Source organism: Oryza sativa, chromosome 11 (assembly GCF_034140825.1).
Source record: "Oryza sativa Japonica Group chromosome 11, ASM3414082v1".
NCBI lineage: Eukaryota > Viridiplantae > Streptophyta > Magnoliopsida > Poales > Poaceae > Oryza > Oryza sativa.
Window position 1 is genome coordinate 15,267,313 of NC_089045.1, and position 72,089 is coordinate 15,339,401.

At 42.8% G+C, this 72,089-nt stretch overlaps 1 protein-coding gene, 2 long non-coding RNA genes and 1 pseudogene across 4 annotated transcripts; 1 reads left to right on the forward strand and 3 right to left on the reverse strand.

Moving 5' to 3' along the window:
* Window positions 1-28,871: 28,871 nt before the first annotated feature.
* Window positions 28,872-29,405, reverse strand: LOC136353849 (uncharacterized). Its single transcript, XR_010737318.1, has 2 exons — window positions 29,278-29,405; window positions 28,872-29,185 (listed from the first exon to the last, which is right to left on the reverse strand). It is a non-coding gene; the product is annotated as an uncharacterized lncRNA (long non-coding RNA).
* Window positions 29,225-32,965, forward strand: LOC4350377 (cysteine endopeptidase RepA-like; annotated as a pseudogene).
* On the reverse strand, window positions 30,712-32,009 carry LOC112936824 (uncharacterized). Its single transcript, XR_003239219.2, has 2 exons — window positions 31,675-32,009; window positions 30,712-31,582 (listed from the first exon to the last, which is right to left on the reverse strand). It is a non-coding gene; the product is annotated as an uncharacterized lncRNA (long non-coding RNA).
* A 13,949-nt stretch (window positions 32,966-46,914) lies between the features above and the next one.
* LOC4350378 (protein PEP-RELATED DEVELOPMENT ARRESTED 1 homolog, chloroplastic-like) lies at window positions 46,915-53,196 on the reverse strand. 2 transcript variants are annotated; one of them, NM_001404460.1, is made up of 9 exons: window positions 52,710-53,196; window positions 50,211-50,366; window positions 49,577-49,645; window positions 49,287-49,457; window positions 48,435-48,578; window positions 47,959-48,120; window positions 47,793-47,858; window positions 47,640-47,692; window positions 46,915-47,549 (listed from the first exon to the last, which is right to left on the reverse strand). In NM_001404460.1, exons 1-8 carry the CDS (start codon window positions 52,983-52,985, stop codon window positions 47,645-47,647), a joined length of 1,092 nt encoding a protein of 363 aa, NP_001391389.1. In that variant the 5' UTR covers window positions 52,986-53,196; the 3' UTR covers window positions 46,915-47,549; window positions 47,640-47,644. The 2 variants fall into 2 exon arrangements, with proteins under 2 accessions (NP_001391389.1, NP_001391390.1); NM_001404461.1 differs by having other exon boundaries at window positions 47,640-47,699.
* Window positions 53,197-72,089: the final 18,893 nt, after the last annotated feature.

Sequence of the window (72,089 nt, forward strand, 5' to 3'; positions counted from 1 at the left end):
CCCACTATAGAAATAACTATGAAACTGCTTCTCTAAATCGGCCCAACTGTTAATCGACCCATGTGGCAGAGAAGAAAACCAAGTAAAAGCCGACCCAGCTAATGACAACCGGAATAACCTAACCCTTAAAGCATCTACAGCCGATGCCTCACCACACTGAGCTAAGAATCGGCTGATGTGCTCATAAGTCGATGTAGTATCCTGTCCTGACAACTTTGAGAAGTCTGGTACTTTAAACCGGTTAGGTAAAGGAACTCTTTCAAACCATTCAGGATAAGGTTGTCGGTACAAATTCCCAGTCTCTTTTGGTTTAAGCCCAAATTGCTCCCTCATTACATCAGCTATTACGTCGGCCCATGGTCGCTGCTAAGGTGTTCCTTGAGGTTGTTGTGGTGTAGGTTCAAGCTGGTTGTAGAACTGAGGCTAAACTGATCCTGCCTGTTGGTACTGAACTTGGGATGATGGAGGCTGATATTGATAACTTAAATTGCCCCCCTGGCAATTGTGAAGGTTCGGTTGAATACCACGTGCCAAATGCTCAGGAATAACTTGAGGCACCACTGAACCATCCGGTTGCACATGATAAACCAAGTGTTCCGGGACCACCTGATTTGCAGTGTACTGCACAGGCTGACCACCAGGCATTGCAAACCCAGCCAACGCGTTCATTGAGGCTTGCTGCTAAATCGGCTGAACGACCTGCTGTCTCAACGTTATCTGCTGAATCGGCTGTAAAGCCGGTCGCCTTGGTGGCGTCTGCTGAACTGGTTGCAGGGCCTGCTGAATTGGGGATCCTTGTTGAATAGGCTGCACAACCTGTTGCCTGGACGGTGTTTGCTGAATCGGCTGCTGCTGAGCCGAATTAATAGCATTCTGAGGAGGTAGAAACATAGATGCAACCTGGTCTTGTGTTAACTGAGTCACATTCGGTCCAGGATGCTGTGATTGCTCTCTTACCAATAATTGAGGATTGATTAATTGATCTAAAGCCGACGACGGCGCTGCAGGTGCTGGAGCCGAGGTCGATGCCGTCGACTGAGCTAATAATGCAACAGGAGTTCCCTGAGTAAGTGGATGAACATCGGTAATCAAAGTCCGATAATTTGGAAAAGTACCCCCTTGCAAATAAACTGGGCCTGCAGCCTAATGTTCAGCTATTGAACCATCGGCTACCGATTTCATCATATTTGACAAGGTATTAGCTAATACTCCAGATTGATTGATCAAAGCATTATACACGGCATAGTCAACCCGATCTTGAAAGTTATTGAAAAAATCTTGGAATGCATTGTCATTCTGATTAAGATTTCCCCCTTGCGGTCCCTGAGTTCTGTCACCTTGAACTCCATGGACTCCGTCACCTTGCACCCCATGGACCCCTTGAGGGTCGTCGCCTTGATTTCCTGGGGAGCCATCAGTAACACCTTTGTTAGTCGGCTGGGCTGATCCGTCTAGAACTTGTTTCTTTTCTCCCCCTTTAGAAGAACCGATCCCAAGATCCTCAGGAACCACCTTCACGTTGTACTTCTGGACAAATGTGCCCTTGCGAGTCTGCATGAATGAACTTAAAAATTGATCTCGTGCTTGCTGCATCATGGCATCGAAGTCTTTCTTCTATTCGGGAGCGAGCTTCTCTGGATCAATGGGCACAACGTTTCCTTCATGGACGTCAGACAAACTGAACTTCTGGGTTTTTTCCTTAGCATTACCCGGGCTGACCGACGATGGAGACAGTGGTGGTTTCTCAGCCATGAAGGAAGCTGTTCTTCTGACTTCTAATCAGTCCCACCAGGCGTGCCAAAAGCGTGTTGATAGAAAACACGAGGCCTGGAAGATCTGCTTAACTCCAGTGCAGGTCCAAAACTCGCCTTCGGATGTATGAGCGTGCCAGTTGATTTGATCCTGCAATCAACAAGAAACAAAGACAAAGAAACCATGATTAAATCCATAAATGATAGCCGATCGGCTAAATGCCGATGACATATCATTTATCTTTGAGCCGATGTCATATGTAAATCGATCGGCAATTGTTAAGGAAACAAATCAGAACTAGATCTATTTGATCGGCTATGCTATGAATATGTATATAATCTCATTATTAATATATATTTCAATCTAAGTGATTTATACTGTCTCAGCAAGTGACCGATCTATCCCAATCACTTGATTCAAGTATATATCGATATAAGGATTATATATCATTGATATCTACAGCCGATCGAGTAGATTTAGTTCTGATTTGTTTCCTTAACAATTGCCGATCGATTTACATATGACATCGGCTCAAAGATAAATGATATGTCATCGGCATTTAGCCGATCGGCTATCATTTATGGATTTAATCACGGTTTCTTTGTCTTTGTTTCTTGTTGATTGCAGGATCAAATCAACTGGCACGCTCAGACATCCAAAGGCGAGTTTTGGACCTGCACTGGAGTTAAGCAGATCTCCCAGGCCTCGTGTTTTCTATCAACAGGAACTCAAGAAATATTCCACCACACCGAACTCGATTATTAATTGCATTTATTAATTAGGGAATTAACTCTAGGTTAATTAGAACAATTTCTTCGGACGATTTATTTAACAAATTTTTAAAGCAAGGAAAAGGGGGAAACTTCAGGGCGTGACAATAGTAGAGGTGAGGACGGCGGGCGCTTGGTTGGTAGCGGCAAACGCGGGCTCTAGCGGCGGCCTCCTCTGCCCTCCACTGGCGGCAGGCTTGAGCAGCAGGCCAACGGAGGAGCATCCCCGCACGAATCTGGTGTGCGGCGGCCCTTCCCCGTGTTGATCTGTCCACGACCGCCCTCCCCCGCGCGGATCTGGCGGCGGGCGGCGAACTATGGCGAGCAATCTAGCGGCGGCAGTTGCAGTGACGGACTAGGGTTTAGGGATGAATCAGGGAGCTAGGGTTTGAATTTTTGAAATTTTTTTTTTGGCCGACGGCAGTGGTGGTGGCGACAACGAAATAAGCACCCACCCATGAAAATAAGATTTTTCATGTGCATAACCTGCATGGAAAAATGGTGATTTTTGTAAACACCTGGGTGTAGACGGGCTGGAGGCCCCTCTCACGAAAATTTGTTTTGGCCATCTGGAAAAAATATTTTTGTATACTAGTGACATGGTGAACTAAAACATTTTCCACGTATGCGTCCATCTGATGAATTTACTTCCAGTTTGAAAACATAAGTATAAACACCCCAATGATTGGATAAACTCGAATTGCTTAGTTTTATCTGCTTATGAGTTCGTATTGTGGCCACTCTATAGAAATACTGAAATAGAAAGTAGCAACCGGTTGAAAAGCACACCCATATTGTTGCTATCCGTCGTGCATCGCGACCTTCGGTGCCTAAACGCCACACAAGCTGGAGAATACTATTATATATATTGTAGTCCCACCCTATGTGTAAACATTAAGTCCAATAAATATTATCCCTTCTCTCTTCTCAATTTCTCTCGCCCCTTTTCTCCACTGGCTCCGGTAGGCTTGTGGGAGGCATCCGGTGGTTGGGTGGGTGGCAGACTCACACATCAGCAAGCCTAAAAAATATTAGGCCCTCTATCCTATAATAAAAGGCATGGTTAAACTTGGCACGATTGGCTTATAATTTCTCACGTACTATAACGTTTATTATAGCAATAAAATTATAATCATATGAAAGTAAATTTAAATGTCAATCCAGTATTCTCAACAAATAAAACTTAATTCATATTTATACTAATTATTGGTCAAATATTTTAGAAGTTGAATCTTGGAATCTTGTGCGTCTTATTTTATGGGATGGAAGGAGTATATATTAACACTAATTTATATCATTCTCAGCATGTTTAATTTGTGAATAAAATGCTTAGCTTGTTACAATAGTCTCCTCTATAGTCCAAGAGGTTAAAACCATTTCCATGTCATTGTGTGCACAGCAAAACCGCCTATAAAAACCACTCTAGGGGGTTATTCAAACTGGTTTTGATACTTTAGGGGGTCCAATACCCAGTTTCGTGCTTCAGGGGATTATGTAGATCAGCCTCAATACTTCAGGGGGTGAAGTAGACTTATTCCTATGCAAAATAAGGTTGACTCTATCACTAATCTCAAAGCCAAGGGAATAGACTTTCACATGTGCATCTTGCCAGATTAAAAAATAATACGACTATAGAAACACACAAAAGATACGACATAATATATAGCTACCGGAAGAGCTAAAACTAGCACCTATAGACCTTTTCCCACCCCCATGAGTTGAAAAGGAAAAGAACTAGAAAATTTGAGGAAGTATAGGTTTTAGTTCTAAATAGAGTAAATTGCATCCACGGTGAATTAACTTGGCAGGTGGGTGCAATTTGATGCAATAACTTGAGAAATGAGCGTTATAGAGCAATAACTTGGCAGATAGGTACAATTTAGTATAAGAACTTTATAAATGATCGTATAAATGTAGCATCTTGCATGGTAAGTACGATTTTGATACAATAAATCAAAAAGTTACGTGACAACTTAATTATTTGGAGATTTTTTTAATATAAATTCATCTTTTAAGTACTTATTTTAAGTATATTTATATTTTTATCTTAATAAGTAATAACTGAAAGTCATTAAACTGGATTTAGAAATTATTATATTTCGGTTGATATTTGAGAAGGTGAAGAAAACAAAAAAAACTTAATATCCGTATAATATCCGTATCCATTATATTAAACTGAATGTAAATTGTACTGCTATGTGCAGTATAATTCTTAAAGATTAAATTCAATATTATAAGGTAATATCCGTATGATTACTTTGTAATGGCATATTGACATCGTGAAAAAAAAGACTCACCTAGCATATGCTTAGCCAAGTTGATGCACCAAAATACTAAATTATGAAGTTCATGTACTAAAACGCACCTACTTGTCAAGTTGTTGTACTCGGATGATCAATTCTCAAGTTCTTGCACTATATCGCACCCACATGCCAAGTTATTGTACCGTAGGTGCAATTTACACTTCTAAATAAAATCGGTACCTATAGTATTAGTTCCCTTTATTTTTTAAAAAAATGACACTAAATATTAATATATAAGGTTTCAGCTTTTAAAAACCGGTTCCAACGTATCAGATCGCTCCCACATCCTGCATGGCCGCATCCTTTCCATCCCCCACAGCATATCTCAATCGTCGATCCACCAAAGCTCGCACGCATGACGCATCGCTATCGCCACATCAAGCGGTATCGCCACCATTATCACCACCAGTCAGTTCCCGCGAGCCCTCCCACACACCAGCGTCCCCCCTCAGCCCTAGCACCGGCAAATGCCGTCGATGTCGATCCCTTGCTGATTCTACAAGCCGATGCAAATTAGATCCAGGTGAGAGTCACTGGATTGCTGTAAAGAATATCCTGAAGTACTTGAGAAGAACTAAGGATATGTTCCTAGTTTATGGAGGACAGGAAGAGCTCGTTGTAAATGGTTACACTGATGCAAGCTTCCAAACCGACAAAGATGATTTTAGATCGCAGTTTGGATTTGTGTTCTGCCTGAATGGAGGCGCTGTGAGTTGGAAAAGTTCCAAGCAAGATACAGTCATTGATTCTACAACATAAGCCGAATACATTGTCACTTCTGAAGCAGCAAAGGAGGTTGTTTGGATAAAGAAATTTGTTTCTCAACTAGGTGTGATGACTAGTGCTTCTAGCCCTATGGACCTCTATTGCGATAATAGTGGTGCCATTGCGCAAGCCAAGGAGCCTATATCGCATCAAAAGTCCAAACACATTTTACGGCGGTATCACCTCATTCGCGAGATAGTGGGTAGGGGAGATGTGAAGATATGCAAAATATATACGGATTTGAATGTTGCAGATCCGTTGACAAAGCCACTCCCTCGGCCTAAGCATGAGGCAAACAATAGGTCAATGGGTATAAGATACGTTCATGATTGACTCTAGTGCAAGTGGAAGACTGTTAGTGATATGCCCTAGAGGCAATCATACAGATGATTGTATCACATACTATGTTTACATATTTATCCGACTTTGTTCCTTGAAATAGGTAACTCATTATTGATTAATGAATATGTGATTCTTTCATGAGACTCTTTATGTTGTGTGTTGCTATTTCTAAAGGATCCCTGATCAAATATCATATGTGGAACAAATATGTTTAGATGATCATCACATGTATTAATTGATGATTATGTCTCATGGATCATGGTATAGAGATACCAAATTAATAATGTGGACACATGTTGGTGAACATGTTGTTGGATAGACCCAACATGAGACACTGCAAGAGCCATATGTGTTATGTCATCAGTGATCTCATTTAGTGTTGGTGTTGAATCCTTAGACATGAGATTATCATGGTTCCCAACATGTGTACTAGCTTACTTAGGGACTGCTAAACGCTACTCCGTAATTGGGTAGTTATAAAAGTAGTTTTCGGGTATGCTATGAAACATGTAGTAGGATATGAATAATCAAGATGGGATTTGCCCCTCCTACGGAGAGATGTCTCTGGGCCCCTCGATGTTGTAGATTATGGAAGTGCATGGCCATGCCAAAGGTGATTGAGGAGTCAATCACAAGCTATATAATCTATCAACAGGTTCGAGTGAAGCTATATAATCTATCAACAGGTTCGAGTGAATGATTGAGCTATTAGAGAATGGCACATATCTAGCCTTAAGCTTAATCGATATCATGAGGCAAAGGGGTTCATATAAGTATACACTAGAGGTTCAGCCGATATGATCTTTATGTGTACCCGGTGGGTCAATACGTTCTGCTAGTGGCCGCTGTTGACGCGTGGACCGAAAAGAAGTTTTCGGGTTACAGCCGAGGGTACATGAACCTACAGGATCGCACGCTTAATAGGCCGGAATAAGGGGATTGGATGGAGATCCAATATGAGCTTAATTTGGATAGGGCTCCGAATAGAAGTCCTACAGGCCTTGGAGGCCCGAGTGATGGATCCTATATATTCGACGTGACGCGGTTGTCATTCCACAACACTGACAATTGGAACAACGCCTGCGACTGCGAGTCGTCATATCTAGCCTTAAGCTTAATCGATATCATGAGGCAAAGGGGTTCATATAAGTATACACTAGAGGTTCAGCCGATATGATCTTTATGTGTACCCGGTGGGTCAATACGTTCTGCTAGTGGCCGCTGTTGACGCGTGGACCGAAAAGAAGTTTTCGGGTTACAGCCGAGGGTACATGAACCTACAGGATCGCACGCTTAATAGGCCGGAATAAGGGGATTGGATGGAGATCCAATATGAGCTTAATTTGGATAGGGCTCCGAATAGAAGTCCTACAGGCCTTGGAGGCCCGAGTGATGGATCCTATATATTCGACGTGACGCGGTTGTCATTCCACAACACTGACAATTGGAACAACGCCTGCGACTGCGAGTCGTCATATCTAGCCTTAAGCTTAATCGATATCATGAGGCAAAGGGGTTCATATAAGTATACACTAGAGGTTCAGCCGATATGATCTTTATGTGTACCCGGTGGGTCAATACGTTCTGCTAGTGGCCGCTGTTGACGCGTGGACCGAAAAGAAGTTTTCGGGTTACAGCCGAGGGTACATGAACCTACAGGATCGCACGCTTAATAGGCCGGAATAAGGGGATTGGATGGAGATCCAATATGAGCTTAATTTGGATAGGGCTCCGAATAGAAGTCCTACAGGCCTTGGAGGCCCGAGTGATGGATCCTATATATTCGACGTGACGCGGTTGTCATTCCACAACACTGACAATTGGAACAACGCCTGCGACTGCGAGTCGTCGTCGCCCGCAGTATCGCATGGATGAATTGAAGACTAATATGAGAAAACCAAGGTGATTCTCTTCTTCCAAAGCTCTCTCGATCTCTCCTAGGGAATATAGAGTAATAGAGATTACGAATCCCTGTTACCAGGTTAACTATGAGAATTATGTGCACCTTTGCAGAAGTGTGGAGATCTGGAAGTTAGAAGGTGTGCAACCCAATCTGTCAACAAACTTCTATTGGAGATTTCCTATATTTGTAAGAACAACCTTCCGAATAAAACTCATGTCTTTCTTTACTTGCTCTGTACATTCCTGCTTATATAAGCAGTTACATTGTGAGCTTTTGTCTATGTATATCTGGCATAGGTAGCAACAGAAATTGAGCAAATCAATGATGGGATTGCATTCTACTACAAAGTGATTTGTGTCCATGCCAGATCCTAACACGGGACATCTTGTACTAATCCTAAATCATCTTGTACTATGTAGCATTTAATCTCTTCTTGTATCTTGACAAAACTGAAAAGAGGGCCACATTTATTCAGACCTTGCTGGAGGTTGGAAGTCGTATGCAGTTAGCTAGATCACATTCTTATCACATTATTGTTGCGTCACTAGATATAATTTGGATTTGAACTTGATATATGTGCACTTCCAAGTTGTATGGCTGATTGGGAGACTTGTCTATTATCGATCAGCACCCTGCATCTAAGCTTTTGCTTTTAATTTAGAAGTCTCGACTACTTATTCTGTTTTATGTGACGTGGAATACTATATCTTTTTTCCCTCCTGCGACTATTATTTATCTACGACTTTATTATGCTCACGGATTACAGAGGGAAAAGACAACATTATAATGGCTACAGAAGAGTTTAAGCTTGCAGCATGCTTGCTTAACCTCAATTGCTAGAGAAGAGTTTCAGCACACATAGATTGCATTATCTGATCCAACTAAATATCGTTTAAATAAAGATACCAACTAAATATCGTTTAAATAAAGATACATATACCCAACTTTATTTTTGAATCCCCAAAAAAAAAACTTTATTTTGATTGGTATATCCATCTTATTAATTATATGCTTAATTGTGAAAACATACATTAGATTGTTTATTTTGTATTACCAAATATTACTGTAGCATTAGCACGTGCAGCGGCGGAGCCCAGGCCCAGCCAGCACGGGCAGACGTTCGGGCTCCGCCGCATCCATCCATACATTAGAACTTAAACTATGGTGCTTAGCCATTAGCCTAGCTACATACATGCACTGTTAGATTAGCACTAATTATCATACTTAGTTATTAGCTAATAGTGCAATTTACTTTTATCTATGATAAAATGCTATATGTATTTGTGTTTACCTGTTAATTTGTTTTCTATCATTAGGTTTGCCCAGGCTAAAAAAATTCTAGATCCGCCACTGAGCACGTGCATGTTGGGTCTAGATCTCTCTATGAAACGAATGGATGGCTGAGATTGAGGCAAATCCACCAGGTGGAGTTCGCCTCAACTCCAGTGGATCTGGACCCAACATGCACGTGCTAACGCTATGACAATATTTGGTAATACAAAATATACAGTCTGATGTATGTTTTCACAATTAAACATACAATTAATAAGATGGATATACGAATCAAAATAAAGTTTTTTTGCGGGGATTCAAAAATAAAGTTGGGTATATGTATCTTTAGTTAAACGATATTTAGTTGGATCAGATAATGCAATCCATGTGTGCTGAAACTCTTCTCTAGCAATTAAGATTAGGCAAGCATGCTGCAAGCTTAAACTCTTCTGTAGCCATTCTAATGTTGTCTTTTCCCTCTGTAATCCGTGAGCATAATAAAGTCGTAGATAAATAATAGCCGCAGGAGGAAAAAAAAGATACAATATTCCACGTCACGTAAAACAGAATAAGCAGTTGAGCCTTCTCAATTAAAAGCAAAAGCTTAGATGCAGGGTGATGATCGAGAATAGACAAGTCTCCCAATCAGCCATACAACTTGGAACTGCACATATATCAAGTTCAGATCCAAATTTTAGCTAGTGACGCAACAATAATATGATAAGAATGTGATCTAAATAGCTGCATACGACTTCCAACCTCCAGCAAGGACTGAATAAATATGTGGCCCTCTTTTCAGTTTTGTCAAGATACAAGAAGAAGAGATTAAATGCTACATAGTACAAGATGATTTAGGCTTAGGAAAAAATGTATTATTTTTTTGTGTTAGTTCATGATAGCTTGTCGGGTTTCTGAATTTACAAATCAATAATTCAGTTCCTGACAGCGTCTGAAGTATATGAATTATTCATCTTCAGCTGGATATCACCTATGGTCTCTAGGTAGCACCGTAGGATGCTACTCCACTGTGCCCTCCCAGCAGAGTGGAACCTGAAACATGCACATCTGAATTTCAAGGTCTTACCTTGGTAGAATTTGATTCCATGGTATAACGTGGGATAATCTACCAAATTAGAAATAGAAGCCTTTATCTCACCATGACACAAAAACCAACAACCTCGCAGTTATGCACACAGACTCACTGAGCACACCAATGAGACCCTCCTACTGCTGCCACAGGTATTGCTCCATAAGCTTCACACTTGCATGCCAAACAATTGCATTGATAAGTCAAGATCCAAACCAAATGGCAATAAGGAATCCCACAATTCTCGCAAGATATCATATGCGCATGCAGCGAGAAAAATACAAGATACTAATCTGAACAACAAGTAAGCACATCATGCCTAGAAAGTTTGAACACCAAACTTATAATTAGGTGCTGAATTAGTCAATCTTAAAGCAAACAACCTGATCTAAAAATAAATTTATTTTTCACATCACAAATAAGAATATTACATCGAGAATACAATAGGTGGTGAGTGACTACCATTAAAAAAATTCAAAGAAACCTCATTTCTACTTGAGCCACGAACAAAATTGCAGAAAAAACCTCGCAGATCAGGAGCTAGCTGATTGACTCTCAGCTTATATGAGAATCCAATTTTGATGAAGCTGAGACCTGATTGGACTTTCAAATGAAATAACGCAGACATTTTCTCAATTGCAAATGTTTCTGACATATCCAATTTTATTCTTCATACAAGAAGTAGCAGAAGCCATTGATTTGCAGATCAAAGGGAAGTTTGCACTTCAATTATTGGCGTCAGTAAGTCACCATGAGGTGCTTGCTCTTGTGCCATCTTACAATATATGTATGCTTATGAATCTATGGTACATGAAACAAAAACAAGGTAAAGAACCAGCCGCCATGGCCTTCAAGAGCTATCATTCCTCTTCGTCCACAGTTATCTGGCAAGAACTCAACTGCTGACTGCTGCCGGCCGCTGCTTACCCTCTTCCAGTCGCCCGTGCAAGCAGTCTCAGTCGGCAGCAGTGAGTTGCACTGCACCTCCTCTACGGTTGGCAGCCATGAGGACGGAAGTGGGCTCGAGGTCAACCCCAGTCAGAAAATTTAAAGGCTAATGATTTTTTTGAAAATGCTATTGTAACTTGAACACTGCACCTCATTTGTCCCCTGTTAGGATCTGGCATGGACACAAATCACTTTGCTGTAGAATGCAATTCCATCATTGATCTGCTCAATTTCTGTAGCAGAAAGTAAGCTACCTATGCTAGATCTACATAGACAAAAGCTCACAATGTAACTGCTTATATATAAGCAGGAATGGACAGTGCAAGTAAAGAAAGACATGAATTTTATTCAGAAGGTTGTTCTTACAAATATCGGAAATCTCCAATAGAAGTTTGTTGATAGATTGGGTTGCAAACCTTCTAACTTCCAGATCTCCACACTTCTGCAAAGGTGCACATAATTCTCACTGTTAATCTGGTAACAGGGATTTGTAATCTCTATTACTCTATATTCCCTAGGAGAAATCAAGAGAGATTTGGAAGAAGAGAATCACCTTGGTTTTTGCATATTCGTCTTCAATTCATCCATGCGATACTGCGGGCGACGACGACTCGCAGTCGCAGGCGTTGTTCAATTTGTCAGGAAACGATGGCGATCGTCGACGACGGTGATGGTAGCAGTGCCCCTTGCGGAATCGTCCTCCTACGGGGCGATGGAGAGGAGGGGACGGAGACAGAGGCACGCACTAGGGGCGGCAGTGGAGGTGCGGAGCCGTAAGGCGTGGGCTCTTCACCAGGCACAGCGAAGTATGCGGAGCTGTCGAGCCATGGTTGTGTCAGCAGATGAGGCGGAGCCCCTTCGGCTGCCTCATCCACCCCTCGCCGCTTCACGGCCGCCCGCCTGATCGGATAAAATCCTTCCGACATCTGCCGTTGTTGTGTCCTTAGTCCTATACCTGACTATCGCCGTATCGCGTCCGCAGAAGGTGGGGGATCTGTTAGTGATATGCCCTAGAGGCAATCATAGAGATGATTGTATCACATACTATGTTTACGTATTTATCCGACATTGTTCCTTGAAATAGATAACTCCTTATTGGTTAATGAATATGTGATTCTTTCATGAGACTCTTTATGTTGTTTGTTACTATTTCTAAAGGATCCCTGATCAAATGTCATATGTGGAACAAATATGTTTATATGATCAGCACATGTATTAATTGATGATCATGTCTCATGGATCATGGTATAGAGATACCAAATTAATAATGTGGACACATGTTGGTGAACATGTTGTTGGATAGACCCAACATGAGACACTGCAAGAGCCATATGTGTTGTGTCATCAGTGATCTCATTGAGTGTTGGTGTTGAATCCTTAGACCTGAGATTATCATGGTTCTCAACATATGTACTTAGGGACTGCTAAACGCTACTCCGTAATTGGGTAGTCATAAAAGTAGTTTTCGGGTATGCTATGAAACATGTAGTGGGATATGAATAATCAAGATGGGATTTGCCCCTCCTATGGAGAGATATCTCTGGGCCCCTCGATGTTGTAGATTATGGAAGTGCATGGCCATGCCAAAGGTGATTGAGGAGTCAATCACAAGTTATATAATCTATCAACAGGTTTGAGTGAATGATTGAGCTATTAGAGGATGGCACATATCTAGCCTTGAGCTTAATCGATATCGTGAGGCAAAGGGATTCATATAAGTATACACTAGAGATTCAGCCGATATGATCTTTATGTATGCCCGGTGGGTCAATACGTTCTGCTAGAGACCGCTGTTGACGCGTTGACTGAAAAGGAGTTTTCGGGTTACAGCCGAGTATATATGAACCTATAGGGTCGCACGCTTAATGGGCCGGAATAAGGGGATTGGATGGAGATCCAATATGAGCTTACTTCGGATAGGGATCCGAATAGGAGTCCTACGGGCCTTGGAGGTCCGAATGATGGATCCTATATATTCGTGAGGGATGTGACCGGCAGAGGTATAACATCACGTGAGAAACCCTAGCCGTCACTTCCCTCCCCGAGCAAAATCCTAGCCGCGCGCGGGTGCTAGCACATCTGCGCGTGGCGTTCTGTCCCTGTACGTGTGGATACCGGTAGAGGCGCCGCTGGTTTGCGGTGCTGATCGGCGTGGGAGTACAGCGAGGAGAACGCACGAGGAGGAGAAGGTCGAGCCGGTGCGACTACTTCCTCTACATGGACGCGCGCTACTTCGCGAGAGTTCCTTCGACTTCTCAGCGTCTTCTTCCGCTGCACAGCGCGTCGAGTGGTAACGATCTGTGATCTAATACTTGCATGGTTCCTGGTTTACGCGATAGAAAATTTTGATTTATGCTATCGTAGCCTACGCATATCCCAACAGTGGTATCAGAGCCGCCTTGTATAGTTTATGATCTAGATCAGTGCATATAGTTGATGTGCGGGTGTAGTAGATGAGATCTATTATGTTGTATATGAGTTCTTAGGTGATCGGAACATGAGATGAACCGATAGCCGCATAGGGTTGATGAGATCAATCGGTATGTGTGTTGGTGACTTCACTAGAATGTCTAGTACTCACCAAGGCCGAGCGCGATTGTGTTCATCGGATAGTCCGATGTCCACTTGAACCGCACGCCAATGAGAAAAACGAGCCAATGAGATTGACTCGGTTTCGGCATAATTTGATTACGCCGTTAGGGTTTTCACATGGCGAATCGTAAATGAGATCTATGTACCCCGTGACCTTTTCAGGCCGCTGCCCTGAAACCCGTGGGACCACCGTGTGCGTTGCCCCTTAGATTTCGCTTTGGGTTTTCTATATCTATCTTACTTTATTATTGTTGTATATTTGATATGACATGGTAGGATAGATTCCCTCAGAAAAATAAAGTGTAATTTATGCTCTTCCAATAATAGCACCTATTACGGTTGTGATCATAAGTGATGGGTTTGCCATAGCAAAGTGTCACTTTTTATCATGATAAAATAGGATAGATGTCGGACATCTATATGCGGAGATTATTGGTTTACTTGACAAGGTTATCAAAACAGTTTTGGACCTTGGGGCATAGGTTGGGTTTGACATGGAGATGTCACCCCAATAGCACAAGAGTCACATATGATGTGATTAGCAAGGTGTTGCTTACCTATTTTGATAGTTGTCTAGCTATGATGCCAAAGCTCACTAGACACTAATAAAATGAGGATATTGACTCACTATGTTGCTAGAGGGAATTTTGTTTCACAATACATAGTGGGAGTATCTTTTGTTAAATTGTTTAATGAAAGGTTAAATGTAAGCATGGTGCTGATTTTGCATACATATATTTTTATTGTAGATCATGGCAGCTCCTGCACCATCCAATTTTAACTTGCGGTCTATTCTTGAGAAAGAGAAGTTGACTAGAACAAACTTCATGGATTGGTATCGCAACCTGAGAATTGTTCTCAGGCAAGAGCACAAAGAGAATTGTTCTTGATATAAGCTGTCTCATGCTTGTTACTATGTCCCCTGAGCTTCAAAGGCAATATGAGGCATTGGATGCTCATATGATAATCACGGGACTACGTAACATGTTTGAGGACCAAGCAAGAGCTGAGAGGTTTAATACCTCAAAGTCCTTGGTTGCGTGCAGGCTTGCAGAAGGTAATCCAGTGAGCCCACATGTGATCAAAATGATTGGTTACACCAAGAGTCTGGATAAGCTTGGCTTTCCACTTAGACGAGAGTTGGCTACTGATTTGATTCTCCAGTCGCTCCCTCCCAGCTTTGAGCCGTTCATAATGAATTTCAACATGAACAACCTAAACAGGACCTTGGCAGAATTGCATGGGATGCTAAAGACTGACGAGGAAAGCATTAAGAAAAACTCCAACCATGTGATGGTTATGCATAAGCGCAAGCCCAACAACAAGAAGAGTGGTCAAAAGAGAAAGCTAAACTCTGATGAGATCACGAGTACTAGCAACTCTAAGACCAAGGTTTAAAAGACAGGGCCCGCTAAGGATGCAGAGTGCTTCTTTTGCAAGGAGACAGGTCACTGGAAGAGAAACTGTAAAAAATACCTAGAGCAGCTCAAGCAGAAGCAGTAGGATGGAAAGAGTTCCACCTCAGGTATTAATGTTATAGAAATTAATCTTGCTACTTCCTCTACTGATTCTTGGGTATTTGATACCGGGTCAGTTGCTCATATATGCAAATCTTTGCAGGGGCTGAAAAGAAGTAGGAACTTAGCAAGAGGTGAAGTGGACATTCATGTTGGCAATGGAGCAAGTGTTGTTGCTGTTGCGGTCGGCACTATGCCATTATCTTTACCGTCAGGATTAGTTTTGGAGTTAAATAATTGTTATTGCATTTTAGCTTTGTGTAAGAATGTTATCTCTGCTTCGTGTTTGCAAGCAGAGGGTTATGGTTTTAGATCTGTGGACAATGGTTGTTCAGTTTATTATAATGACATTTTCTATTTCCATGCACCCATGATGAATGGCTTATACATTGTGAATCTTGATGGATGTTCAGTCTATAACATTAATGCAAAAAGGCAACGTCCTAATGATTTGAATCCCACTTTTATTTGGCATTGTCGCTTGGGTCATATAAATGAGAGACGCATGGAGAAGCTTCACAGAGATGGACTTCTACACTCGTTTGATTTTGAATCATTTGAGACATGTGAATCTTGTTTACTTGGCAAAATGACAAAGGCACCTTTCACAGGTCAAAGTGAAAAGGCAAGTGAACTATTGGGACTAGTACATACTGATGTATGTGGACCAATGAGCTCAACTGCCAGAGGTGGTTTTGGGTACTTTATTACCTTTACCAATGACTTTAGTAGATATGGTTATGTCTACTTAATGAGGCATAAGTCTGACTCCTTTGAAAAGTTCAAGGAATTTCAGAATGAGGTACAAAATCATTTAGGCAAGACAATCAAGTATCTACGATCTGATCGTGGTGGAGAGTACTTGAGCCTTGAATTTGGCAATCATCTAAAGGAGTGTGGAATTGTTCCACAACTCACTCCACCAGGAACGCCTCAGTGGAATGGGGTGTCTGAACGGAGGAATCGTACATTGTTGGACATGGTGCGATCAATGATGAGCCAAACTGATCTGCCGCTAAGCTTTTGGGGTTACACTCTAGAGACAGCTGCGTTCACACTAAACAGGGTTCCATCAAAATCAGTGGATAAGACACCATATGAGATATGGACTGGGAAGCGTCCTAGTTTGTCTTTCCTAAAGATTTGGGGCTGTGAGGTCTATCTAAAACGTTTGCAATCGGACAAACTCACACCTTAATCAGATAAATGCTTCTTTGTGGGGTATCCAAAGGAAACGAAAGGATATTATTTTTATAATCGGGAAGAGGGCAAAGTGTTTGTCGCCCGACATGATGTTTTCTTGGAAAAAGAGTTTATTTCAAGAAAGGATAGTGGGAACATGGTGTGACTTGACGAAATTCAGGAAACACCGGAAAACGCTTCAACGTCCACACAACCACAACAAGCTGAGCAAGATGTTGTTCAACAGGTTGAACAAGTTGTTGTTGAACCAGTTGTGGAAGCACCGGCTTCACGAAGGTCCGAAAGGATACGACGTACACCTGCAAGGTATGCGTTGTTAACTACAGGACAACGTGATATATTGCTGTTAGACAACGATGAACCCTGTTGAACAAGTTGTTGTTGAACCAGTTGTGGAAGCACCGGCTTCACGAAGGTCCGAAAGGATACGACGTACACCTGCAAGGTATGCGTTGTTAACTACAGGACAACGTGATATATTGCTGTTAAACAACGATGAACCTACTGCCTATGAAGAAGCAATGGTGGGACCAGACTCTAAGAAATGGCTTGGAGCCATGAAATCCGAAATAGAATCCATTCATGTCAATCAAGTTTGGAACTTGGTTGATCCACCTGATGGTGTAAAAGCCATTGAGTGCAAATGGGTCTTTAAGAAAAAGACAGATGTAGATGGAAATGTTCATATCTACAAGGCATGATTGGTGGCGAAAGGTTTCAGGCAAATTTATGATGAAACTTTCTCACCAGTCGCCATGCTAAAATCTATTCGGATTGTTTTAGCGATTACTGCCTATTTCGATTATGAGATATGGCAAATGGATGTCAAAACAGCTTTCCTCAATGGAAATCTCGATGAGGATGTGTACATGACACAACCCAAGGGATTTGTTGATCCACAATCAGCTAAAAAGATATGCAAATTGCAGAAATCCATTTATGGGTTGAAGCAAGCATCTCGGAGTTGGAATATTCATTTTGACGAAATAGTCAAGGCGTTGGGCTTTGTCAAAAACGAACAAGAACCTTGTGTATACAAGAAGATTAGTGGGAGCGCACTGGTGTTTCTAATCCTATATGTAGATGACATATTATTGATTGAGAATGATATTCCTATGCTTGAATCCGTTAAGACATCGTTGAAAAATAGTTTTTCAATGAAGGACTTAGGGGAAGCAGCATATATTCTGGGTATAAGGATCTATAAAGATAGATCAAAGAGGCTAATTGGATTAAGCCAGAGTACATACATTGACAAGGTGTTGAAGAGGTTCAACATGCAAGATTCTAAGAAAGGTTTCTTACCGATGTCACATGGCATTAATCTTGGCAAGAATCAGTGTCCTCAAACGACTAATGAGCGAAACAAGATGAGTGTGATTCCATATGCCTCGGCAATCGGATCCATCATGTATGCTATGCTATGTACACGTCCAGATGTTTCATATGCACTTAGTGCAACAAGCCAATACCAATCAGATCCAGGTGAGAGCCACTGGATAGCTCTAAAGAATATCCTGAAGTACTTGAGAAGAACTAAGGATATGTTCCTAGTCTATGGAGGACAGGAAGAGCTCGTTGTAAATGGTTACACTGACGCAAGCTTCCAAATCGACAAAGATGATTTTAGATCGCAGTCTGGATTTGTGTTCTACCTGAATGGAGGCGCTGTGAGTTGGAAGAGTTCCAAGCAAGATACAGTGGCTGATTCTACAACAGAAGCCGAATACATTGCCGCTTCTGAAGCAGCAAAGGAGGTTGTTTGAATAAAGAAATTTGTTTCTCAACTAGGTGTGATGACTAGTGCTTCTAGCCCTATGGACCTCTATTGCGATAATAGTGGTGCCATTGCGCAAGCCAAGGAGCCTAGATCGCATCAAAAGTCCAAACACATTTTACGGCGTTATCACCTCATTCGCGAGATAGTGGGTAGAGGAGATGTGAAGATATGCAAAATACATACAGATTTGAATGTTGCAGATCCGTTGACAAAGCCACTCCCTAAGCCTAAGCATGAGGCACACACTAGGGCAATGGGTACAAGATACATTCATGATTGACTATAGTGCAAGTGGGAGACTGTTAGTAATATGCCCTAGAGGCAATCATAGAGATGAATGTATCACATACTATGTTTACATATTTATCCGACATTGTTCCTTGAAATAGATAACTCCTTATTGGTTAATGAATATGTGATTCTTTCATGAGACTCTTTATGTTGTTTGTTACTATTTCTAAAGGATCCCTAATCAAATATCATATGCGAAACAAATATGTTTATATGATTAGCACATGTATTAATTGATGATCATATCTCATGGATCATGGTATAGAGATACCAAATTAATAATGTGGACACATGTTGGTGAACATGTTGTTGGATAGACCCAACATGAGACACTGCAAGAGCCATATGTGTTGTTTCATCAGTGATCTCATTGAGTGTTGGTGTTGAATCCTTAGACCTGACATTATCATGGTTCTCAACATATGTACTTAGGGACTGCTAAACGCTACTCCGTAATTGGGTAGTTATAAAAATAGTTTTCGGGTATGCTATGAAACATGTAGTGGGATATGAATAATCAAGATTGGATTTGCCCCTCCTTTGGAGAGATCTCTGGGCCCCTCGATGTTGTAGATTATGGAAGTGCATGGCCATGCCAAAGGTGATTGAGGAGTCAATCACAAGTTATATAATCTATCAATAGGTTCGAGTGAATGATTGAGCTATTAGAGGATGGCACATATCTAGCCTTGAGCTTAATCGATATTTTGAGGCAAAGGGGTTCATACAAGTATACACTAGAGGTTGTCACGCCCGGACTTTCTATCCAAAATTCCAAACGTTTACATGTGTGTGAACCCTCGTCCAGGAATCAGCCGAGGCACACAATAACAAATTGATAATAGAGTACAATTATTACTCTAATTAATAAGCGAATAAAATGTCATTACAGAGGTAGATAGTTCCTCTCAATCAATAAAGATCTAAGCAGCGGAAAAAAATAAGATAAACGGCGTAGACGACTCCACTCCACAGGCAGCTTGACCAGGGCTACACCTAATCCTCCACACCATCAGCATCACTGTAGATCTCTTCCTCTGATGAATGATTGCAAGGTGAGTATATGACATACTCAGCAAGCCACGCAGCAAATATGCAAGTGCACAAGGATACCAAAGAATGGCATAATATAGAGCTCATTTGCAAAAGCAGCATTTAGCACACATTTGAGAATTATAAAACAGTAGAGTAATTAATCATCAATTTTAATCAACACTAAACAGCACACCCATGCTGCTCAGGCCCAACCATCCCGAACAACCATACCCGGCTGTACAGATCTTTCTCCAAACCAGGAATATACCATTCCAAACCAGGAGCTAATCAAATTATTACCAGTTATAGCATCTTTTATTATGATGAGAAGTGTGAAACTAATCACGAAAGACATTGTTAGACCCGCCCATAACCGCGGGCACGGCTATTCGAATAGTTTTACAGGATCGAAATCGACAGCGCTTGCCGGTGCTAGGGCTGAGGGGGGACGGGGACGCTAGTGTGTGGGAGGGCTCATGGGAACTGTCGGGCGGCGATAATGGCAGCGATGTCGCGTGATGTAGCAACAGCGATGCGTCATGCGTGCGAGTTTTGGGGGATCAACGATTGAGATATGCTGTAGGGGATGGAAAGGATGCGGTCATACGGGATGTGGGAGCGATCTGATACGTTGGATGAGATGCGTCCGATGATAGTAGAGAGGGCGGAGCGGGCGCGTGCGGGAGAGAGGGAGGTGCGGATACGGGAGGGAGAGGCGTGGATGCCATCGGATGCAACTCATCAGATGATTTTGTATCGTTGGATATGTCACACGATGAATGAGTAAAACCACTTTTGAATTATCGGGTTATATAAATTTCAGGTTCAAGTGGCTAACTGACCATGGAGGACATTTAGGTTCGCATCTTATATGTGTATTTTGCAACATTTTTGTGATTTTGATGTTAACTTTTTTTTTTGATAATCAGTTTCAATCACTACTCCATCATATGGTAAATCGTTATGTTATATGTCAAAGAACACATAGAAACATTGTATGTTGCTATATGCATAGTCAAGTGATGCCTCTCCCCGATTTTGCTCTAGCTCTGCCACTAGCGGTTGGATCCCTCGGATTCTTTAGCTAGGTCGGTGGGAGGTCAGTTGCACTTTGAGGTTGGTCGTCTGGGCTACAATAGTGACGGGCGGCGATAATGGCAGCGATGTCGTGTGATGTAGCAACAGCGATGCGTCATGCATGCGAGGTTTGGGGGATCAACGATTGAGATATGCTGTGGGGGATGGAAAGGATGCGGCCATGCGGGATGTCGGAGCGATCTGATACGTTGGATGAGATGTGTCCGATGATAGTAGAGAGGGCGGAGCGAGCGCGTGCGGGAGAGAGGGAGGTGCGGATGCGGGAGGGAGAGGCATGGATGCCCTCGGATGCAACTCATCAGATGATTTTGTACCGTTGGATATGTCACACGATGAATGAGTAAAACCACTTGTCGAATTATCGGGTTATATAAATTTCAGGTTCAAGTGGCTAACTGACCATGGAGGACATTTAGGTTGGCAGCTTAGATGTGTATTTCGCAATATTTTTGTGATTTTGATGTTAGCTTTTTTTTTTATAATCAATTTCAATCACTACTCCATCATATGGTAAATTGTTATGTTATATGTCAAAGAACACATAGAAACATTGTATGTTGCTATATGCATAGTTAAGGCCTCTCCCCGATTTTGCTCTAGCTGCGCCACTAGCGGTTGGATCCCTCGGATTCTTCAGCTAGGTCGGTGGGAGGTCAGTTGCACTTTGGGGTTGGTCATCCGGGCTACAATAGTGCACTAGGTTGCCACACTAGTAGAAAACTCATTTTCGGCGTCGTAGGGGATCGATTTTCGCAGGCGGGCATGTAATTCGAAGCCAAAACCCCGCTGGCAAAAAAAGTACCCGAGGTGGAGGGGGCGGTCTGCCTGCGAAGATTGATCTTTGCAGGCGGACCATATAAGCGTCGCCTGCGAAGATCTTCGCAGGCGACGCTTATATGGTCCGCCTGCGAAGATCAACCTTCGCAGGCGCCGCTTATATGGCCCGCCTGAAAAGATGCCCCTATATAGTCTTCTTCCTCCCCCAGCCCTGTTCATTCTCCCCGAAGTTTCTCTCTCCTAAAGTGACTTAAATATAGGGGGTGGAGGTTTTGAACTTCAAATCTTCGAGGGATTTTTCTACGGTACTTAGATCTACTCATTTCCGCACTAGGTATGCAATTTTTTAAGCTTTTAGACCTTAATTTGTGATGGATTTATGCATGCAAAATTGTGAAGGAAGAGCTCCATGTTTTTTAATTTTATTTCTTTTGATATGTTGATGTTAGATGTATGTGTAATACTTGATGCCTCTTGTTGTAGTGGTTTAATGTGGTAACATAAATTCTCAATTTTTTTTTTATTTTTGCTATCACATCCACCTCCTAGTTCTAGATCTAGATCTAGATCTTGTCATATATAGAGAGAGAATAAAATTTTAAATGTCTATTTATTCGGTGCAATCAAAAAATAGTTATAGTATTTTGTATTATGCCGATGATATAATTTTGTTAAATTTTCCTAATGTACTAATTTGGCATGTCTGTGTAAAAAAAATTGAAATAAACTTTGATTTTTTATTAATTTACACTTAACCTTTAGTTAATTAGTTTTGAATAGCGATAAGCTTTTTCAATAAACCCTACAAATTTGGTATTAATTGTGCAAATATTTTACGTGTATTTTTTTTAGAGATATGGAAAGTCAGGAATGGATGTATCATTGGTCGAGGTTTTTGTCTCCATATAGAAACGAAGTGTCTAAATTTATTGGTATTGCTAAGGCACATGCTGAGAAGAACAATATGAGGAAGATAATTTGTCCATGTGCTAACTGTAAGAATGAAATAGCCTGGGACTTTGACGATGCTTTTAAAGTGAAGGAGTACTTAGTAACTCGTGGATTTATGGACAAGTACGAAATATGGACACGTCATGGCGAAGAACAAGTGGACGGGCCTAAAAATGTAGTTCCGACACAAGTTGAAGACATGGTGCATGATGATGGTTCTGTTGAGGACAAAATCGACCTAGAGGAAATGTTACATCATGCAGAACCCGAGGTGCTGATGGGGTCGGCTAGAGGGTTAAATAACTTTGAAGCTTTACAGAAGGCAGCAAAGGAAGTTTTGTACGATGAGTCGAAGGGCTGTGACAGTGAGTTCACAACACTCCGGTCAGTTCTTGAACTTATGAGGTTAAAGGCGAGACATGGATGGTCTGATACCAGTTTCGACAGTCTGTTAGAACTTCTGCAGAAAATGCTCCCGAGGCCTAACTCACTACCATCCAGCACATATCAAGCAAAGAAACTCATATGCCCCCTTTCACTTGGTGTGGAAAAGATTCATGCGTGCGTAAATCACTGCATACTGTACAGGAAAGAGTACGCTTCTTTAGATGAATGTCCAACATGCGGTGCAAGCCGGTACAAGTCGAATAGCAATATTGGCCTAGAACCCTTTGAAGCAACTGAGGGACGACAGAGAAAAATCCCGCAGCTTGTGATGTGGTACCTTCCTGTCAAAGACCGCATTAAACGGATATACTAAAACCCGCATGCGGAACTAATGCGCTGGCATGAAGAAGGACGCGAGAAGGATGGGATGATTCGACACCCGGCAGATGCTCGTCAGTGGATAAACTTTGATGCTCAGTATAGAGAGTTTGCTAAAGACCCACCGAACATTAGATTTGCCCTGAGTATAGAGAGTTTGCTAAAGACCCACCGAACATTAGATTTGCCCTGAGTACTGATGGAGTTAATCCTTTTGGAGACATGAGCAGCTCACATAGTACTTGGCCAGTGCTTCTCACCATGTATAATCTTCCTACCTGGCTTTGTCAAAAGCGAAAATACGTACTACTCTGTATCCTCATACAGGGACCCCGTCAGCCTGGTATTGATATTGACGTATTTCTTAAACCATTGTTGGAAGATATGGCTGATTTATGGAAAGAGGGATTGAAAGTGTGGGACGAGTACTTAAGGGAATACTTCACAGTGAAGGCCATCTTCTTCATGACCATTAACGATTATCCAGCAATGTTTTCAGTTTCAGGTCAAATTAAAGGTAAAACAGGATGTGTGATCTGCTTGAATGGAACGTACTATAGGTATCACCCGGGTTCCAATAAGCTTGTGTACATGCGGCACCGGCGGTTCCTACGCACAAATCACAAGTACCGCAAGATGAAGGCGGAGTTTGATGGTACTGAAGAGACTGATCCTGCACCAAAACCTACATCGGGAGAAAAGGTGTGTGCAATGACAGAGAAAATTGTTTGCGAGTTTGGAAAAATGACTAAGAAACCATCAAAGGGGACAAAGCGCAAGAAACCCGAGAAGAATACGAAGGGAGGGGATAGTAAGAAGTAAGATGATAGTTCGAAGCCAGATGATAAACTCCCTCCCCCATTCAAGAAGCATTCCATATTTTTTAAGTACCTCCCGTACTGGAAAGATCTGGAGGTTCGGCATGCCATAGACGTCATGCATCTAGAGAAGAATGTGTTTGACAACATAGTTGGAACATTGTTGGACATGCCGAAGAAGACTAAAGATGGTCTGCAATCAAAGATTGACCTAGTCGAGATGGGAATCAGGGAAGAGTTACACCCTCAAGAAGGAGAAAAGAATGGCAAAGTATATCTTCCACCAGCCTGTTTCACACTGACACCTGAGGAGAAGAAATCATTTTGCAACTCACTCCGTGATGTCAGAGTGCCCATAGGTTTTTCATCAAACATCAGTCGACTAGTTTCAATGAAAGATTTGTTAGTATCTGGTTATAATTCACACGACTGCCATGTCTTGCTCACCGTGTTTCTTGCAATTGCAATAAGGGCCATAAAACCGGAGAATTTAAAGGTTGCTATCACAAGGTTGTGCTACTTTTTCAACGCAGTGTCACAGAAGGTAACAATAAGGGTCGCACCACTGAGTGGATAATGAAAGAACACAAGCGTCTCTTCATAGATTGGTTGCGAGACCTAGACTTACCTGAGGGACAAACTACCGATGAAATAACTATGAAGCGGTTGGCTTGTGGTCCATCAACTACAGTAAATTCTTGGCAGGGATATGACATTAATGGATACTCGTTTAGCACAAGAGCCCGAGATAATAAGACCTGTACGCAAAACAGCGGTGTCCGTGTGGAGGCAATTGATGAAGCCAGGGAAAAACAATCATACTTTGGGTTTATTGAAGAAATATGGGAAATCGACTATCGGCACACAAAGCAATTCCCCATATTTAAGTGCTAGTGGGTAAAATACCCGAACGGGGTCAATGTTGATAAGTTCGGTCTTACTGTTGTTGACCTGGCGAGTGTGGGTCACAAGGATGACCCTTGGGTACTCGCCAATCGCATGGCACAAGTGTTTTATGTGAAAGACCCTTCAAATTTGAAGAAAGATATAGTGCTACCAGGGAAACAAAAGATATTGGGAGTGGATGGGGTTGAAGATGTCGAAGATTACAACCAATACGATAGTATGCCACTTTATAGTCAGTTTGTACAGAAGATTAAGAATGTCGAGACATCTACTCAGAAGACCGTAAAGCCTTACATGCGCACGGATGGTGTGGGCAAAAATGTTAAAGGGTAATGATTGTTGAGTGGCATGTAAGCATCTAAGAAGTTAGTAGTTATGTAATGGTGGTATGTAAGGTGATGTGTGATCATATAGCAAATTGACGAACAATTGTACTCAACATTTTGCATATTAATTAGTTTGTACTAATTTTTATGTGCAATTACCATTTGTAGTGTAAAAAATTTGTTAAAAAATTTAATTTAGTAATATTTGAAAAGTGTAATTATTTTTATGTGCAATTACCATTTATACATTTGAAAAGTAATAATACTAAGGTTTGTATATTATGTAATAATATTAAGGTTTGTATATTTTGGAATAAATATATTCAACTCTATACCAATTTTCGCAGGCGGGCGGTCCGCTTGCGAAAATTATTATATAGAGTAGGGTTTACATCTTCGCAGTCGGACGGCCCGATTGCGAAGATAGTAAAAACGATCTTCACAGGCGGACCGCCCGCCTGCGATGATCGTTGCCCTATATAAGGGCAAGCCCGTGGCGCCAAAATTTCTAAGTTTAGGCGGGAACCCTAGAAATTTTGGCGTCGTCAGGCTGCCGAATTTTTTCGCCGCCGCACGCCTCCACCGTCCTCCACCGCCGCCCGCCTACGACCTTCACTCTCCGACCGTCGTCCTCCGCCGCACGCCTCCACCGTCCTCCACCGCCGCCCGCCTACGACCTTCACTCTCCGACCGCTGTCACCGAGACCGCCGCCCCTTGCCGCCGCTCCACCGCGCGCGAGCTCCACCACTCTGCCGTCGCCGCCGCCGACCCCTCCACCGCGTGCCCGCCCCACCGCTGCCGGCTCCTCCACCGCCACCGGCTCCTCCACCGCCACCGGCCCCTCCACCGCGCGCGCGGCCGCCGCTGGCCCCTCCACCACCGCCGGCCCCTCCACCACCGTCGGCCGCCCCTCCACCGCCGCCGGCCGCCACCTCTCTCTCTATCTCGCTCGCGGCCGAACGGCTTCATCGGCCGATCGTCGTCCACGAGCAAAGACGTCCTTGGCTGAACGATGTCTTCGGCCGATCGTCGTCCACGGCCGAACCTCGTCGTCGGCCGTTCGTTGTCCACGACCGAAGCCTGTCGTCGTCCACGGCCGAACCTCGTCGCCGGCCCTTCCTTCGTCGTCCACGACCGAAGCTCGTCGTTGGCCGTTCGTCGAACACGGACGTGTGTGTATGTGGGTGTTTCTTTTTATATGTGTGTGCATGTGGGTGTGAGGGGGTATATATGTGTGTGCATGTGGGTGTGAATGGGCATGAGGGGTGGGTGATATGTGAATAAGGGGTTATATGTTGATTGTGAATGTGAATTTGGGAATGTGGGTGATATGTGAATGAAATTGGGAGGGTATGTTCAATTTTGCAGGATATGTGAATTTGTCAAATTTTTTAAATAACATGTTGGAGGGTATGTTAACATTTTTTTTAAAAAAAATGTGGAGGATATGTTTGCCTTTTCAATTTTTTTTAATCAACAAGTCGATGAAATATAACTGTCAATTAGTGCACTACTTGATAATAACGTATCAAATTTTGTACAAATTTGTTTGTACTAATTAATTTAGCATAATAGTAAGTAGTCATTAGTTTCGCAATTTAAATTTGTTTGTATTAATTAATTTAGCATAATAGTAAGTACTAATTAATAATATTTCGCAATTTAAATTAGTTTGTACTAATTAATTTACTATAATAGTTAAATTTGGGAATCTCAGAGAATTTAAATTTGTTCATACGACATATTGTTAATATACAGTTTATTTTTGTACAAAGTTGTTTGTACTAAATTGAGTAATTTAAAATGTGGACGATAACTCTTTTCTTTATATTAGAGGTTTGAAACGATGACCGATAGTACTAAAGGGACTGAAGAGAAGGGTTTAGGGGAGCAGGAGTAGTCCCTTGCTGTTGTGGTTGCTCCGGAACCAACGGTCCCACCGGAAGGTAGTTCCGACAGCGACGTAGCTGACGAAGACGAGGAGTACTCGTCGCCAAGCGATCCTTGTCCAAGCTCAAGCCCGAAGAGAAGGAAAAAGGGCGACGGTGAAGAATGCGATAAGGACTACATTCCCCCTAAAGAAGGGGTAAGTAAACTTAATATGTAAAATGTTCACCATGATAACTATTAGCCCGAGCTAATTCGAAACTTCCATGTATACCTTCTCGTAGGAAACGGCGCCACGGCGATCAAAACGGCAGCCGAAGAAAAAAGTTCCGTCGAAAGACGACAACGTACCAGCTAACACAACCGGCACAAATAAAAGCGAACGGTCAACAAAGGCGAAGAAAAGGAAGGGCGAGAGAAGCGTGAATAGAAAGGATGAAGGGTTCCATGTTGTTACCCATGTTTCGCCTAAAGGAGAGCCGCTCGCCCCTAAGACGGCACGTGCGAAATTCAGTTCACAGTGTGGCATAATAGTAAGGGAAAAGATCCCCATCACGGTCAAGGACTGGGATCATGTATCGAATGGGGATAAGGAAGTCCTATGGAAAGAGTTGAAGAAAATTTTCCAGTTCCCGGATGGATCAGAGGCAGCAGTGAGTAATTATGCACTGCAAACAATGGCCAAGTCTTGGCGTGGTTGGAAAACCACCTTGAACAAGAAATTTGTGAAGACGGGACGCACACCATTTTTGACGTATGCTAACATAACCCCCAATCAGTGGGACGACTTTCTGACCTTGAAGAACTCCCCGGAAGAAATTCAAAGGAGCCAAAAGTATGCAGAGTTGGCCAAGAAGAACAAATTTCCTCATCGCTTAGGCTCCGCGGGATACACACCAAAGGTGGAGCAGTGGACAAAAGAGGAGGACGAAATAAGGAAGAAGGGGCAACCGGTACCAATGGAGGAGTGGACACAGAGATCAAGGAACTGGGTAAGAGCTAGAACTCCGAAGATCACGGATGAAGGAAAAGTATCGTTTGAAAATCCGAAGCTGTAGAGCGTTGCCGATAAAATAGAAAATTTATCCAGTTGACAAAAGAAAGGATCTTTCAGGCCTAAAAGGGAGAAAGATATGCTAAGTACGGCGCTGGGTACTCCTGAGCATGGGGGACGGGTTAGAGGTGTGTCGAGCAAGATGAGTTGGAAGGAAGGGTTCAAAAATGACCCCCACAAGAAGCGTGAAGCGTACAAGGATAAACTTAGAGACGAAGGGGCTGCGGAGTTTGAAAGGCAAATGATGGATTTCTGCGTCAAGCACATGCTTTTGCCTCGCCCTGAAACCAAAGAACCTGAGCCAGATTACCCCTTCGATGACCTCAAGGAGAATACACCCTGCAGATTGCACATTCCCATCGGAGATCTTCACAGTCGTTGGCTTACAGGCGGACGGTCGCCCCGCCTGCGAAGACCCTTTTCGGCCGCTTCCGATAATGCTTTTCCTAGTAGTGCCAGCCAATCCAATGTGGGTTTGTGGGCTTCCTCTCGTAGGTGGGTGTTGAGGTTGAACATCTTTTGGGCGTCCATCAGGCCATGGGTGACCGTCTTTGGATGCCTAGCTGCCGCCCGTCCTCTGCCAGAGTGTGGAGGACCGACTGGCCGCTCTGCCATGGCTGCCAATACTACCATCTCCATATTTTCTGTTGCCAATATTGTCATGTCCATATTTTCTCTTGTCTAAGAAATATCACTTTCTGTAACAGTATTATCCAACTTCATATAACTTTGGTTAGGAAAAGTCAAGTTTTTTCACATATGTTAATTTTAAGGTTGATATACGCAGAACCAAACACACAACGTTCACAGTCAAACTGAATATTAATCCCCGTTGCTATTGGTCGTGTGCACGGCAACGCAGCCTAACAAACTCGTTGGTGACATGGCTGTGACATGTGCATGTATAGCCGTGCAACACAATTACAAGAGAAATACGGTTGGTTGCCATTCCACTAATGGCCGCACGACCAGCAGGCGTCATTTGTGTGCACTTGTCGCCAGCCAAATTACATCCATTAGCGCATCTTTTCGACGTTGACACCTCCAGGACCCCGACACACCATATAAGTAAGTAGAGCTAAGCATGCATAGTCGACCAGAAGTGGAATATTGAACGGTGGAACGCGTACTTACCCACAAGTTAGGTGCATGCCATGGCACCATTCATGGCATGCGCCTCGCCACCGGTACTCGCGCTGGCCCTGCTCGCGTCGTGCGGTGCCTTTCTCGCCACCTCCATGCTCCCGGCGCGTGCGACGGCGAGCAGCTGCTTGGACGTCGGCGACATGGTGATGATGGACAGGTTCCGCGCTTGGCAGGGAGCTCACAACCGGTCGTACCCGAGCGCAGAAGAGGCGCTGCAGCGGTTCGATGTGTACCGCCGCAACGCGGAGTTCATCGACGCCGTCAACCTGCGCGGCGACCTCACTTACCAGCTCGCCGAGAACGAGTTCGCAGACCTCACCGAGGAGGAGTTCCTGGCCACGTACACCGGGTACTACATCGGCGATGGCCCCGTGGACGACTTCGTTTTCACGACGGGTGCCGGAGACGTCGACGCCAGCTTCTCCTACCGCGTGGACGTTCCGGCCAGTGTCGACTGGAGGGCCCAAGGCGCCGTTGTGCCTCCCAAGTCCCAAACTTCAACATGCAGTACGTGTAAATTTCACGCATGTTTCCATTTCAAACGTAAAATATACCTTGATTATTAATTCTTAACTGCATTGGACCTACGTTACGTACGCCTGCAGGCACTACACCACGACCTAAATCCGCTGTCTCAGAATCTGTCGGCAAAGCACCCATGTGCCAGCAAATTATCTGTCAGAAAAGGTTTTCCCGACAGATAAGGTCTGTCAGGACAAGTGCTGCCGGGAAAAGTCTTTTCCGACAGATACTTTTTTACCAACAGATTGATAGACAGTACTACAAAAGAATTGCCGACTGATACTTTTTACCGACGGATGGCCCTTTACCGGCAGTTAATGGAATGCCGACAGATCAGTTATTAGCAAAAATCACTTTTGCCGGCAAATATTCTGTCAGTGTGCCTTTCATGGGGTAAAAAAAAAAGAATTAGATTCATGGAAGAATCCTAATGGCCAACACCAAATGGTCAATAGTTCCCACAAAACGCATACTCACCAGTAGTGGATGCACTATTTACATTTAATTGAAAACACCATGTACACAGAATAATTATACAATCCATCTCCAAATCTAACTATACAATCTACCTACTGTCACAAAGAGACAACAAATCTAGAATAGCATCTTAAGCATCAAAATTTAAGCACACACAAATCCGAATTACTGTCAACAAGAAACAGTGCTATTGTTTAACAGCAAGAACCAAGGTTGGGAAAATGTGTGTCTGCATTAGCTCCCAACAAACAAGTATCTAGCACAAGTCCCTGGATTTCATTGTAGGAAAATATATCATCTAGGACTCCCTGATAAAGTAGTTTCACTGGCCCCTTACTGTGGATTAACATTCGGCATTACCTCATTCAAAATTGTTCATGTTTCCTGATATTTTATCAGCTAACAGCTTGATCACTATGTGGATTTTAGTTTCGAGCACGACGACCCAACATATTCAAAATAAGTGATTTCAGATGCTCTGGTAAGTGCCTGAATTGCATGTGATAAATCCCCCGCGCTTCATCGCCTACCTTTGGCATCGATGACTCAATTCACAGATTCACTACGTTTTGATTATGCCCGTCTTACTTTGCTGCAGTATAATGCAGCTCTGGCTTCCTCGAGGCCACAACAACAGCCTACTGTTGAGCAATAGCAATTCTACCAAAACTATGGGTACAGCAGATAAGGTATAAGTTTTCAAGAACTCACCTGCGCCGGCCACGACTCTCCTCTTGAAAGCGGTCACCGCTGGCCTCCCGGTGCCACATCTCCGGGAGCGGCACGTCGTCGGGGTCGCTTACATACTCCTCCTCCTCCTTGTCATCATCCCCGGTCCCCGCCGTCTCCACCTCCTCCGGCGTCAGCGGCACCACCGGGGGCTTGCCGGCGGCGTGGAAGGAAGGCCAGCAAGATTAAAATAAGATTAAGTCACTAGAAAATCCTTTGAGATGTACTACTACTGCGAAACCAAAAATCGGAGCTGAAAATTAAGATCAAACCAATAAGCACTCTCCCATGTCAGTCATAAGGCTTCACAAGTGAAATATGAGCCTTCAAGCAACTGCCTGCATGCTTCGTATCCAAAATGCAGAAGCATTTATCCCCTGTTGCATAAGTACTCACTTCGTACTTGGATTAATCAGTGGCATAATCTTGCCCCAATTGTTTTGCACATTGAAATGGTACACGTAGTTGCTCAATTAGAGGTAATCCGAGAGGCAAATGTGGATTTTACTCATACACAAACACGCTGATCGCGCAGCGAACCACCAAATTCCCCAGCGGGCGGAACCTGAAGCAACACCACCACCGCAAAATCAACCACTACCCGTACCGGCAACACCTTGGAAGCCATGAACCTAGGGTTTGGAGTTGGGGATTTACCTCATAGAGGCTCTTGCTCTCTACGGCGGCCGGCGCGGGCTCCTGCTCCTCCTCACCACTGCCGTCGCCGTCGCGGGAAACCCTAGCCTTCCTCTTGCGGCCCATCTGGTGGAAGCGGTAGTGGAGGCGGCATGCGGTGGTGGATTTGGCGGAGAAGTGGCGGCGCACGGTGGTGGATTTGGCGGAGAAGTGGCGGTGCGCCGCGGCGGAGAAGGAGGAGAAGGAGGCCGCGCGCCGCGGCGATGGATTTGGCGGAGAAGTGGCGACGCGCGGTGGAAAGCGGACGAAGTGGCACAGCGCCTAGGGTTTTTTTTTTGCGTGGATTTTCTTTTCGGCGTGATATTTTTTGGCGTGGATTTCTTTTTTTCAGCCGAGCAATCACCTCGCTGACTCGCTCTATCCGAACCGTGGGATCAAGATCAGACGGAAGAAACATTGCTGACAGATGGAATATCGTTAAGTTTTCCTGACATATAATTGGTTTCCACTCTAAATATTGCTGACAGTTATTTTGACCCAATAAATATTTGGAATTGCTGACATATAACATGTCTTATTACATAGTATTGCCGACATATAATTTGCCAAAAGCCTTTACCAATAAATAGTCTATCAATAATTGTTTATTTTTACCGACAGATGTCTGTTGGTAATCTAGTGTCATGGTGTAGTGAGGTAGCTGCTGGGCGTTCGTGACAGCGGCGACCATCGAGAGCCTGAACATGATCAAGACGAGGAGGCTGGTCTCTCTATCGGAGCAGCAGCTGGTGGACTGCGACAGCTATGACGGTGGCTGCAACTTAGGGTCGTACGGGCGGGCGTACAAATGGGTTGTCGAGAACGGTGGCCTCACCACGGAGGCGGACTACCCGTACACGGCGCGGCGGGGCCCCCGCAACCGCGCCAAGTCCGCGCACCATGCCGCCAAGATCACCGGCTTCGGGAAGGTGACGCCGCGGAACGAGGCGGCGTTGCAGGCTGCCGTCGCTCGACAGCCCGTGGCTGTGGCCATCGAGGTCGGTAGCGGGATGCAGTTCTACAAGGGTGGCGTTTACACGGGCCCGTGCGGCACGTGCCTGGCGCACGCCGTCACCGTCGTCGGTACGGCACCGACGCGGCTTCCGGTGCCAAGTACTGGACCATCATGAACTCATGGGGCCAGTCATGGGGCGAGCGCGGCTACATCCGGATTCTCCGCGACGTCGGTGGCCCCGGCCTGTGTGGCGTCACACTCGATGTCGCCTACCCGACCCTGACCTGTGAACGAACGGCATGAAAAGACGCACAGATATGACTATATCACTGTACACACAACTACCCTACTATACAGTGAGTGTCTGCCGAGGAGACGTATCCACTATACATGTATGAATTGTGGACAGTAATTAAAATGCATGCTGCGCGCGTACAACTATGTGAATTGTGCATATTCGTTGACTCAAAACTTGGGCGACCTCCCTAATGGACTTATTTGGACTTTCATTGGATACCATCCTGGGCTTCTGTCCTAACTAGGCTAGGCAAAACAACAAAAACCAATTTATAATCTCTTGGTTGTTGCACATCCCAATTTACTCCTAAGTTGGCAGATGCTACCGTACGTTTCGTACGTTCTGCTCTTTAGAAGGTTGACTGTTGTATTATCACCTTGAAAATTTCGACTCTAAAATACATGGAAAAAATTAGAATAATCCAAAATATTTTTCAAAATTCCCTCATATTGTTGTTTGTCGGATTCTTTTTCATTTCTTCTTGTGCCTATGCCAAAATAAAAATTTAATAAGGAAATTAACCTATGTTCTGAATTCAACTATGAATTTAGAATAATATTTATTAAAGAACCATGTTTATAAAATAGTAGCAGTTAAGAAAATATTCTGGAAATCCTTTTTAGGATTAATTCCTTAAGTTTTGATTTTACAAATAAAATAAAGTAAAATTTCACAAAACTATAGGTATTTTACACAATTTATCATAAAACTACAGATTTAAAAGCTTGTTTCACAAAACTACAGATCTAATATGTCCGTTTATCACAAAATTATAGGTACTTTATACAATCTATTACAAAACTACAGGTTTTAACAATGCTAAAACCTATAGTTTTGTGATAATGAAGACACTAAACCTGTAGTTTTGTGATAATGAAGATATTAAATCTGTAGTTTTGTGAAACAAGTTCTTAAATTTATAGTTTTGTGATATATTATACAAAATACCTGTAGTTTTGTGATAAACGATTATATTGAATCTGTAGTTTTGTGAAATAAGTTCTTAAATATGTAGTTTTGTGATAGATCGTGCAAAGTACATGTAGTTTTATGAAATTTACTCAATAAAATAAGCTAATAAATATTTTCTATTGACCTCTTCTATTTTAGGGCTTAATTTGCCAATTTAAATCAAACTCTGATTTGTGCCATGAATGGTCTAGCCCAGCCAGCCTAATAAACCATTTTGTTAGAGCAGTATAGCCTACTACTAGCTTCAATTTATCTATAGCCAATCCAATAGTCAATTCATACAATAGTTGCTTACTATACTATTAATATATGGTCCCACATGTCATACACACACTCGCTGCTCTTCTCTCTCATTTTTTATCTCATTAAAATATCTTTGTAGCTGGCTAATAGCTAGTCTGTTATTGTACCTACTCTTAGTTGAGTGTTTGGGTTTTCGTGCCACAGATCTCGATTAAATCAAATCTTGTGAACTCAAAATCCTACCCTAACACTCTTCTCCGAAATTAAGGCTAATAAATTTTGCAGTTCAGTCCTCCGCGTAAGCTAAACCTTTCCCGAAACCAAACTTACACATTTCTTTACCCTCTCCATTCCCCATCTATTCCATTAATCGCAATTTTGTTTAAGTTAAACAAAGTCCCAAAACTCACCCTAATTGGTACAATATTATGTTCTACACATGAATCTTTTGAATGCCAAAGTTGAATCTAGAATCCAATTTCGCTTATTCGAATTCATTCCCTCGGATCCATTTTCTCCTGTACCAACTTTATTCGAAATTCCCTAAACTAGGTCATTTCCGCAAAGTCCTAATAATTCCGATGGATTCATATATCAGATGCCAATCCTAAATCTCCGTTCAAATATAGTATATCAATGCAACCAATATCTGGGAACTCTAAAATTAATCACGAGTACACATCCTTCTATCTGTGACGGCCTTTAGCATGCCTAGAAATAATGGGCAGTAACAAGGAAGTCATCTCAATCGGGCCTGATTGAGATATGGTCGCACAGACATATTAGATGGGCGTAAAACTTAAGCCCGTCACGGATGACACCTATCAGTGACGGGCTGTAGTTTAGGCCTGATTGAGATAACATTCCATATCTCAAACGGGCCTGAAGTTGCGGCCCGTCACAGATGACCATCAGCTGTGACGGGCAACAACTTTAGGCCTGATTAAGATAACATTCCATATCTCAAACGGGCCTCAAGTTGGGACCCGTCACGATGACCATCATCCGTGACGTGCACCAACTTGAGGCCCGTTTGAGATAACAGCTAGGCCCATCACAGATGACTCATCAGTGACGGGCTATATACTAATGCCCGATCGAGATGACTCAATCTCTATCGGGCATTAACTAAAGCCGTCACTAATGAGTATTTTTCCATTTTTCATATGAAATGTTTATATTTGTAAGTTGAACTATAGCAAAATAATTAACTGCAGTATAATAATTCATTTTATGAGTCAAAATAATTTTACGGGTAGTAAATGATTTCAAATGGAAAAATTGTCACCAACAAAGTTGTATAACTTATCAAGATTTACAACTTTTAGTTTGGTCATTTTTTCTGTATAATATTTTTTGAACAATTTGAATTTGAATTTGAAAATATAACAACTTCAAACAACATTTTCAAATACTAAATGATTTCAATTGAAAAGGCCATCAACAACAAAATTATATAACTCGTCAAGATCTAAAACTTTTATTTTTGTTATTTCTTCATCCGACAAAATGTTAGTAACGTTGTTCACAAATTTTACATATATGTGTTATAGTTTATAAAACCAGATAAGATATGTCAATTTTGTAAACAATGTTACTATCACTTTGTCGGATGAAGAAATGACCAATGAGTTATTCAACTTTGTTGTTGATAACTTTTTTAGTTGAAATCATTTAGTATTTGAAAATGTTGTTTGAAGTTATTATATTTTCAAATTCAAATTCAAACGATTCAAAAAATGTTATATAGAAAAATGGTCAAACTAAAAGTTGTAGATCTTGATGAGTTATACAACTTTGTTGTTGATGACTTTTTCAGTTGAAGTCATTCACTAATCTAAAATTCTATTTGAATTTCTCAAACTTTGAATTTCAAATTTCAAATTGTTTAAATAGAGTCAAATGGAGAAATGACCAAAATAAAAATTTTGCACCTCGATGAGTTCTACATCCTTGGTTTTGGTGACTTTTCCATTTGAAATCATTTATTAATCCCAATTTTTGTTCGAAGTTGTCAAATTTTGAAAATTCAAAATTTGAATTGTTCAAATGAACTTAATTGTACAAAGGACCGATACAATAGTTGTAGATCTCAATGAGTTATACAATTTTGTTGTTTATGATTTTTGCATTTGACACACAAAAGTCAGCCTAAAATTAAATTTAAAGTTCTCATATATGACGGGCTTTATTTTTGACAGATCTCAATGAGTTCTACAACTTTATTTTTGACAGCTTTTTCATATGAGTTTATTTAGTATTATAAAATTCAATTCGAAATTCTTTTTTCCTAGAAGTCTGATTGCCTCCTCATCATGATCCAATTAACTCGGTTTTGCTAGAGAAATATGAGAAATATGTGAATGGATATGAAATATGTGATCAAAATGGATATGTGAATGTGGTTGTGTTAAATATATTGATGGTTGTGTATGTGAATGAATGCATATGAATGGGAAATGTTAGGGTGTGACATCTTGGCCTAGGGCTTAAAAGGATTAATAGAATACTCATACCAAACTTTGATGTTAAGCGTGCTTGGCCTAGAGCAATTTCGGGATGGGTGACCGACCGAGAAGTTCTTCCCTGGTGCACACGAGTGAGGACAAAAAAGACCCGCCTGGGATGGCATGGCATGGCTAGCAAAGGCCGATAAGGGTCATCTGTGACGGGCGCTGGTTGTGGCTCGATTGAGATAGGTCATCCGTGACAGGCTATAGTTTGACTGGTCGTCTGAGTCAAAGCTATCGGTGACGGACTTTAATTAAGGCCCGATTGAGATAGCTTTATCCGTGACGGCCGTTTGCCCAATAGAGATAACTTTTCACATCCGTGACTTCTAGGCTGTGACGGACGCCATGCTCGATTGAGATGAGGGTTGCCGCCCGATTGAGATGGTGGTTACCATTCTAGTGAATCCTTGAGCAACAGAGTAACCAAATTGAAATTGATTGTCCAATTAAATAGTGTAGCTACAATTCCCCATAAATCTAATGAAATACACAAAAGTTACTATTACAATCGGGCCATTTCTCTCTCCAAGCCCAACATTCCCACTAGGCTGGCCGGATCCCTTTCTCCATTAATGGGCCTGCCCCGCCCGTTCCTTAGCTTCCACAGCCGGCCCAGCCCTCTCCAGTTCCAAGGCCGAAGATGTAGCGCCGGCCCAGCCGCGCCACATGTGGGCCCACAGCCTGCCAAACCTTCCCCTTGTTGGCGCGCTTGCCCGCCACCTGCTCGACGAAATGCCGAGCCGAGCAAGTGTACTGAGCCGCCTCGCCACCGTGCAATGGCATCAGCGCATGTGCCGCATCTTCCTCCGCACAGCTCTGCGCCGGTAGCTTGTGTCACCACCCACGTGAGTACCACCGGTTCCGCTTTCCCTCTCTAGACTCGTGTCAGCCAATGATGCCGACCTGGCCTCCTCCATGTGCCACCTTACACGGCCCCACGCTAACGCTGTCCAGGCTGCAGGCGCATGACACCTCGCCTCGCCTGCCTTTTTCCCCAACATCTGTGCCGCGCTTGCGCCGCTGAACCCAATCAACCACCTCACCTCCTCGAGCGTCCACGCCGAAAGTGTGAGCCGAGCTCATGCCGAATGCATCGCCATTGTCCTGGGCTCTATGACACCCCGTCTCCTTTCTTCTCTTCGAAGCTGCTCCGGTTTCATCGTCATCCGCTGGCAGCAGCTATGAAAGCCGCCATGCCCCGTCGTCCTCCACCTTTGACCCTTCCAATAGCAGCCGCCACCTTCACCCTCCACACGATCCCACAACATCATTAGGTTGGCAAACTCCTCGGCTTCGACTTCTCGGTGGAGTACAAGGCCGGCGCGAAAAACACTGTTGCCGATCTCTTATCTCAGCGCAACACCGACGAGGTCACACTCCTCACCATCTCAGGGCCTCTGCCAAGCATACGACACAGACTCGGCACTGATGGTGCTCAGGGACGACCTCATGGCCTGGTGACGCTCGACGGCCATCTCTACATCCCGCCCACCTCACCACTTCTCCAAGAACTGCTCACCGCCATGCACGACGACGGCCACGAGGGCATACAACGGACTCTACACCGACTCCGACGTGATTTCCACTTGCCGAACCTTCGCAAGGATGGACCACATCCGTGCGTGCACCACCTATCAGCGCTACAAGTCAGAACACCTGCACCCCGCTGGCCTTCTCCTACCGCTCCCTGTATCGATGCCTATATGGTCTGACATTGGGCTTGACTTAGTCGAGGCGCTACCCCGAGTTGGCGGCAAGTCAGTCATCCTCACGGTGGTGGATCGTTTCCGCAAGTAGTGCCACTTTATACTGTTGGCCCACCCGTAGTCGGCGGAGTCCATGGCCCAAGCATTCTCTGCCAAGATCGTTCGACTCCACAGCGTGCCGCAGTCCATGGTATCGGAAAGGGACCCGGTGTTCACGTCTCTGTTCTGGAGGGAGCTCATGTGCCTCACCAGCGCCAAGTTGCACATGACGTCCGCCTTCCATCTTCAGTCTAATGGGCAGCCAACAAGATCATCATTCCAACAAGATCATCATGTACCTCCGATGCCTCACCGGTGATCATCCCCGCCAGTGGCTGCGATGGCTTTCGTGGGCTGAGTACATCTACAACATGGCCTTCCAGTCCGCCCTCAAGGATACACCGTTTTGGCCACGACCCCCCTTCCATCAGCTCATACAAGCCGAGTGAGACACAGGTGGCAGCCATCGCCAAGAGCATCGCGGACAGGGACGAGTTCCTCGCCGACATTCGCTACCGTCTCGAGCAAGCCCAAGCCGTCTACAAGCACCACTATGACAAGGACCACCGCGACGTCCGCCACGTTGTGGGCAATTGGATGTGGCTCCGTCTTTGACATCGCGCCCCTGCCTCACTCAACGTTCCAGCTAAAGGGAATTTCAAGCCTCGTTTCTACGACCCGTACTGCATCACCGAGGTCATCAACGATGTCACCTACCGCCTCGACCTACCACTATTTGCTCGCCTACACGACGTCTTTCATGTGGGACTCCTCAAGAAGTTTGTCAGCACACCACCAGCTACTCCTCTGGCATTGCCACAAACGCATCATGGGGCTGTGGTACCCGAATTAGACCGCGACGTCCGCTCTCGCCTCGCCCGGGGAGTTCGTCAAATCCTCATCCACTGGAAGGGTGTACCGGCTACATCCGCTACTTGGGAAGACATAGAAGGTTTCCTTGACCGATATCCGTCTTTTCAGCTCGAGGACGAGCTGCTGGTCGAGGGGGCAGATGTCATGTGGGGACGCCACTACCAGCACAGGAGCAAGCCGGACATGGTGCAGCCACATGCACAGGCGCATGCACATCAAGCAACACGAATCAAGGGGTGGAAAATTGGAAAGAATTTAGCAAGGAAAATATTAATTAGGAGAGAATAAAGACCATTTCTTTGTATTAGAGGCTAAGTGCCAATATAAATCATGTAATCAGCCATCTTTTGACAACAAGAAATATGAACCTAATTTCCTTATCTCCCTCCTCCTCTAATCTCCCTCCTTCACCATTAGGCGCGCAGGGAAGAGCCCTGACGCCATTACCGAGCCGAGCTACGAACTCCGTAGCCGCGGTCCTGCTACCATTGGCGCCAACGCGCTTGACAAGTGCATTAACCACAAACTGAGGATTAGACTGGATTTCCAGCTTATATCACTCCCATAAGACATACACTCCCAAAAGAAGGGGAAATGTAACACCACATATATCTGCATACCTATAGAGTTCTACACATAATACACAAAAAATTGGTAGTCTCCCTATATATATGGACATCCAAAACAGACAACTTAGAAACTAATAGCATACTTTCTGTTAGTGATATGCCCTAGAGGCAATCATAGAGATGATTGTATCACATACTATGCTTACATATTAATCCGACATTGTTCCTCTAAATAGATAACTCATTATTGGTTAATGAATATGTGATTCTTTCTTGAGACTCTTTATGTTGTTTGTTACTATTTCTAAAGGATTCCTGATCAAATATCATATGTGGAACAAATATGATTAGATGATCAACATATATATTAATTAATGATCATGTCTCATGGATCATGGTATAGAGATACCAAATTAATAATGTGAACACATGTTAGTGAACATGTTGTTGGATAGACCCAACATGAGACACTGCAAGAGCCATATGTGTTGTGTCATCAGTGATCTCATTTAGTGTTGGTATTGAATCCTTAGACCTGAGATTATCATGGTTCCCAACATGTGTAGTAGCTTACTTAGGGACTGCTAAACGCTACTCCGTAATTGGGTAGTTATAGAAGTAGTTTTCGGGTATGCTATGAAACATGTAGTGAGATATGAATAATCAAGATGGGATTTGCCCCTCCTATGGAGAGATATCTTTGGGCCCCTCGATGTTGTAGATTATGAAAGTGCATGGCCATGCCAAAGGTGATTGAGGAGTCAATCACAAGCTATATAATCTATCAACAGGTTCGAGTGAATGATTGAGCTATTAGAGGATGGCACATATCTAGCCTTAAGCTTAATCGATATCGTGAGGCAAAGGGGTTCATACAAGTATACACTAGAGGTTCAGCCGATATGATCTTTATGTATGCCCGGTGGATCAATACGTTCTGCTAGGGGCCACTGTTGACGCGTGGACCGAAAAGGAGTTTTCGGGTTATAACCGAGTGTACATGAACCTACAGGGTCGCATGCTTAATGGGCCGGAATAAGGGGTTTGGATGGAGATCCAATATGAGCTTAATTCGGATAGGGATCCGAATAGGAGTCCTACAGGCCTTGGAAGCCCGAGTGATGGATCCTATATATGCGTGAGGGGTGTGACTGGCGGAGGCATTGCATCACGTGAAAAACCCTAGCCGTCACTTCCCTCCCCGAGCAAAACCCTAGCCGCGCGCGGGTGCTAGCACATCTGCGCGTGGCGTTCCATCCCTGTACGTGTGGATATTGGTAGAGGCGCCGCTGGTTTGCGGTGCTGATTGGCGTGGGAGTACGGCGAGAAGAAAGCACGAGGAGGAGAAGGTCGAGCCGGTGCGATCGACTACTTTCTCTACATCGACGCGTGCTACTTCGCGAGAATCCCTTCGACTTCTTAGCGCCTTCTTCCGCTGCGCAGCGCGTCGAGTGGTAACGATCTATGATCTAATACTTGCATGGTTTATGGTTTACGCGATAGAAAATTTTGATTTATGCTATCGTAGCCTACGCGTATCCCAACACTTTCATACACTTTAGAACCAGCTAGCTCTACAGAAATCACACAGATGACCACAATTGGTTTAAAAGGCACAATAAGTCCAAATTACGACTTAAACTAACGATATTATAAACCTAGAATAAAGCGTATAGATGTGAGTGTTACTTCCACATAGCTACAACTAGCAAACATAGAACTTCGGACAGCTACAGAAATGTACAACTTTTAAGTTATGTGAAAAATCAGATTATACTCATGCCCAGATTAACGAAAACAAAATTTTGTACCAGTTTCAGACCCGGTCAGCAGTACTGTTCTTGGCATTTCTCCTAAAACCGCTTATCAGAATCAAATGAAACCAGTACAGTTAGAAAGATAATGGCAAGGCCAGCATCTTTTATTTAGACCACCTAACCAGAGTCCGGACAAATGAATACCAGATTTAAGAGTACAGTTTCAGCCTATGTTTAAGAATTTAAAATTTGAGCACTCGGGAATTGAATCAGTTTCTATACAAAAACTATACTTGTAGGGACTAGAACGGATTTCAAATCTATACACTTATTGCACAACATTAAAGTTATACGTCTAAGGTTTATAATATCATTTGGTTTAGGTAGTGGTTCGAACTTGATGTGCCGTTTAAAAAAGTTATGGTTATTTGTGGTTTCAGTGGGGAACAAATTCAAAATATATATTATTTTTTATGTTTTTGAAGTTATATACATGTTTGTAAAAGATTGTGGAAATATACACATACCGCGGGGTGAAAATACGGGACCGGTTGTTTGGCGTAGCATGAAAGGATGGGAGCGCGGTACCAGGTCAATCCCACGGCTCAGGCACGCGTGACCGTCCATCACGCAGGATTGTCCTGGCCATCGGTCCATCACCTCCGCACCGCGGTACGAGTATATTCCTGCAATTCTTTCAAAAACACGTATATAACTAGAAAAACACAAAACATAATGTATATTTTTCAAAAAAAATAAAAAACTGGTTTGAAGTATATGGGTGTTAATGTTATTAGTTTCTACAATACACAGGGGAGAGTTCCAAATTTTATAATAAACTAGAAAAGATGCCTGTGCGTTGCAACAGGTAAAGACTTTTTTCAGTGATATATTAAGAGCTAAGTAATAAATTGAAATATTGGGATCACTATACACTGTAATTGAAAAAGTTAATAAAAATCTTAACATTGGGATCGCTATAGATAATAATTAAAAAAAAGTTAATGAAAATATTTCCTGGGTTTTTGGCTGAAAGCCTTCCTTCCTTTTCAGCTCTAGGCTAGTCCGCTACCTCCCTCCATTTGGTCTACTTCTCTTCGACCCTACCATCTTCAACTTCCCGAATATAACTACCATCTTCAACCTCCCGAAGATAATCCCGTGCCCGTACGTTTGCCAAAGCAAATCTCCCCATCAAATCCGCCCGAATCTTTCTTGGGTAACCAAAATTGTTCGAGGGTTTTTGATCCACTCGATCTACTCTTTCCATTTTCCCCAAAATCAGAGCGTAAAACTCGGGATAAAAATGACCGGGGAAGATCACCGTCATTATCGGCAACTGTAGAACAGAGATTAAATCCAGGAATTAAAACTGAATCGAAGGGTAAATCATTGAGAAAATGATGAGAGAGGAGTGGGAAATCGATTTTTGCAATCAAATTAGAGGAGAAAACACACGATCGATATGGCGGCGGCACGGCGCTAGGATTCACCTCGGGAGGCATGCGGCGAATAGATGGGATTATAAAACCGGATGAGATAAACAAAAAGCGCAAGGGAGAAAAAACCGGCTATAAAAAAGATTGACGAGAAAAACTAAAAGCACTCGAGAGATGCGCGGTGAATAGATCGGATTAAAAAAAGGATAAAAAAAACTAAAAACCTTGGCTTGTGCGCATGAAAAACTCTTCTGCGTGCAAAAAAAAAAAAAGAAAAAAATACCGGTGCAAAAAAACCAAACGGATTTTTTGTTTTTTACTGGGAGATTTTCTTTTCTTTTTCTATAGAAGTCGGATGAGAGATGTTTTTTTCTTTTTTTTTACTGACGACGACGGAAGTTTTTTTTTTTTTAATAGCTCGTTAACTGATGTTTGAAACACATGCGTCCAAATGCCGAACGGAAAGGGACGACGTACTAAAATCCCATGACAAAAACAAGTTAAACTTTTATAATAGTAGAAGATTTAAGAGTTCGTGTTGTTTGGGGTGTTGTGCGTAGCACTACAAGTATGTGGATACCTAGGCCATTACATATAAATAGTTTTGCAATAGTTTTATCAAGGTATCAATAGTTTTACCAAATCTATCTATCTATCTATTATATACTAAAAATCCATTAAACTTTCTATAAACGCTCTCGAGAAATCCATTAAACTTTCTATAAACGCTCTCGAGTCACCAAGTGGTATCTTATAAACGCTCTCGAGTCGCCAAGTGGCATTCTAATAAAAAAAATCTGACCATTGATTTTCATTTAAATTGGTGGACCCATTATTTTAGATCATTAGATCTATTTATTTTGCAGTGAAAATCATATCCGGAAACTCCCCTTTACAAACAAACGTACGTAATGTGCGATGTACGTGCGTACTTCCTTCCTGTTACTTCTTTTATATGTTTCTTTCTTCGTCTTTATGAGAAATTAATTAGAACCAAAATTATTTTCACAGGCAAAAATGCCTCACCAATAGACTTTCACCTACTAGGTCTACTAACTCTCCCTCTGTCACTTTATACATCCTACATCAAACACTTTTAAACCACTACTTGAGCTATTAAATTAGAGAAATACTATAAAATCTTAAAAAAAAGAAGTAATTGATTATCGATTTCTACTTAAATTGACGGATATATTGCTATGTGGCATTATCTAATCTCAATGTCGATTTTACTTAAATTAGTGGACACATTATTTTACACCATTGGATTAGATAAAGCAAAACATCTATCCCTCGACTTTCAATTAAATCGGTGGTCCAACATTATCAACCGTTAGATTAGATTGATTAGGCGCACCTCCATCGTGAAAAGGGTCGGAAACGGTCGGAATCGGTAGCATCTCTTCGGAAACGATGCTCGATCGGCCGGTAACTGACCATATTTATCATTTAAACTACTCAGTGTCGACATTAATACGATACAGAAATAAATTAGAAAAAACAAAATTTAAAAATAGCCAAAAAGGTATGATCGGAAACAGTACCCCTTATACGGAAACGACGCTCGGTCGATCAGGAATTTCTGTTACAGTTTTTACCTCCTCATGTAAAACCCCACCTCTCGTCCTCCCACGTATTGGAGTATGTACGTACTCCAATACTTTTTAAGTATTTTAGATTGTTACTATTTTTCAATAGAAAAACCCAAACCTCTCTCCTCTCCCCAACCCTATGCGACATTCAAATCCATTAAACATCTTATAGATGCTTCTAAACTATTATATGGCATTCTTAAAGCAAAGAAAAATCTTTGAATTTTTGAAAAAAATAATCCAACCATTGGTTTTTATTTAAATGTATGGAAATATTATTTTCAATCGATTGACACATTATTTTGGGTCATTAGATCTTTTTTTAAAAAAAAGAAGCCCAAACCTCCTTGCATCTCTCTTACTCCGTTGCGGCATACGGTGTTAAAAGTCCACCTATAAACACTCTTAAGATGTTCCGTTGCTCTCATAGGTCAGATAAAATCCTAAAAATTCTGACAAGAAAACAAAACATCTGACCATCGTTTTTGACTTGAACATCCAATACATTATTTTAGATGGTTAGATTGATCATTTAGAAAAACATCCCAAACCTCCCTCTCTCCTTGCCATTATTTTCTCTTTGTTTTCTATCTCCTTAACAATTAAAATTAAAATTATCTATATGGGCAAAAAAAACAAATGGACCTCCATCTATTACTTATATCCCGTTAGACATATAGTGACTTTCTACCAACTTAATTAATTTCTCTTAACATACATACGGGGGGCTATGTACTTATACAAATTGACCTTGATACTTTTAAAATAATCTTTTTCGGAGATAAAGAAATGTTCTTAATAATGATGTTCATAGCATCCAACTTACACATATGATCTATGAAGTCACTAATAAATTAGAGAAAAAGAATTTTAAGTGACAGATATAATTTTTAATCATAAATGTACTCATCTAGCATTATAGACAACAAGTTGAAAATAAAGGTGCGGTCGGTTGAAGATCATACCAATAAGCATGTGGATTGCACCTAGGAATCTTAATAATGATACAACCTTGAGGTGGCCTTAGAAATATATCAAGTCAATTCCATATAAGAATTAAAGACCATGTCTATTTTTTTTTATTTTTCTAGTAAAACATGCTAACATTTTAAATCGTGAGTCCTGGTGTAGAACAATCTAAAAACATGTACTCTCTCCGTTTCAAAATATAAGGCACAACCACCCTTAACCCAAATACCAAGAAACTATTATTATCACCTCCTAATTTGTATCACCCTAATAAATATAATGCATACATCCAATAGATTAGAGATATTGAGGGTGGAAGATTTTAAAAAATAATAATTTAATGGATAAGAGGTGCTAATTAATTGCATGCATGCATGCACGCCTTATATTAATTATGGAACATCTGAAAAAAATAGTTGTGCCTTATATTATGGAATGGAGGGAGTATTATTTGTTATAAGACACTTCAGTTTAGTGATAATTCAAAAAAAATACTATGACCACTACTTCAATATTTCATGAGATAAAATTTATAACATATACATTTACCCCATGCCATAAATGCATTTATATTTTCACCCTAAATTGCAAAGATCAAAGCATTTCAAGGATGATTCATGGAATGGAACTTTGAAAAAAATAGGGCATGAAATAAATTGAAAACAAAAAAAAAATGTCGCTGGATTTAAAACCCATTCTAAATAGAAAATTTTTTTTTATGAGGACTGTTAGATAGATAGATAGTGTGTATATATATATATATATATATATATATATATATATATATATATATATATATATATATATATATAACTTAAAATAAAATCAAACAAAAATTGATATTATTGGATTTCTTTTGGGGTATCGAGATATCCTTCTGGGGAGTCAAAATACAGTAAATTTTCTCATAGGAACCACCTTCATTGTTTTGACATAATGCTTTCTCATAATTTCAAAACTGCATGATCTCAAGTAATTTTATTTTAGAATTTATATGTTGCAAGTGTAATTGTAAGAAAATAACTAGCGTTCAAAGCACACTAAATAAGCTTAATTTTAGTTTAGAATATAGTAAAAAAATATTTTAATAAAAGTCAGCTACACATAAATATTCATAATAAAATTCACACACATTATATATGGTGCCCGCGCACGGGCACATGTGCGCGGGCTATCTTTCTAGTTTTATATTAATATTAACATAGTAGGGGGTCTCGCCTATTGTCTTCCATTTAAAATTTTAATGGTATAGCCGCAAACTTGGCTTGAATCACAAGATAAACTTCCCTAGAAAGCGAAGCAAAACATAGAATCGATTCATCACAAGATCATATTCTCGTTTGGAAAACCAAAAACATTTACTGGTAAAAAGTATCCCTGGCTTCCAGCAATATAAAATTTGAAAATATATTTTGAGACAAAGAAAATCCTGCAAAATGGAAAAGGGCGATACATATCATGTTAGATCTAAGGCCATCTTCTATTTCACTCAAAAGTAAGCTAAACTCTCTTAATATCCATTGTAGGAAGCTAAGCTAAATATCACTGTGTCCATTTGACTATTTGCTTTTCGAAGCTCTTACTTTACTTCTGCACTAAATGTGGTATAAATATTACATTCCACCCAGAGATCACCATTGGCCTTTGCATGCCCAGACATCATTTCTTCTGCTTCTATTTTTAACTATATTAGTAATGGCCACTCAAGTTCCTCCAAGATTTGCCATTCACTGGTAAAAAAAAATCAATAAGTTTTTGCAGCAAGACTAAGGTCCATACCATGATCCTTTTGCCCACTAGGCTGTAATATCATAAGCTTAAAAGGGCCAAGAATCTAGGGAGTTCATATACTTGAACAGGGCAGTGAATGTCGTCCAGAAAACAGCATTAGAAGGCCATTTCCTGAAGAATCTTCAGTGTTGTTTGATGTACCTACAACGGGAAAATAAGGCAATCCGCATGATTTTCCCCTTTCCAGACAAGTGGACATAACCATTGAAAAGAACGAAGCAGGTATCTCACCCATTCTAGATGTTGTGCTGTAATGCCAGATGTGTTGTTTGCATATATACCACCTAGAACCTTACCACCCATTGAAAATAATTAAACCACACACTTCAAAGGAGTAAGCATGTTCATTTAAGACAGTGAGTTTTATCCATATTATCACAATACCTTAGAAACCGTCTCAAGGAACATTCCTGGACGGACTGGCCGTGGCTTGAGGCCTGTCACACTTCCCTGTGTCCATGGAAACAAGTGCAGTCAAACAATCTATGTAATGCAAAATATATTGGTATCTGAAGATAACAACAATCCATGTTTTGAATCCAAAGCTTACCCTTCCAGATATCCCAGTTAGATGATTAAGCTTAGAATCTGGTCCAGCATTTGCATTTTCAATGTTATCAGCACCTTCTGCCTTGCCCTGCATAACATCCTTGATCATCCTCTCCAATGCTTTCCCAGGTTTGAGAGCAACCAGCTTGCTCAAGAAGTTCACCTGTTCATTCAGCTCATGATATTGAAAAAAAACTTCGATTCAATAACTGTGCATCACTGATTTATAGTTAGTACACAGTTTTAAATATTATGGCTTCACAGATCACTGAATGGTGTCATAGTTACATGAATATGCAATGAATATGAAAATATAACAATGTCCTTTCTTATGTCAGATGATTAAGGCCAAAAGGAACTAACCTTTGGTACTTATAAATGTTAGTAAAAAAGATATTCTATGTATAGAACTAGATGGGTAGAGATTCTAAGAATGTAATTCCCCGTGTCCCAAGCCCCAACAAGTGCAAATAATACCTCTGCCTCAGGAAGCGTTGTGAAACCACGGTCATTTCTTTCATCTAACAGGCCACCTCCCATCATATTTCGAGCCTCCTCTCTTACGATAACTAGTCTAGCGAGAAGTTTTCGATCAGGAATTGTGGGCCTTGATTCCATTGACTGCAATAATTAATAAAAGGTAAGCCAGAATAATCTAGTGACAATTAATGTTCCATGGTCCAGCAGAATTATTGGCAACTGTTCATGACCATGCCCATGACTATGCAGAAAAGGCTAATGTGCACATCACGGAAAAAGATTACAGAAGCTGCAGAGCAACAATGAGGCAAATGATAGGATGATATGTACCTATGAGTAATGAAAAGCTTTAGAACATTAGTTCTCTCTTGAAGGGAAAAAAAACTTTCATTGCATTGTACCACTGTTTGAGGTATCCGAGATACCATTGCATTAATGGATTAATGATGCAACTAAATCTGCAACAATTATAACAATGTTCAACAAACCAAAGTCAAGCACAACCATCCAAATAAAACGGTGAAATTCCCAAATGGAACTGAGGTAGATCCACGAAAATTAGCGAAAAAAATACATATATCCTTGTGGCCAATATATTCAAATGTTCCCTGTGCTCACATGGCATTATAAAACTGTCCGGTTATCCATGTTTGCTTACAGACTTGATCTATTTCCACTAACAAAATTGTGCAATCTTCAAGAGCAGTGACTAAAATGCAACCACCACAGACAAGTTTTAGCACCACCAATGCAATTTTTGTTACTCTGAAATGAACAAGTCATGTAGAATCCCAGAGCATCATGTAAGATCATTAGTATACACAATTGTACTAATACCCTTCATCTTACCTCCAAGAGATCATCTGCCTGGTTTGCAATATCATTAAGATTGGCCCCTGGAATCTGGCACTTAAGGCCTTTATCATTTTTAAACACACCTCCACCAGCAGCTACACGACGCAGTAATTCATGTCTGCTATCCTTCTTTTCAGTCTGGCAAAGAAGTCCAACCACTTGAACCTGGTTTATACATCATAAAATGGGTAGACCGGTCAAAGAGCATTTATGACTAAAGAAGTACAAATACAGGTTTGACATTCCCACAAAGGTAAGTTTGCTGCACTAGAAATAAGACTTACATGTGGAGGGCATTTTTTTGTGAGATGATCCAGCACTGTCTGCTTGACTACCTCAAGGAGAGATTTACGCTGCCAGTTAAAAAAACTGATGTGTAAGGCCAATAGACAAAGCATGGAAAACAGGTCAAGACTCAAGAGATATGATATGAGAATAATTATTAATTAATCTGGTCAAATAAGCATGCATCCATATATGGGTTATTTGAGTCATTATCTTGTTGCCATAATGCATATTTCAAGGATGTTTACCAGAATTTAATGTCTTAAATAATGAGCAATTCAATCAGCATATACAGATTGTTTAGGGCCCTAAACCCACTTACAACGAGTGGACACAGATAAGCACTTCACAGTTATTATGTTGCTATAATGCACTCTCAAGGGAATATTCACGAAGATTTTGCTTACACTTCTACCAACCAATTTTAACACGAGGAAATAGATACCAGTATGGGCTAGAGCATTATGATCAAATACCAATTATAACTAGACAGACGTCTAGGTATATTAGATTATATAAACATTTATATCGCAATCAACAAAGCTAGGAGAGCAGTTAACATATTCATCCTTTGAAAATTATGAATGAGTTGACATCAATTTTGGCAAAATGTGAAATTAGTTTTTCCAGTACCTCATTGTCACTATCCTTCTCAGCAAGCTGTATCATGTAATCAAGTGCCATTAGAAAGCCAGATTCCATCTCATCAACTCTTTTCCCAATGACTCCTTGAGCGATCAACTCCACAGCCAATGATTCAAACGAGCCATCCATCTCCATGTCTTCCATCTACAGCATCATCAGCATACATAGTCCCATATCAAGAATATACAATACAATGTTTACAACTTTAAGACCCTCAAAGGTAGCAATCCTTATAATTCAGCTGCATCATGAACCTTGCTATTCCACATCGCATACCGAGGTTCTCTAATTCATCATTGAAGATTGCTTCATTCCTGGTTGTTCGAAAATTTAATAAAAATCCATAATCTTCTAACCTTGAGAAAGTGTGAAAAGATGCAGCAAAGGATGTATTATTTTTTTCCAAATGGCCAATTATTTTTTTTCCCGAGGGAACTATTGGCCAATTCGTCGTGAAATGCTCTAATATACTACCCACCAGAGGATAATAAAACAATAAAGTATTTAATCACCAAAGAACTGAAAATAAAACACCCAATCTATTAACCACCCAGAGCTAAAATATCCCAGAATTTTGTCAACCGAGACAGTTACTACCCACAATTCAAATAGTGAGAAATTGGACATTCTGCCACTGCTAAAAGAGGATTTCACTCAAATGCCACTCTACGGATTGGATTCGTTAAAAAGCCACTTCCAACCGATGCTAAACCGCCACCAGTGTACTTAAGGCGACAAGGTGAGGCAAGGCGACCCACCCCTACTCAATTGCCTAGGCAACGCCTTAAGAGTTTAAGGCAAGGGTAAGGCGACGCCTTAAACACAAGCACAAGAGGCATACTAGAGATATATGAGGCAAAAAAGAGAGGAAGAACATGAAGGGGCGAGGAAGAGCAGGGAGACAGATCCATTGGAGAAGAAGGGAGCAGCAAGAGGGAGACAACCATCTTCTCTTTCCAATCTCTGCCCACCCTATTATCTATTCGCTTTCCATCTTTCACCCTTCCCTCTCCCTAAATTGGCGCACCCCTATTCTCTATTCTCTTTCCATCTTTCACTCTTCCCTCCCTAAATTGCTGCACACGCGATTTCCATCATATCTTCACGCGATTTCCTTCCCAGCATGTGTAATTCCCTACAGCGCATGCGCCCTTGACCCCCACCTTGCCCGTGTCTACCTGATTTCACGAGATATTAGGATCCAAGACGTGTAGAAGGGTAGGCAGTGGGGACGCTCTGCTCCCTGATGGCGCTCAGACGCCTAGGCAACGCTTAAGCGACGCTTTTAAAACCATGACCGCCGCTTTGCCATATTCGCCATTTCATAGGATTTCCACCATTTTCAGCCATTGGTCTGACCAAAATACCCCTTCGGTGATAGGCGCCAGCAATGGGCAGCGACCACTACCAAACGTTGGGGCTGCGGCGGGACGCCACCACGGCCGAGGTGAAGGCCACCTTCTGCCGCGGTGCACTCCATGACCAGCCGGACCGCCACGCCCACTCCCCCGACGCAGCCATGCGCGCCACTTTCGCCTCGCCTCCGACGCGTACAGGCCTACAGGGTCCACTCCGACGACCACCTCCACGCTGATTATGACCTCCGCCTTCGCTCGTCCTCCTCTTCCTCCTACAGCCATGCCACCACCTCCTCCTCCTCCTCCTCCTCATCGGCCTCATATGGGTATGGCTACGGCCACAGACGTGGCGGTGGTTCCTAGCGTCGATCACCTCTGGGTGGAGAGGATGTTGCCTCGGCCTGATTCTATTAGGACTTGTTGCTGAAGTCGGTCACGCGGTGCGGGTTCCTCATCAATCTGGGTTTCACCAGGTAAAGCTGCCCAAATGCGTTGATGCTTTTCTTGCTTGCTTTGGTTGATTTGATATGCTGCATATGATTGTCCTGCTGATCCGTCATATTGCTAGCTTTTCTTGAGGGAATCATTGTGGAAAAAAGAATTGCAAAGTTCATGAATAATACTCCCTCCGTTTCAGGTTATAAGACGTTTTGACTTTGGTCAAAGTCAAACTGCTTTAAGTTTGACTAAGTTTGTTGAAAAAATAATAACATTTTCAACCCAAGACAAATTTATTATGAAAATATATTCAATTATTGATTTACTAAAACTAATTTGGTATTATAAATATTACTATATTTATCTATAAACTTAGTTAAACTTAAAGTAGTTTGACTTTAAGTAGTACAACATACGATGTCCATGTATGTGTGACCGACATCAAACCGCAGCCCGAAGGGTATTTTGGTCAGGCCAAGTGCGAAAAATGGTGGAATTCCTGTGAAATGGCAAATATGGCAAAACAGCGGTTTGACATCGGCCGGTTGGAAGTGGCTTTTTAACTAATCCAATCCAGGGAGTGACATTTGAGCCAAACCCTGTTTTGGCAACGGCAGAATGTCCAATTTCTCTCAAATAGTAGAGGACCATCTACCAAATAAATAACAGTAAAAGAAAAAAAAACCCGTACCAGCTTGAGCATCTCCTGGAGCACGGAGGCGACCTGCTCGCCGCCGCGGAGAAGGGCGTCGCACTCGGCCGGGTCCCATTTGGAAGGGTCGTCCCCTAGTGAAGCCGGTGAGGCGATGGGGACGGGTACCTTGGGCGGCGCGGCGAGGCAGATGACGGTGGGACGGGAGGGGACCCGCGGGTGGAGGAGGCGGGCAACTGGCCTGCCGATGCCGGAGGAGGTGGCGGACAAGGCGGAGGTAAGAGAGTGGGAAATCGAGAGGGGCAGAATCGCCATGGGTTCGCTGCAGATTTCTTCTCTTTGTCCCGCCCAGCCCTTGCTCCGGCGGGCGAACTCCCTAGCCGCCGCGCAGAGTCCCCGGCGTCGACGAGCTCTGATGTCGCCGGGGTGCGCGCTCCTCTTGCTCGCGCCGCGCTCGTTGAGAGATAGAGAGAAGAAAGAGGTAGCGCCACTACTGCCCAAGATAAGAGGAGATTGAGAGATTTGAGAGGGCCATAGCGGCTGTGGTTTTTTTTCTCTTTTTCCTATTCGACTCCCATGTGTGGGCTGGGCCGTGGGAATGCGGAACGGGATGGTCAGTACAGGGAATAAGTCCATTTCGCCTCTCTCGTGTCTTGTTCCTGATTGAATCGCCTCCCTCGACTGTAAAACCGGTTTGAGCAAGTTTAATAGTATAGCCAACTACTAGCTTTAAATCTATATAGCCAACTACTAGCTTCGAATCACCTATAACCAATTTATACAATAGTTGTTTACTATACTATTAATAACTGGTCCCACCTATCATACATACATTACGTCTTGGAGTCCGTGCTGCAGCTGGCTACAGATCTGTAGCCCGCTGCTCTTCTCTCTCTTGCTTTATCTCTTTAAAATATGTTTATAGCTGGCTTATAGCCTACTATTGTACCTGCTCTTATAGCACCTTATCCATCTTTAAAAACCGATGCGAAAAGACTCCTTCCGTGGTTCGGGAAACGGTTTTTGCTGACGAGAGCAGGTGCACTCACATGTTGATGAGGACACAACTAGCTCGGATATAACCAAGACTACCTTATGTATTAATCAACCAAAGGTGCATATGTTCTACGTTAGATTTACTTGTTATATATTTGAACAAACATTACTACATAATGAGTTTCGTATGTTTTTGTTTACAGAGGTACTTGTTTGGGCGAAAGAAAAGAGACCGAGCGTAAGGAATGCATGGATAATTGAAGAAGTTGATTGGGGACCAAACCAAGACCTTCTCCAAGTCTTCTTTCATCTCACCACGTCACTTTTGGTCCACAGAAGACAAGAGATAAAGTTCTACATGTTTTGGATTTGGATTCGGGCCTCCTGACAGCATCAACTTCAAACGGATCTAGCCGCACTGTTCTAGAAGGAATTTTGGGGCCCATGAATACTTGTTGGAAAGCATATGGAGTCTACTTCAGATGGATTTGGTCCCACGTCAAAATTCCTACCAAGTTGCTGGGAAACTGCAAAACAAGCCACATATCTCATCCAGTCCGAATCTGATTTGTGTTTTGGGCCTTGTAATAGTGTTGTGGGCTTAGCCTAAGGGGGTGTGCGCCCTAGGGCAACCCTAGGACGTCCTTAATCATATTTATTCAATAGCCTTCATCGTTTAGAGTCGGGTTTTGCTTAGATTATTCTGTCAAGAACAGTTTCGCCGCTAGATCGGTTTGTGAAACCCCAAATCCGAGTGCTTAATCATTCATATGCAATTTGGTTGCAATCTATCTTGTTCTTGCTTGTGTTTTTCGATTCGCATGCAGGGATTAGCCTTCTCGGCGAGGTCAACCGGGTTTCGGCACAGATGATAACCAGAGGAGACGTGGTGCTGCGATTGCGGGGCTCAGTAGCGTGTTCGTTCAGAAGCCGGATCGAGTTGTGTCGCGACTCCACCCAAATCGACTGTTTATCAATACCTATCGGAAGATCGGGACCTAACTCCCTCATTAGTTGGTATCAGAGCGCGGTTGCCCGTTAGGTAATTTATCTTCCCATAACCAGAAAATTGCCACACAAAAATATTTATTCTTTACCTAGACAATTTGAGCCGTTGCATTGTTCTATTAGATTTTGCTTTGTTGAATTTTAGATTGCATCGTCGTGTCGAGTGCTGGTTTAGTTTTAGATTTAATTTTTAGTTTTGAGCAATGCATATGTTCATCACTTAGGTCTAGGGTTCATCACTCAAGTGTGTGAGTTGTATGTCAGTATTGGGTCTAGTTTTTCATCTCGTCGGTTGTTGCCGGGACCTCGAAAAATTGAATCGTCTCATCGTCAGGTTTCCGTTTTTGTATTTTGGAGAAATTTTTATCCAACGGTTTGGGAGTTACTCGATTTCTAGAGCTCCTGTGTTGCACTGCGCGCGCGTGAGGGCAGCACTATGCCTAAGGAGAGTCTCCGGATCAGATCAGATATATCTGTGACTATCCGTATTTTTCTCTGTCTAGAAATGTTAAGTAGCAGATTTGAGATATTTTTATAAAAACGGAACCTACATGATGTGAGCATTCCATTTTTGAGGTGCTCTAATTTTAGTTTTGCACTTTACGTTTGAGTCCCTGTAATAATCATATTTACATTTGAGTCCCTGTTCGAGGTCAGTGGTAAGTTTCTGTTAAAAAAAACATAATAAAAAAAGAAACGGCAGAAAGGTGCAAAGAAAAAGAAAGAAAAAGCCACACCAAAAAAAGAAAAAAAAGGCAGAAAGGTGCTTAAAAAAAAGCCGCACCAAGAAAAAAGAAAGAGAAAAAAAAGAAAAATCATTCATCCTTTGACTATGTTATCAAAGTGTAGAGTTGTGCATTGATTCATATTTAGTCCTTAGTGTTGTCGGGTGCTTGCTTGAGCTTGAGTTGAGTCTAGGCTAGGCTAGGCTAGGCCAGCATATTGACTAGTACTTTGAACTATTATTCAACTTTGCATTTTCTGATTAGTACAATTGCGTTCCTTTGCTAGTATATATTGTGCCTCCCAAGCTCCACATATATTCTTCTGGTCAGCACTGCTTTGATCCTTGCAATCGCCACATCACGTCCTTCAAGGTGTCATGAACCAGCCACCGGTTGTACCGTCCTTAGCATTGCTGGTAAGACACTTGTAAGAGCTTGGTAAGACGCTTCCATTTGCTAGCCTCCATTACAATCCATGTTCTGTAGTTAATAGGAACAATATTGTTCTGTTGTTCTCTCTTTTCTACTAACAATGGCAGGTTACATCTCTTATGGACATAAGATAAAGCTAGATGGGAGACAAACCGTAGTTGCTACATCACCTTCCATAGATGCACGTGATGACAGTACTTTGGTGCAACAAGTGCTAAGTTCTGAAATGGAGAAAGCGGAGCAATGGCAGTACCACGAATTATTTGAAACAAAGTTTGTGGTTAAGGATAGAGCATGTCGTACTATAATCGATAGTGAGAGTTGTAATAACTTTGTGAGTTCAGATTTGGTTGAGAAACTTGAGTTGCCTACACAACCGCATCCTCAACCATATTACATTAAATGGTTCAACTCTTGTGGTAAGTTCAAGGTAAATAGAATTGTGAGAATAAACTTTTTGATTGGAAATTACCGTGATACTGCCAATTTTGATCTTGTCCCTATGCAAGCATGTTCTTTGTTGTTAGGTCAACCATGGGTATATGATAATAATGGATCGCATAATTTTGTTGCTAATACATACACATTTAGACATAATGGTCGGAAAATGAAATTGGTACCCATAAGTTTTACTGAAATTTTCGAAGATAATCTTGAAAGGATGAAGAATGGAATTGAGGAAATTTTCAAAGATAGTATTGAAAGGACGAAAAATAGAATCGATGAGATTTTCAGAGATACCAGGAAAGATACTATTGTAATGCCTTCAACTAAGTCTAATTTATTACAAAATGAATGTAATGTTGTGCCTATTGTTTTGGATACTAATATTTTGCAGGCATCTGAGAATAACCAAGGTAAGGGCATCCACAATGTGGTGTAAAAGTAGTCCATAAGCAATAGAATATTTCATTCAGACATCTATAACCATTGTGCAACTAGTCCATATGAAAAAAATAACAAAAGATACCCATATGCATATGGACTACCCATATGTAATAAATTATATTATCTATCTCTACTCCTCTCTCTTCTCCTATTGATATCTTGTATCTATATACATTGTGAAGATTGTTATAGGGAAAAACTATTTATGTGGGTCCCATCTATACGGATCACTTTGCCATATACATTGGTGATGCTCTAATAAGAAGGAGAAGAAAGACGAAGAGGGAAAGGACTTATCTATAGCTCCATGCATGCTTGAAGAATGTTCGATTGACCAAGCGCCGATAATTTCTGAAGATGAGAAAAAAGGTAATGATAATGGTGCTACAGCTACTCAAGGTATGCATATTTATGATGTGCCAACTATGTCCACTACTTATGCTACATTAGAGCAACCCATAGTAGAAACAATTGCTGAAATACGTTTGTCACAAAACAATTTGTTTGATGTTTCTTGTGATAAAGAAGAGTTATGCGATGCTTCACTTGTATCCATGCCACAACTAGTGACTGAACATGTTAGTTTTATAGTAGAGCCACTATGTGTTGAGTGTAAACATGTTATTCACATTGCTAGCGAGAATGAAGAGCTTAAATTGCTATTTTTTCTAAATACTTGGGGTTATATTCAATTTGATGATCTCTATCCACTCAACTATTTAGAGAAGAAATTATTTGCTAGATTTGAATTGCTATGCCCTTCTAATGTGAGTTTTCATATTATTGGCAATTATGATAGTAAAGGAGAATATAATGTGCATCGAGTATATATATGTTCGAATTTGAGAATATAATGTGCATCGAGTATATATATGTTCGAATTTGACTATACCTCCTTTTCATGATGAAATGTGTTGTCTAGAGAACCAGATGCGTATAAGTAATTCTCTATCTAGTTCCTCTAGTTGTTTAAATAAGTTACAGGTTGGTTTGCAAGAAGGGGAGTGTGGTGGTTTTTCGACTACCAAGATTTCAAGATCTAACCATATGGCCATCAAGAAATGTTCCTCATCGGATGTTGTGATACATAAAGATAAGTTCAATATGTTCTATGACAAGGTGAAACCGAGGACAGTTTCCAATCAAGAAGGGGAGGATGATGTCACGCCCAGAAATTCACGAACCAGAATTTCGAAGCTGAATGTGCATTAACTCCCTGTCCAGGACCAGCCAGGGTACATAAACGACAATTGTTGACATACAGATCCACGTCTTACAAAAATAGAAAAGATTACAAATGCAGCGGAAAAGATAGAACGAACTAAACTTGGAGGCTTGACTTCTACGGCGGGGCGACTCCACTCCACAGGCAATCCTTGACGGCAGCGACGAAACCAACTTCAACAGAACAGCTCCCACTAGGAAGATTTTCAGCTCTGGTGTAGGGGAAAAGAGAGCAAGACTGAGTACTACCCACTGTACTCAGCAAGTCATACCGGAAGAGGAGTTATGATGCACGATATAACCAAAGGAGGCTAGGGGTTCATTTGCAATAAAGCAGGTATTTAAAAACAATAGTTGAAAACAGTAAAACAATTGTAGTAATTAAACAATATTAACTAATCACTGTCCAACGCTACATCACGTTGCAACAGGCCCAACCAACCACCTGAACTACACCAGTTCATTAAGCTGAACTTGGGGTGAGACTAATCACGGTGAATCTGGTTGATCGCCCATAACCGCGGGCACGGCTATTCGAATAGTTTTACTCTGGCCAGAGGTGTACAACTGTACCCACAAGACACGATTCCACACATGTCGCCATGCCCTGAAGTATCACCATGATACTGCAAAGGGGGAAATCGTGACAAGACCCTCCGCATAACCCTCCCCTAACCATCCACACCACGCTAAGGTTTCACCCCCACCCCTCAAAAGGCAGTGGGTGGTCCCCTCCTGCGCCGCGGTGAATCCGGCTGCTGGACAACCAGACACCCCGGCCGACCAACCTCCATCACGCCCACCCTTGCCACCGGTGCCTAGGAAAGGGTCGAGCTATACTTCAGATCAAGCAGTTAACCACTCCCGCTTGTGGTAAGCACGGTAAGTCTCCCAGGGTTTCCCGTGAACTGGTCTTTAATTGCCATGGGTGCGACCAGCAAAACCATACACCCACAGCCCACCATTCAGTGTATTTTAATTAACTAACACCATTGCGGTGGCACCAATCCAAAGCTATGCTAATAGCCAAAGTCTATGTAATAATGTGATCCCCATTTGTGTACTAGTTGAACTAAGCATGGCTAAGCATTTCCTAAACCAACATCTAATCATTTTGATACCCAAGTTATCAATGGCATATGGTAAACAATATATGGCTGAGTAATAGGACCCATCCCATATGACATTGTAAAAGAATGCAACATTTGATAGAAATACGGGAAATTTGTAAATTGACTTGCCTTGCTCTCGCACTGATGAGACCACAGCAACGTCTTCGAGGAACCGCGGATCGACGAAACGATCGAAACCTATGCGACAAACAAAGCACACAAGCAAAACATGCTATAAGACTACTGAAACAGAGAATAAAACCATTTTTAATGGATTCTAGGGATTTTTATGAATTTATTGAGACTTGAATGGACTTAAACGGAGCTCGGATGAATTACTTATGAATTTTAGAAGATAAAGTGTGTTTTTACTAATAAAGAAAAAGTCATTAACTATTTATTACGCAATAAAGCCCAGGGCTGACATCAGCAAGGGGAGGGGCGCCGACAGGTGGGCCCCGCACGTCAGCGGCTCAAGAGAGAGGGAGGGAGCGCCGGCATGCGGGCCCCACGGGCAATGGCTCAATGGGGAGGGAGTGGGCGGCTGGCGGCTCGGCACGGCTCAAGCCGGCCGGCCGGCCATGGTGCGGCGGCGGCGGTGCGCGTGGTCACCGGCGGTGACCGGTGGTGCGGGAGACGGCGGCGGCGGCGGCCGAAGACGACGGCGCACGCCCGGAGGGCGGCGACGCTCATGGGAGAGAGGAAAGGAAGGAGGAGTGGGGATTCCTTACCGGCGAGCGCGGCGGCCGGCGCGAAGGAAGAAAGCGGCGGTGACGACCGGCGATGCCGAGGTGCGGACGGGCGGCGGTGGCACCCTAGGAGAAAATAGACAGGGGTTAGGGGTAGGGAGAGCGACCACGGCGGCCACCATTGACGGCCGGAGGCGGAGAGGGGGAAAAATCTCACCGGCGCGCGAGAGAAACGGCGCTTCGGCGATGATTGGCGGCAACCGAATGGTGGCCGAGGTGCGGGCGGGCTAGGTGAGCACGACGGCGGCGACTGTGCGGCGCGGTGATGGCTATAGCGGCGGCGGCACGCGACCGGAGAGCGGCGGCAATGGCGGAGCTTGGCGAGCGCGGCGCGGCAGCGATTGGAGGCACAAGAGAGGGCGGCGAGAGCGAAAAATGAGAGAGGGGGCCGCGGGAAGCGATTTATAGGTGCGGGAGGGGGCGGACGTGGCCAGGGAGGCGGCCGGAACCGCCGGCGACGTGGGGTGGAGAGAGAGAGAGTGGGGTGGGATTCAAAATGAATCCCGCCCATTTCGTGCGCGCGCGCGGGTGGGAAAGGCGGAGGAGAGGGCGGTGACGTGGGCGCGGGCGCGGAGTGGGCGCGAGAGAGAGCGGGAAGGGCGGCGGCGTGGGCGGTTTGGGCGGCGGTTGCCGACATGGGGCGGGCGGCTGGAGGAAGGGGACGACCTGACAGGTGGGCCCCACCTGTCAGCGTCCCGGAGAGAGGGGGAAGGGGAAACGGGCCGGCCCAAAGGAGGGAGGCCGAGCGCGTCTGGGTGAGCTGGACCGGGCCGACGGCCCAAGAAAGAAAAAGAAGGAAAAAAAAGAAAAAGAGGAAAAGGGAAAAATGAATTCCTGGGATTTAAAATATTGCGGTTAATGAATTTTAATTGTAAAATTAATTTTAAGGCTCTGAAAATTCCACTAAAAATCCTGTTAATGCATTAGGGCATGGGGAACTCAAGAAAAATTCCACCACGCTATTTTCGATTATTAATTGCATTTATTAATTAGGGAATTAGCTCAAGGTTAATTCAAACCATTTTCTGTGGACTACGCAAGAAAAAGGGGGAAACTTCGGGGCGTGACAAACCTACCCCCCTTAAACGGAATCTCGACCCTGAGATTCGGAAGAGCTGGTGAAGAGGTGCGGATGGGCGGCCTTCAATTCATCTTCTCTTTCCCAAGTGGCCTCTTCTTCTGAGTGATGACTCCATTGAACCTTGCAGAATCTGATTACTTTGTTTCTGGTCCTTCTCTTGCTGGTTTCGAGGATACGGGTCGGCTTCTCCACATACGTCAGATCTTCCTGAATTTCAATGTGATCCGGACTTGCCTGTTCCTCAGGAACTCTCAAACATTTCTTCAACTGAGAGATGTGGAACACATTATGAATGCCAAGCATGTTGGAGGGAAGCTCAAGCTAGTAAGCGACTTCACCTCTACGTTCCAAGATCATGTATGGTCCCACAAAACGTGGTGTCAACTTTCCTTTGGTTTGGAAGCGGTGTACTCCCCTGAGTGGAGTGACACGGAGATACATATAGTCCACTGGTGGAGAAAGCGTTTGTAGTCCCGGTTCGTAACCCCCCTTTAGTCCCGGTTTGGAAACCGGGACTACCAATCCGGGACTAAAGATCGCTATCTTTAGTCCCGGGTGAAATAACCGGGACTAAAGATCGATCTTTAGTCCCGGTTGGTAACACCAACCGGGAGTAAAGATGGCTTAGCCACGTGGCCGGCTGAGCCATCTTTACTCCCGGTTGGTGTTACCAACCGGGACTAAAGATCGAGCTGACCTTTTTTTTTTCATGGCCCTGTTGCTGCATGGTTTATATATAGGCATATAGATGTTTCAATACATATATATGCATATATAATATATGCATATATATATATATATATATATATATATATATATATATATATATATATATATATATATATATATATATATATATATATATATATATATATATATATATATATATATATATATATATATATATATATATATATATATATATATTATATTTATATATGTTTCAATACATATGTACATGCATAATATATATGTATTTATACATATATATGTTATGCAAATGCATATGTATGTGTATATATATATATATATATATATATGACCAAAATATATATTTACATTATAGAAAATGTGTACACATGCATATAGAAACATAGTCATGTATTAATTACAATCCATTATTTGTCCTAGCTAGCTACGATTTCGACGTTGTAGTAGTCGCTAGCTCAGAAGCTAAGGACCTATGAATTGTGTTTCCGTCGTAGTAGAATTCACCCTTGGGATCAAGGATTTGTTCGTTGATGAATCCCATGAGTTGTTCTTGAACCGCCGCGATAAATTCCTTGTGTGTGATCAGGTTATCCCTCATGCGAATAAACTATATGAATGCATAAAATTGATACGTAATGAAATTTTGAATTTATTTGTACGTACATCGAGCTCTCTTGCGGTGATGATTTGGTCTGCAAGGCAGTGGCAATACTCGCACACGTAGTAGCCGCACAAGTTAGTTCCCTGCTTTTGCTTTGCGCACTATAAATAAATGACAAACGACGAGAGATCTAATTAATGTACACTTGTATGTATTTGAATTGGAGAAATATAAATGTAGAGCATGTGTACTCACAGGAAATTTGAACTTCCGCCTAAGTCTTTCTCTCCATTTGCCGCGGACCAAATGACGGAACCGATACCAAGCCCTACATGGAGTTTAAAGCTATGATTCGTAGTAGCAATTAATTATAACAAGATTCTTAATTAACATAGGAACTTATGACAGTACCTATCTATAAGTTCGAAAACCTTGTCAAACGTAGACTCTTTTTTATCCATTGAGTCATATACGTTGACGGTGCAGGCCTCCAGGTCGAAGAGTAAAAGCACCCAGTGGAATCTGCAATGTGTGTTGGATGCATTACATATGAAACACTTAGCAACTTCGTACGGGAATGAAATTTGGTATAGGAAGACAGTAAAATTAAACTAACTCTGTATTGTACGGCAACAGTATGAACGTCTTGTAATGCTGCGCCTTCAGGAGATGGACGAGATTGTCCTCTGTGGCTTGCGGATATTGGTCGAGCATTGCGACGTTTACTCTCCGAGGGTCGATGAATCCAGTATCGAAAACCCCCCGCCGTCGGGCCCTTTGAATCTCCATTCTACAACGATAAAAGGGTGTATATATTATATATAGTCTACTTATATACGAGGACCTAATTACTTAAAGGAGACATAGTAAGAAATCTAACTGAATGATATACTTACAAAATCTAGCAACTCATAATAGAGACGTCAAGGGTGTCCAGCTGGTATAGTTCGTAGATTCCCTTGAAATTGATCCAGAGTATGTCATCTCCTTGCAAGAATCCGTGTCCCTGATTCTCGCTCCGATCATCTCTCTACCGGTGGCGCTCATCTCCATGTACAGCTGATGGAACTTGTACATATGTGTGGGTAGGGACTGCAGTAGCTCAGGCTTGACAAGCGGTTTACCGAGTTCGTACATGTATTTCACTTCCGCCTTTTTGATTGGTGCATCTCCTAGCAATTGATCCGTAGTTAGCCCGGTGTCATTAATAAATTCTTGTATTCCAAAATCTTCACCGGTCACCAACGGCTCGATCTCCTGGTTTGGTTGCTCTCCAAGCTGAGGGACTGGTTTGGACTTTCCAGAAGATGCTTTCTTGAGTGTTCGCTCATAGTCCGATAGCTTTATGGCCTCCTTGGCAGGTGCAGACATACCCCTGAAGAAGTTCCTGACACTCGGGTCTATAGGAATCTTCTTTTCTGGACTTCGAGGCTTGAATTGTCTCTTGACTTCTGATGCCACGTAAGCTACAAGCTCCTCTTGCGTGCAATCGTACCTTGGGTCCTTGTTCTTGGAGGCGTCAAATTTCGCCTTCTTCGTTGCCCTTGTGGGGGCAGGCGGTGGAGCTTGGGGGGCCCTTGACTTGGAAGGTGCCGGAAGAGGAGCCTGAGGAGGAGTCAGTGCAGGAGCCTGAGGAGGAGTCGGTGCAGGAGCCTGAGGTGGAGACGGTGCTGGAGCATGACGAGGAAACGGTGCTGGAGCATGAGGAGGAGACGGTGGAGGAGCCTGAGGAGGAGATGGCGGAGCCGGAGGAGATGGTGCACGAGACGCCGCTTGTCGCCCAAGGAGGATGATGTACCGCTTGCGCCATAGAATAATGGCGTGGCTTGTGTCTCGTAGATGCGTCTCACCATCTCCTCTAGGGTAATCCAGCTCGAGGTCCTCGTACGCGCCTTCGACCAACTCAACTTCGACCTTGTAGTATCCTGCTGGAATCGGCCTGCAATGGTAAGTACCTGAAGGGTCTGTTGGGATGGCCATGCCTGACGCCACCTTCATGTGGTGAGAGGTTATTTATTAGTAATCAACATATATAAGCAGCAACTAGCGGAATGGCCAAATCTAAAATTTATAAACTACGAGCTTACCTTTATTGATAAGTTCTTGAAAGGAATATGCAGCTCACATGGTGTCCACTAAGTGATGTCATCAACGGGGCAGGTGAATTCGTCCTGGGTTTGCATGGCGTCCATGCTCTGTGATCCTACCTGCCCCGTTGGGGCGCAGCTGCTACGGTTTCCTGACGGGCTCACCATTGCAGGAGGAATGGTCGGCTGGGGATCATGGGACCGATGTGCGGCCATGCGTTCATCAACCTTCCTTGCCACCTCCTCTTGCATGCTGAGCTCGTAGCTCGATACCCTGAACTCTAGATCTGCAATCTTCGCCTCGGTATCTCTCTTGCTCCTCATCCGACTCCTGTACGTGTGGATGTCCTCCTTGAACCCAATCTTCCAAGGAATCACCCCTTTCCCTCATGTTCGTCCTGGATGCTCTGGAGTCTGCAGGGCGAGTGACAGCTCGTCCTTCTCTCTGTCCAGTCGGAACGTGCCCTGAGAAGAGGCTTCCACTGCGTCTGTTAGTCGACACGCAGCCTCGCGTATCTGATCGCTGAAGACCAGGGAGCCATCAGCTGGGTTGAGCGTTCCACCGTGAGCATAGTACCAGAATTTCGATCGTTCCGGCCAATTAGCGGTGGCCGGTTCGATACCCCTCTCAAGCTAGCTAGCGTCCATCTCCTCCCACTTCGGCATCGCGACACTATAGCCGCCTGACCCCAAGTAGTGATGTTACTTCTTCTTGGCGACATTTTCTTTGTTTCTTTCCATCATCGCCTGCCCTTGTTCACCTGTCTTATATGCAACGAACTCGTCCCGGTGATCTCTTAGCTTTGGGAATGTGTCGAAGTTCGGTGTCTGCCCCTTCAGGATATATTTCTGGTACAGATCTCCCTTGAAGCTCTGAAACTGTTCTGCCATTTTCTTCAGAGTCCACCTTTTCACTTTGTCCTCTGTACCCGCGGGAAGGGTGAATGTCTCGGGCATTGTGGTCCACAACATCTCTTTCTCCGAATCTGGGACAAAGCTCTCATGATCTCTGCGTGCCCTTGTTCTGCGCCAGTACACCGTACTGACAGGCACGTTATCCCGCACAACCTAACCGCTGTGACGCACATAGTTCTTGGCGGCTTCTGCCGGGGCACTAGGTCGGCTGTCTTCGTCCACTTCCGTTATGATGTGCCGACCCTCAAGCTTCTTCGCGGCACCTCGTTGCCCGTGTGCCCTCTTCTGTCCAACGGAGGGTTGACTTCCATTAGCCTCCTCCTCCTGGTTCCCCTCCACATCCCTTTCCACGTGCCCCACCTGGTTCCCCTCCGCATCCCTCTCCACGTTCCCTTCCTCGTTCAAATACTGGTTTGGATCCTCGTTCCCCTCTTCTTCGTTCCAGTACTGGCTGCTTCCCTCCGCGATTGTATCGTACAATATATGTTCCTCATCGCGATCAGCCATCTGTTCATACAGGAAACATCTACTAAGTCATGAGACATTTATGTTTTAACAATCTTATATGCTAACAATCATATGCTAAGTCTAGGTAACGTATATTATAGGACCCTAGCTAGTCAATAATTATATACTAAGTCTAATTACATGCATGATAATCTTATATTAAAACTCAAATAATTATTGTCTAAAACTCAAATAGTCATGTATGCTAAGTGTAACTGTCGTATATTAACACCCTACACAATCTTATATGCTAAGTCTAATTACAAATCTAATAATCTTATACTAAAACTCAAATAGTGATATATGCTAAGTCTAAGTGTCGTATATTAAATCTAATAGTCTTAATTGCATTAGAAATATAACAATCATATATATAATTACGTCACTTGCCTGCGCAAATTCCTTCGAGGGCTAGCTACCACTCCGGCTTGAGGGACGACTCCGACAACGTCTTTTCTGCAAGATACAAAAAGATGTATTAGGATAAACGCAAAGTAACATATATTGCATTTGATGTTCACGTTTCGTTCACGATCGTTCACGTTCGCGTTCTCGTTAAGGTCACGTTTCATTCACCTACGTTCGTTCGTTCACATTCGTTCACGTACGTTCGTTTGTTCACGTTCGTTCGTTCACGGTCATTCACCTACCTATATTGCATTTCACGTTCATGTTCGTTCACGTTCACGTTCGTTCACTTTCACGTTCGTTCACGTTCATGTTCGTTGACGTTCATTCACGTTCTCGTTCACGTTCGTTCGTTCTTTCACGTTCAATTCTCGTTCACGTTCGTTCGCTCGTTCACGTTCTCGTTCACGTTTGTTCGCTCGTTCTCATTCACGTTCTTTCGCTCGTTCACGTTCTCGTTCACGTTCGTTCGCTCGTTCACGTTCTCGTTCATGTTCTCGTTCACGTTCGTTCGCGGCGGCGGGGCGGTGCGGCGGCGGCGCGCGGCATCGGCGTGGCGCCGCGGCGGCGTGCGGCGCGCGGCGCGGTGGCAGCGTGGCGCGCGGCCCGGTGGTGGCGTTGCGCGGCGGCGGCGCTGCGCGACGGCGGCGTGGCGGCACGGCGCCTGTACCGTGCCGCGGCGGCGTCATGGCGTCTGGTCTCGTGTCGTGCCGCCGCGGCGTCGTGGCACGGCGTCGTGTCGTGACGACGTCGGCGTCAGCGTCGGCAACGAGGCGGCCGACAGCAACCGAGAGGGAGAGAGAGAGATCGAGATCGGAGAGAGATAGCTGATGAGAGGGAGGCGGCGGCGGCTCTCACCCCAGAGATGCGGCGGCGGCGGAGGAGGCGGAGACGGCGGCGACGACGATGAGCGCGAGACGACGGCAAGATACGGCGGCGGCGTTAGCACGGGGATGCCCTAGGCAGTGGCGGCGAAGGAGAAGCCGAGAGAGATCGATCGGGCAAAAACATCTAAGTGTTGGTGGACAAGACGAGGGCGCGCATCGGGAATATATATACCCCTAGATCTTTAGTCCCGGTTGATGAGAACAACCGGGAATAAAGATATCTTTATTCCCGGTTCTTCTCATCAACCGGGACTAAAGATATTTTCCCGCTATTTCCAAATTCTTTTTAAACCCGGTTAGGGTTAAGAACCGGGACTACTGATGAGCGCACTGAATATTATTTTCCATTACATATGTGCTTCTAAAATAGAAAATAATGCATTAAAATTATTTAAAGTACAAAGATTAATGACAATTACTTCGAAAAATTATTGTTGTCTGTAATAAATTAAGTGGATAAAACGTAATAAGCAAATGTATGATTTAAAATTAATAAAAATTCTAATAATCATATATACTTAGCATATGAATGATATTAAATTGGTAAAAACTCTAATTAACATATGTATATACATACGGCATGATTTAAAATTAATAAAAATTGTAATAATCATATATACTTAGCATATGAATGATATTAAATTAATTGTTAAAAACTCTAATTAACATATGTAAATGCCACATGCATGATGTAAAAATTTTAAAAATTCGAATAGTCATATATAATTAGCATATGAATGATAGTAAATTAATTGTTAAAAACTCTAATTAACATATGTAAATGCCACATGCATGATTTAAAACTTTTAAAAATTCGAATAGTCATATATAATTAGCATATGAATGATAGTAAATTAATTGTTAAAAACTCTAATTAACATATGTAAATGCCACATGCATGATTTAAAACTTTTAAAAATTCGAATAGTCATATATAATTAGCATATGAATGATAGTAAATTAATTGTTAAAAACTCTAATTAACATATGTAAATGCCACATGCATGATTTAAAACTTTTAAAAATTCGAATAGTCATATATAATTAGCATATGAATGATAGTAAATTAATTGTTAAAAACTCTAATTAACATATGTAAATGCCACATACATGATTTAAAACTTTTAAAAATTCGAATAGTCATATATAATTAGCATATGAATGATAGTAAATTAATTATTAAAAACTCTAATTAACATACGAAATTGCCACCTGCGTGATTTAAAACTTTTAAAAATTGTAAGTATCGCATATAACTAGCATATACATGATTTAAACTTGTTAAAACCTCTAATAATCATGCGTAATTAACATATGCCATACATCAATTGATTTATATGGATAATCAATACATCCAGAATAGTTTACATCGTGTACACAATAATTACGGCAATACATCGGCGATGACGGTTGACCGCACGTACTTTCTCCTTACTATTGTTCCCTCCTTGTGATCACTACGTGAGTAAGGGGTGTCTTCATTTGATAGGAGGATGCTAGGGTCAATCGTCACCATGAAAGGGGGTTGCCCATCCAACTGATCGTAATCCTCGTCAGTCTTGTCCTCAACTCCGACGATTTTTCTTTTGCCTGGGAGAACCACGTGACGCTTAGGCTCGTCAGGCCCTCTGCCCTTCTTTCCTTTGCTAGACATATCCTTCACATAAAAGACTTGCGTTACATCATTGGCGAGGACAAAAGGTTCATCCGAGTATCCAACCTTGTTAAGGTCAACCGTTGTCATCCCACTGTCATCAATCATTACGCCTCCACCAGTCAACCTAACCCATTGGCACCGGAACAGAGGGACCTTGAGAGGACCATAGTCAAGTTCCCATATGTCCTCGATAGCACCGTAATACGTGCCAGTTGTTCCATCGTGTCCCATGGCATCGACACGAACAGTGCTGTTTCGGTTCGTGCTCTTCATGTCTTGGGCTCTCGTGTAGAATGTGTACCCATTGATCTCATATCCCTGGAATGTCACGATCGACCCAAACGGTCCCCTCACCAGGAAGGCAAGTTGTTGGTTGATCGACTCGTTACCCATGAGATGTTGTCGTAGCCACACGGGGAAAGTATCAATGTGATGCCGTGTAATCCATGCATCGGACTTACCGATGTTCCTGGTGCGAACTAGAGCCAAGTGCTCCTCGATGTAAGGAGCTACCAATGAAGATTGTTGTAGAACCGTGAAATGGGCTTTATGGAATAAATTGTTGTCTACCATCATTATTGCTTTCCTTCCGAGAGTTACCTTTCCCCGTAGTCTCCCTTCATGGCGTGATTCAGGTACCCCGATTGGGCGAAGGTCTTCGATAAATTCTACGCAAAATTCGATGACCTCCTCTGTTCCATAACCCTTGGCGATGCTTGCCTCTGGACGAGCACGGTTACGAACATACTTCTTCAAAACGCCCATGTACCTCTCGAAAGGAAACATGTTGTGTAGGTACACAGGCCCGAGAATACTGATCTCTTTGACAAGGTGACAAAGCAGATGCGTCATTATATTGAAAAATGAAGGTGGAAATATCAACTCAAAACCGACGAGACATTGCACCACATCATTCGGAAGGGCTTCTAATCTATCCGGATCGATGACCTTCTGCGAAATTGCGTTCATGAATGCACATAGCTTTGTTATTGTTGCCCGGACATTGTCTGGAAGGATACCCCTTATTACAACTGGTAGCAGTTGTGTCATCAACACGTGACAGTCATGAGACTTTAGGTTTGTGAACTTCTTCTCCTTCGTGCTTACTATTCGCTTGATATTCGTGGAGTATCCAGATGGTACCTTTATGCTCTCCATGCATTCAAACATACTTTCCTTCTCTGCCTTGCTAAGAGTGTAGCTGGCTGGACTCAAGTAATGGCTTCCTTTCTCCTTTGGCTCCGGGTGAAGGTCGCCGCGTTGTTCCATATGCTTCAGATCATTACGTGCTTCCAGTGTATCTTTCGACTTTCCGTATACACCTAGAAAGCCAAGAAGGTTTACGCAAAGGTTCTTAGTGAGGTGCATCACGTCGATTGCGTGGCGGACGTCCAAGAATTCCCAATAGGGTAACTCCCAAAATATAGAGTTCTTTTTCCACATCGCCGCGTGACCATCTTCGCTCTCTATAGGCTGGCTTCCAGGCCCCTTTCCGAACACTGTTTTCCCGCTGCGATGTTTAGGCTTCGTACGGTGGTCAGCCTTATGTTCGAAGTGCTTGCCTTTCTTCCGTACCGGGTGGTTTGCTACAAGGAATCGACGATGACCCATGTATACAACCTTTCTACAGTGCTTAAGATACGTACTTTCTGTTTCATCCATACAGTGAGTCCAAGCCTTGTACCCCTTGTTGGACTGTCCGGATAGGTTGCTAAGTGCAAGCCAATCGTTGATGGTTACGAACAGCAGCGCTCGTAGGTTAAACTCCTCCCGTTTGTCCTCGTCCCACACGGGGACACCTTCCTTCTTCCACAACAGTTTAAGATCTTCGACCAGTGGTCTTAGGTACACATCGATGTCGTTACCGGGTTGCTTGGGGCCTTGAATAATAATCGGCATCATTATGTACTTCCTCTTCATGCATAGCCGTGGGGAGGGGAGGTTGTAGATACACATCGTAACGGGCCAAGTGCTATGGCCGCTGCTCATCTCTCCAAAAGGATTCATGCCATCCGTACTCAAACCAAACCGTATGTTTCGTGCGTCCTTTCCAAAGTCTTTAAATTTTCTGTCGATGTTTCGCCACTGCGAACCATCGGCGGGGTGTCTCAGCATCCCGTCCTGTTGACGCTCTTCAGCGTGCCATCGCATCATTCTAGCATTCCCCTTGTTCCTGAACAAACGCCTTAGCCGTGGTATTATAGGGAAATACCACATCACCTTAGCAGGAATTCTCTTCTTTGTTAGCTGCCCGTCAACTTCTCCTGGATCGTCTCATCTAATGTTGTATTGTAGTGCTTTGCAAACAGGGCATGCTTCTAGGTTCTCGTACTCCTCACCGCGATATAGGATACAATCATTCGGACATGCGTGAATCTTCTGAACTTCCAGTCCTAGCGGGCAGACTACCTTCTTAGCCTCGTACGTTGTCTCGGGCAATTTGTTTCCCTCCGGAAGAATGTTCTTGACGAGTTTCAATAAATCGCCAAATGCCTTGTCACTAACCTCATTTTTTGCCTTCCATTGCAAGAACTCTAGAGTGGTAACCAACTTTTTGTGCCCCTGCTCGCAACCTGGGTACAACGACATTCTGTGGTCCTCTAACATCTTGTCCAATTTATGGGCCCCCTTTTCACTTTCGCAGTCCTCCTTGGCGTCCTGCAACATCTGACCAAGATCATCCGCAACGTCGTTACCATCAGCATCCCTTTCCTCCTCGCCCGTTTGATTTCCTTCAAATCCAACGTACTGAGCAAAGTCCGGAATATTGTCGTCTTCCACTTCATCTTCTTCCATTTCAACACCTTGCTCTCCGTGGGATGTCCAACAATTATAGCTTGGCATGAACCCCGACTCAAACAAGTGGAAATAAATAGTCCTGGATGCAGAATACTCCTTCTGATTCTTACACTTATTGCATGGACAACAAATAAAACCCCTTTGCCTGTTAGCTTCGGTCACTCTCAAAAAATAGTGCACACCGTCAATAAACTCTTTGGACCGCCGGTCAGCGTACATCCATTGCCGATCCATCTACATAAGTCGAAAAAAAATCGTACACAAATAATTATTCTTACAATAATTACAGTCATACAATAATTATAAGATAATTACAAACTCTTTCAATAGTCATACAATAATGACATATCTTTATTCATACAAAAATCATAAAATATTACACCAAATAATTCTTATTTACTATTTCTAAAGTTTTAAACTAATTTTAATGTGTTTTACTTCTTTTAATTTTCATTTTAGTTTGTTTTCTATTATTTAAGATTAACTTTCACTATATTTTCTTTCTCAACTATTTTATAAAACCTTCTTTAGCAAATCAACTAAATTTCTATATATTCTTTCTTCCCCACACAAATTTTCTTTCTCATCAACTTACAACTAAATTTTGGAGACAAAAAAGTGTACAAAACATA

What these genes read in the sequence shown, in the direction of transcription:
- LOC4350378 (NM_001404461.1), bottom strand. Translation starts at nt 52,985, where the DNA reads ATGGCGATTCTGCCCCTCTCGATTTCCCACTCTCTTACCTCCGCCTTG. An exon ending in AGGCAGATGATCTCTTGGAG is followed by an intron (nt 48,579 to 49,286) that starts GTAAGATGAAGG and finishes TAATTATTGCAG; the next exon opens with TCAATGGAATCAAGGCCCAC. An exon ending in TCCTTGAGACGGTTTCTAAG is followed by an intron (nt 47,700 to 47,792) that starts GTATTGTGATAA and finishes ATGGGTGGTAAG; the next exon opens with GTTCTAGGTGGTATATATGC.